The following is a 72,089-nucleotide window of genomic DNA, read 5'->3' as shown; positions in this document are numbered from 1 at the left end:
GCACCTTGTTTCCCCACTGTGGTCAAAGAGGAGACACCTGGTGAAACTGACACATCGGACAGGAAATATGGCTGTATGAAACTTTTAGAACAAAAGTTCTGCCCATCAAAGTAGTAAACTGTGACAGCTGACGTTACAGAGAAGTCTAAATCGAGTCATACTCTCAATGGACTGATAATAATCTACATCGCAGCTGTGAGGAGCGAATGCCTTCTGTAATGCAATCAAGTCAATAATTCGATAAGAAACGTACGATACCGGTTAATATCGATATCTGCAGTTGGATATAAATATTCGTCTATACACGTATTCATAAAAAACATTAGTTGTTTCATAGTGAAATATCATATTATACATATCTGAATAAATATTTTAGTATATAATTTAAATTTATGTAAATTCATTTTTATTAATTGTTTCAAAGATATACGAGGGATTATTATCGACAAAGTTATCAACTCTTTGATTTTATACTATATCTCTGTTCTTCTTCGTTGTGCACAGTCTTGGTCGGAGAGTAGTTGTAAATGGGCAGTCTTGGCAGGAATATGATGTGAAATGAACACTATTGACGGAGGAGCTATGGTAAATGCAGCTAATGTGTATTGTAATACTGCTAAAGTCAGAAGTGTTCAGTGTTAATATTTTAGGGTGTGCAAATATTAGTAAATGTAGTTGTTTCAAAGTTCAGTAACCTCATTTCATTTACTAATCTTCGGAAGCCGCCTGAATAACACAATGCTTTTGCCAGATAATGTTTCTTCATATCAGAAATAGGATCCGTGACCAGTATCTTATCCCACAGGAGACGATGAGGCCACCAACGAAATAACATGATAATATGTTATAGCTATAGATGTGAATGAAGAATTCGATGCAACTTACTTGAAATAAGTGATCAACCTTGTTTCGGTGGCTGATCATTAAATATTAACCATTTAAAACTCAATTACAATATCATACGTCAGTTTCATCTGCTTTTGTTTCATTCGAAGGTAGCTCGGCGGAAACAGCAAGTAAGCTACTGTATGGTTTTCTTTTTTACAAGCACTTATTGCCTGGGTTAAAATTTCTCTAGACCTCAGGCACATAGACTGCCACCCCACGGCGGATACGTAGTGGTTTATGTTTATCTACTGCAGCATTACTTCGTCGTTATATTGAAGACTTTGTCAAAGCGTTTCGTAGTATTCTCTGTGGCATGTCATAAATAATTTGACTGAATAACTGCAATTCCTTTTTAGCAAACAACTTTTGCCGGACTTGTTCCACAATTCTAAAAACATTAATTTCATTTGTAAATGTTAATGATTGTTCGTCATGTAAATACTATTCTGTATGTACTCCACTGTACGTGGTATATTGCAGTAAAGTTTCCTTTTCTAAACATTCACTCGTATTTCACTGTTACGCAGGTTCTCGTGTCACTAATTTACACGGTACAAATCTGTATCTTGCTACTTTACGGACCAGTAATTCTGACAGATATCTCACGGGCCCTAGTGACTTCTTCTGCTCATACTGTGGCGTCGAAATTGTAGTTCGGTTCACATTTTGTTGTTGTAAAGGACAGACGTTTGTCAGGGGTAAAGGCACTACGGTAGAATCAGGAATGCTGGGGACTGGATAGGAAGATTTGAAACAGTTGCATCATTGGGTGGAGGAGGGGGAGGGGGGGGGGGGAAGAATGAGCAAGACTTGGGTAACAATTGATTCCTCTCTTATTTGCGAATAAAGACGTGTAGGTCGATCAATACATTTCTTTATTTACAATAAAGATTCCGCTACAGCGAGCACGAGGTCAAACCTTAGAACTAGTAAATAAAACGTCAGTGTCAGTTGCAAGAAGATGTGTGCCTAAGCTGCGGGTCAGCTTGAGTTGTTATAAATAAAGGAGTACATTAATTGATTTAGACAGCTGTATTCATGATGACCAGAGACACTTCTAGGGAATTTATTTGCTTTATTAATATATTTCTTATAGTATAACAGTCCGAAGAGACAATAACGGACACAAGAATCAATGCAAAGTCTGTAAACCACATGCGCGACAATCGAGGGCCATTACGCATCATAAAATTCGAGATAACAATGAAATAAAGTATCTCAACCACGGACCGTGTTATCTCCAGTCACAGGCTATACGTTTCTACCACGTCAGGCGGATGTCGCGAAAATATGCGACTAGCCACGGTCTCTGTGGAGCCCTTGTTGCAGCGGCCGTCCCGCCTCTGGTACTGGCTCCATATCTCCTCCGACCAGGATACTAAATAATACGTGGCCCCCGCAGTTGGCGCGTGGAGCGGGTAGTGGCCGGCCCGATAGTAAACGTACCTCGGGAGAGTCATGGGCGCGGGACGCATTTCGCCCCTCGCCTTCCTATGCATTATCGAGATCTTCCGAAAGGTCCCTCCTGTGGAGGTTTGCAGGACCTGCAACAGTATGGGGGTCTTACCTCCTGGAGATGGAGACTGGATTATTTATTCACTGCTGCTGTACGAGGTTCTGCTACCTACCTATTTATTAAAAATAGGGTGGAACAGGACTCAAATGATATTCTTTGAGTATTTTGGTATGAGGAACCAGTCGTCTTCGGAAGCTCGTTACAGAGTAATTATATTTCGTTTGATTTTTATGCCCGATACTTATCTCAGTATCTCTATTGTACTGAAAGTATCCGCGCAGCAGAGGAAATATCAGCGGTACGCGCTGTGTGTTCAGTTTCGGAACACAGTTGTTCCAATTACTAACGGCACTTCCTGTTGACAGCAGTAACGCTGTTTACTGTTAGCTCTCAAAGTTGCATTCATTGCTGTCCGCTTCTGTCTCGGGTTTGTTTCTTTTCCGGCACTGTCGGTTGTTCGTTAGCGGTGATACACAGCACAGTATATACATTTACTAATGAATATTTGACCGATATGCTCCGAGTGTATGGGTTCCTGAATCCAATGGAAGAACGGCATTACGAGACTATGCTGAGCCGGCCGTTGTGGCCGTGCGGTTCTAGGCGCTACAGTCTGGAACCGCGCGACCGCTACGGTCGCAGGTTCGAATCCTGCCTCGGGCATGGATGTGTGTGATGTCCTTAGGTTTGTTAGGTTTAAATAGTTCTAAGTTCTACGGTACTGATGACCTCAGTAGTTAAGTCCCATAGTGCTCAGAGCCATTTGAACCACTTGACTATGCGAAGATGTTCTTGAGCAACACAGTGTTTTTGCATCTGCTCATCGGAACACTTTGCGCTGTACATTTTGATGGCTACATATCACAGGCTTTTTCTCTGTTCCGAACTCATTTTCTCAGAAACAAAGGTAAATGGAATAACAAACAGAATAAACAGTAGTTACATTATTACTCTGTTACGAGTCATCAGAAGGCACGTGTCCCTGATACCAAAATACTCTTAAAATGTCCCTGAACAACCCTCCGAACCTCCACCAGTTGAGTTCGGGTTCACCCTGAATAATTGTGTTCAGTAACAATTTTTAGAAAAAATAACATTTTCCAGCTAATTCGTAGGTACTACAATAACACTACTTACTAATTAAAGTTATCTAGATACCAAGTCAACTACTTGTATAAAATTATGGTCCTTTTCCGTAAGTCTTACACGGCTAAGCATGTTAACAATAATAATAATAATAAAATTCATAATTGTTGCCGCTTGCATTACTCATTTGAAAGCTACAAGTGCATTCTATTTACCGTTTGTTTGCGTCCAAAGTCCTGCAATATGTTAGAAACGATATTTCCCGCCTGAAATGAATGGAAACGGTTTTGAAGAAATTATATGAAGCGTCACGTTCTTATTTCATAGAGACGACAGAAATTTATTTGTTTTGATAGACATGAAATATATGAATAACCTTAGACACGTGGACATCCTCATAATAGTAAAGAATATCTATTGGCGCGTGTAGGGTTATCACTTGAAAATAGCAACCACACCGAACTCATGGTTCTCAGAAGAATACATTCAGTAACGTTCCACATGGGAAATGTTGTTGTTTCTGAAATACTTCGAAAGAGATACCGCCAGATTTGTGGCCTGCGAAACTAGAATACTGTTTCTGGAATTCGAATGGCTGATGTTCCCAAACACCGTAGTTTATACATTTTTTCACATGTTTTTACTGATCTGCACAATTTTACACATTTATATGCGTTCTCGTAATTGCATTTTGTGTCCTCTGGCACTCGAATTGCTTCCGTGGTTCCAGCGAGGATGTGTACTGTATTCGGCGAACCTGCAATCTTCTTCTCGTGTCCTCTGGTTATAATACTGTGACTTATTGCGGAGAGCCGGCCGGAGTGGCCGTGCGGTTCTAGGCGCTACAGTCTGGAGCCGAGCGACCGCTACGGTCCGAGGTTCGAATCCTGCCTCGGGCATGGATGTGTGTGATGTCCTTAGGATAGTTAGGTTTAATTAGTTCTGAGTTCTAGGCGACTGATGACCTCAGAAGTTAAGTTGCATAGTGCTCAGAGCCATTTGAACCATTTTGTTGCGGAGGACAACCAGTGATACACAGAAGTTGTCACTCCTGGCCCTCCCCAGCGAACATCTACACGCCACATTTAGCTCGACACACGTCTACGCCATGATCTTAATTACAAGCTGACGGAAATAGAAAGTGTTACACCAAATGCTACCGAAATGTCACTACAGTAGTTTCATGCCTATAGAGTGTGTTGATTAAAAACTCATCTTCATGCAAGTTTTTTTTTTCATCGCAGAAGAAAAGTCGTTTCTACTGATGAAGAATGGTGTGATTACTCGATGTTTTTGAGTGGAGATTGCAACACGGCATGCCAATAGGAGGTGGAAATGCAGCTTATCGTCATGTTTCACACTTTGAGAAAGATCGCGTCAGTTGTATGAAGAATATGGCTGCATTGTGCCGACAGATCGCACGGACGGTTGGCTGCAGTGCAATGAGATTCCTTCCATTATTTTACGTGAAGATCGCAAGGCTGTTCTACTCGCTCTGACGAAGAGACGGATGACAACAGACGAAAATCGTGTGGAGATTACAGGCAAAGTGCCAACACGAACATCCATTGCAATTCACACGACAAATAACTTAAGGAATGTGTGGAGTCTTGACAGGCCTGGACGGTCCCCTGACTTTTGGCTCACTTAGCGTGTCTGGGGTTTGATAAGAGGACATATATTTTCGCACCAGACTCCAGCCACCAATATTTGTGAAACGCCGCCGTATATCTTTCACGCAGGGAAAGAAATTACTGAACATGACATTCGAACTCTGTCTGTGTATTGTATTTGAGCCCATCGAGGGTGCACATCATATTGATGTTGATGTGGATATCAGCTCTGAATTAAACGAAAGTTTAATCATTTAAAGCCCGTCATGTGTTGAACATTTCCTCAAAGTGTGATAAACATCGGATTCTTCTTTCTTGGTGTAACACTTTCCATTTCTGTCACTGTATCATTAATTCTTTTCGGTGACTGAGACATTCTCTTCTCTTGGAAGGTGAATCTCCAGTTCTCTCCTGGACGCTTTTTTGGCTACTTTGTTTAACTTTTGCCTTATTGGTTCGCTACTTGGAAGACTGTGAACTGTAATACTGTAATCTGCTACATTTACTGTGTCAACTAAGGACCCTGATCAATTCTGGGAACGATGCTGCAAATGGTGATTTGCTTGTACCCCGCTCGTGAGGCCAGCAATCTTCACCACTTCTGCCAGCCGCCCATATGAGCTGAGGTTGGCCTCAGAACCCAAGTGCAGGCGTCCTTGGTGCCAACGTGAGCCGTGACTTGCAGACGACTGTACCCTGCACACCCAATAACTGTAGGCTGGACCTCCTCCACACGTTGGATGAGGCCCCCCTGGCAGACACGCTGACTGCACGGTGGATTCCTTTCCGGCCCTGGCAGATATTTCCCTAAGGGACTTCACACCACACCTAACTTTGGAGTTTCCGACTACTAGTAGTAAATTCGGAAATTTTGTTAAAGTACTTCGACAACTTACTTGTAACATTTTGACCGCCGAAGTGTCTTTAGTTTGTACGCATCCCTGTCCACTCACAGGGTGAATGGGCGAGGCCAGATTGTCAGTCTCCGCACTGACTCTTTGTCTCAAATTACGCACACACATTACCACGCGCCAGTCCCCCTGCAGTGAGGATGGATCCACAGATCGGATTTAGTGCAAGGTACCTCGACAGCAGAGCCCGTAGGCGTAATAAGTGACACCTCAGGTGTCCCATGCAACGAGCCACATTCTCTGCTTCCGGTACACGCCGACGCAGCAGTCTGAAGAGCCTAACCGTGGCCAAAAGCTTCTTTAGCTGTTCACGAACTGTGCCCAGATCGTCTTGTGCCCGTACACAGCATGCACACATTATATTCATCCTACAACTAAGAATTAATTATAAAAGCCCACAGAGAAAGCTTATAACGTAACTGCCTACCCTCCTGATGTTTCACATCAGAGGCTCTCGCCTTACTGAGCTGTGTAGCTGACCATTCAAAAGAAGTAATAATTGTGTTACAGACTGTGTCAAACTACACCTTACAATTATTAAAAAGTGAGCTTTCATCATTTAAACATAACAACACTCACATAATACGAGAATTAAACTACGCAAAAACACAGCTGTCTACTGGTCCGCTACAGGCGGCAGCTGCAAACAAACTAGGGCAATGACCAGCCTTCAGGAAGTCGTGACGGCGCTGAAGTAAGTGGCAGTACTTGTCTTCCGCATTAAAAGATACACTTTGGCTGTAAACATTCCCTGGGTTAGGCAAACAGATGCGCTATGCATCGACACCCGCCATGCATCAGTCTCTGCTGCAGGGTCAATGGCGGTCTCCGGACACAGCTATCATCGACGCAACTGACTGCGGCCTCATGGCCTACTTGATGGAGTTCATTAAGTCGTAGAACATAGAGAGCTTTGATAGTTCCCTGATCATTATATCTGGGAATGCGACCATAGCAATGCTAAAAAATAACATGGGCTCATTCCCTTTGTGCGTGTGTGTGTGTGTGAAAAAAAAAAAAAAAATAAATAAATAAATAAATTAAAAAAATTTAAAAAAACGTTTTCTATGACATAATGATAAGGCGACAAGGCATACAGTTACGTTTGTGTGGGCCTAGAAGGGCCTGATTTGGTCTTAAGTGCTAGAAGATACCCTAGTGTTGAAGGATTTTTGCATGAGCCTCTTCATCATTTTGCTTAACATTTAACTTAATGTACCCATCTCTGGCACCTCAATTCTGGGCGCAAACTGTAAACTACATAAAAAAACTTAGAGCTGAGTGTGTCTGTAATGACCATAAGGTATATTATCTTTGTTTCATTTCATATTTGACTAAGTGTTTTGGTAATTATCGGATCCCATGCGCACATTCAATACATCTATGTGCAATAAGTCAGTATATACATCATTTCCTCCTCTCATCTGATGAATGAAAAGCATGAATGAGAGTGTACAAGACATATTTCAGTGTCGAGATTTGTGAGAGTAAACGTAGTCTGCTGCTGTGGCAGAATAGCCAACCCCACACAGCACGTACCAAGTAACAAAGAGGCTTCTGTTCGCCTTGGGCGAAGCTCTTGTACAGGTTGGCACCATACAGTAGGGAGCTCTCTGGACACTTCCGGAGGAATAGGACACGTTGGTTCCAAAAGTGTTCGCTCGACAATCTGGGAGAAGCGAGACGGATGAATCATATTTTTGTAGATTTCAGCTCCAGCCAAAATTGCTCTCATCGGTCTTTGCTCGTTAAGTGGTATACGGAATTTTTCTGGTTAATTTCGGAACATTATAAGAAGTTGCGCTTGGCCATATATGCAAGCCATTGTTCTGCTCTACCTCTGTTCAAACATGTGGACTCGTGATGTATCCTCTCAGTTCAGTCTGATTTATTCGTTGGTGAGCTCATGAGTATACTATAATTGAACAGAGTTCTGAACCGTCGCTAATTTCAATTTTAGTTCGGAATCTGGTTTCCACGTGTCTTTATTGTCAGCATGTGTTAAGTACGGATCTCAGGCCTTACGTTCGCAGATCGTGACTCACTGTAATGTATCCTATCCAATTTGGTCAGCTATTCTGAATTTTACCATTCACTGTATGCAGAATTTTTGTTTGCGACGACCACGTGTTCGCGAATTGTGAGAATCGTTATGTCACAGTTACCGATTCTCGGGGTAAAACTTCCAAATTAGTTTCAGAATTTCTTCTATGCTGCAACTATTAACAGCTTATTCTTATCGTTGATTTCTTGTTCACTTGCTTCGTGCCTTCAAACCAAGGGAACGACCGTTTGCCAACGACGTGCATAGTGGTGACGTTTTTCTTTATTCTTATATTTGTCCTGAATAGCTATTATATTTGTATATGTGCGCGAATGTCGCCAATGGAAAAAAAATGGTTCAAATGGCTCTGAGCACTATGGGACTTAACATCTGTGGTCATCAGTCCCCTAGAACTTAGAACTAATTAAACCTAACTAACCTAAGGACATCACACGCATCCATGCCCGAGGCAGGATTCGAACCTGCGACCGTAGCGGTCGTGCGGCTCCGGACTGAGCGCCTAGAACCGCTAGACCACCGCGGCCGGCTGTCGCCAATGAAAGATTCCTCTACTATTCCATAGTTGATAATTAATGATAAATCGTGCTGGGGTCTCCAAGACGCAGTTGTAGATGTAATTTTGTAACTCATCCGAGAGTGTTATGAAGAACAGCAACAGTCACCCATTTATTAGTTGTTTAGCTTATTAGTTTGTTCACCTGTTCTTGAATAAACGTGGTATTTTTACCACAGCACAAGCTTACGTATTCTCTCGCAAACTTCAATTTTACGTCCTCCTGCTACCCGTTGCACAACACATAAATTTGGCCAAGTTATTTATTTAATATTTATTTAACTATTATAAATGAGCAGAGCCGGCAACTCATTTCATCTGACCACCAAAAGTTTTTCTTTCATGTATATGCACACAGCGTCTCCCCAGCTTCCATGTTAATAGATACGTCATTTTTATGGACACCTTCATCATGAGCACTGATCCCCAACCAAATCCTTCACCGACAGGTATCCTTCCGCACTGTTTACCTACGGCAGCACAGGGTGTGGCCCTACAAGATGGACATGTTAATTATTTCTTCCCATTAATTACTTGAAGTCAGTACTGGCGAGGAAGATACAACAAAAGTGGGTAAGAATAGCAGGTTACGGTGATAGGATGACTCTCCAATACTCATCCTTCTTCATATGAGTTGGAACGACAGCTGCTCACGGAACTAAAAAGAGAGAATTGTAGCAAGGTATAGTAAAACAGGACCTGATACACGGTGTCTGTGACTCACTGGAGTGAGACAGTGAACGTGTTTAAATATAAGAAGGAAAAAAGTTTAGATTAATCAAGTGTGATTTCTGCACACTCGAGTGGGAGAATTTAGGGTGTAACACAATTGTAGATACATTAGAGCTTACGTTAGAGCGAACTTCTGAAGCAAGAATTCAGTGGACTGGATTATTTCTAGAAGGGAGAAGACGTAGCGGTATGGCCTCAGACAGGAACCATGTTCCGCATTCTAGTCGCGAGACACAGCCAGCTGATGCAGCGTTTCGCCATACCAGCAGCTTTATCAACAGCGACCCAGTTCTCTGGCCATTAGCGAACCTTTAGCATGTTTTGACGCCATTGAAGCATGCGGTAGTACATGTCTTCTCGCACTTTGGCTGTATACATACCCCCGGTCTTCCCAAGCAGGTGATCTACATGGGTGGGCTATGTAACAACGCCCGCCATATGTCGCTCTCCACCCCCAGTCCAGCCAAGCAGGAGGTAGACACAAGTGGGCTATGTAACGACGCCCGTCGTAAGCCGGTCTCCACTGTGGGGTACACAACATTCTTATGATGAAGTTATCATCAACGCAGCGAGGCTCTGAACAAATCCTCGTTGCCTGAGAGCCTACATCTCACTCTGACGGCATCTGCATGAACCCACATGCCGGGAATCTTGTCCCACATCATTCTCCGAGGTATAGGCTGAGATCCTCGCAGTTTCGCGGACTGTGGTTCGATGCCGCCAGACGCAGTGCTGCAGCCCTTGGTGCAGGGCTCATCTCCCTGACGTGACCACAATCTTCCGCTAGGTTAGCCACCGGCCTGCTTCGCTCAGCCGAACTGGGAAGCTGTTAACGCCAGTAACAGCTGGCAAAAACCGTTCGCTTGGAATTTGATGTTACCAAGGCCTCTCACCACCAGCTGTTCCTTCGAGAAATGCTTACAATGGCACGTCTACACCAGCACCTCTGTGTTAAGGGCTCAAAGCCTGTCATCTGCTTACTGGAGGCACGCTGCACTACTTCTGTTTGTGGTTAACAATGAGGAACTTTGACAATATTTGGCTGCCTTTATTGTCTACACATCTACCTACCTCGAGCGTGGAACCACTCCCCCTCTCCATTCTCCACTAGCTCTCCCTTACGTAGTACTGGACTGCCATCTGAGCTCTTAATAATCATTCATTCCAGCCATTTCCACTTCGCCATTTCGCGTTTCCTATCAATCTCAATTTTTAGATGTGTGTATTCCTCTTTGCTTGTTTCATTTGCTGTGTTTTTATACTTTCTCCTTTCATCAGTTAAATTCAGTATCTCATGTGTTATCTAGGGATTTACAGTAAGCTTTGTATTGTTACTTATTTTATCCTCTGCTGCCATCACTATATCTCTCAAAGCCACCCATTTGTCTTGTACTGTATTTCTTTTCCCTGTTCCAGTCAATCGTTGCCTAATGCTCTCTTTGAAACTTTCAAGAACCTCTGGCTTTTACAAGTTACCTAGCTTCCATTTCCTTTATTTCCTAACTCCCTGCCATATTTTCAGTTTTAATTTGCAGTTCACACCCAAAAAATTATGATCTGAGTCCCCATTTGCCTCCTCAACTATTTTGCAGGTTAAAATCTGCTTTCGAATGTCAAGGAGAACAAGTTTAGTAATGAGGTCTAACTCGAAAATTAAATAGAAAATAGTTACACGAAACTTTCATAAATTCAGAGAAATGAAAATAGCGACCGGCGGTGCATTGACGTAGTCTCCTCTTTCGTTGGTGTGCACATTAATTCGCAATGTAGAAAACAGTTAATTAGTGGAAAGATCATAGAAAAATCCTCACTCTCTTCTTACACAGCAGGTACTAGAGAAGTGAGGTGATGCCACATGTTTCATGGCAGCAGATAACGAATTACATTTTCTCAGCGCCTGATACCTAATTAGCAAGCAGATACTTTCTATTCATTGCCATTATTTTTCAGTCACAGCCTCTTAGCAGACTGTCTGTTTATCGAAATCGTTGTCACTTGTTGTTAGTTTACATAAGATTACAAAATGGTTGCTAGCCAACGTGGTACTTTCAGTTAGATTAAACATAATGAGCGATATGGTTCTCGGTAAAATGAAGTCGTGAGAAGTGAACTTAACAAGCAGTATAATACCAATGAACACAAGGGAAAACCTTACAACTCTGTAGGGGTATTTCAGCTCACAAGTTCAAGATTTAACCTTATCAAACAATAAGTTTTCTGGAGGCAGTGCCCCACAACTCGTTTCGAAAATGTCATTTTAACGCCTCGAGCTGCTGATAAAGTTCGTTATTTAAACGACCAGTTTCGGTCGATTGACGTCATTAGGCTCCTGTAAACCGATTAAAATAATACGTAAGTAATATTAAAGGATTAAACTGTCATGAATCTGCTAAATGATGTAAATGTTAACGACAACACACGAGTAAGAAAGTGTCACATATTCATGTAAAAGTATTCACAGCAGCATGTGAGGCGAAATATAAAATCATTAATATCAGATGATAAAACCATGAATTAGACACTGAAAGTAAAAGTACGGCATAAAACAGTGATGTGACTCATTAAGAACAACATAATCACAAAAATGTAAATGCGTCCCATTTTTACAGAGATACCTGTTCAGATCGTAATATAAATTACATCGTCAGTTTATAAAAACTGCCACATAGTGCACTCATTCATGTTGTAACTGCAATCGGCTCAACGCTGTGAACAAATTGAGAGAGGACAAGTTACTCTCTCACCTATTTTTCGTAAACACAAAATAATTAAACATCTTATTACAACCTGACACACCTTGAGCGAGACTCTGGAAAGTTAACGGCCTGAGCAGACATTGATGGAGCCTGGTAGGGTGCTAAAAGCATGAGGTATTTATATGGTTCTTAGCTTGTAGAAACAGCATTTTGGGAGCTGGAAGAGACTGACAGCGAGCACGTCCCTCAGTAAATCTTGCTGGATAGGCCCACAGCCTTACAGGGCAGACAGAGCAGCCCCTTTGTCGAGACAGGTCTCCAGCAGAGTAATGCCACTATATCTGCATTGGCGCCAGCTAAAGGCTGGGCTTAAAGGCTGGGCTGGGGAAGGGGGGGGGGGGGGGAAGGACTGTAGGGATGCATCTACACAGTGAAGTCGTAAACTGGGCATTGTGTGCAGAGCCACGAGCAGTAAAAATTCACAAGTTTTCATGTTAACCGATACTGCAAATAGGCCTCTGTTGTATAAGAAACTCCAGCGTCTGAGAAATGTTTAGAGATAGAATCTTTATTACACCTCATAGGTAGGACTAACAAGCTCCAACGCACAGGCGATTTAGATAAAGATTGTATCTGTTTGCTTGTTGCCATGGGAAGCGATGTGATTTTGAAGAAAAACATCTTCCCCCTCAGCCAAAACTTAAAAAAAGCCAGTAATTGGCGGTTTCTTCTTTTTCCAGAGATGCAGGTTTCTAAACTCTTGCTCCGGTTCGACAGGAGTTTGTGCTGTCGTGTGGTAGGGGGATATAGTGCCTCTAGAGCACTGTGACTGACTCAAGACGGCATGAAGGTGATGTCGTTTGTGTACTTTGCGGGAAAACGGACTTTTTTTTCTGAAGAGGGGCTAGGTACTTGGATACTGGCCTTTGGTCTGGTAAGAGAGAACTTATGGTCGATGCTCTGGCATGTGTGGTTGGTGCTTGTGACGTGTCCTGAGACTGACTTCACTTGCGAGTAGTTTAGATTAGGAAGCCTGTGGTGAAGATCTTACTGTACCGATAGTGTGACTTCAAACATCTCGGACTACTCGTTTGCCGAGGACACACTTGTTCATTTTTGGTTTACCAGTCTTGACGTTTGGTATCCTTGTGTGCTCTGTCATATAAGTGAGCCAAATTGGTCCTTGGTACGACCAGTGAATGGGTGTGTCACACACTGAAATGTACCATGGTTTCCGGGCTCTGGTAGAGAGTAAATTGCGATCCATCTGCCTGATCGCTAGACCGTGGGATTTTTGCCTCACGGGCTCGCCTCCACCACACACATTTCGCCAGCTGCAAGTTACATCGCTGTACGAAGCAAACGGGGTAATATACTGCCGCTCCGGCCTCTTCAGAGCATACAGATCTCAATCGTCACTTGCTCTCAGCTGCACTTATATTGAGAAACTTCTGTAGATTATCAAAGTCTGCTCAGTGTAAGATCAATTCAGATTGCGTTATCCACATTTTTAGGGTGACTCGCTTCTGCCACCCAGGATCCTTGTCCACTGCAGTTTTAAACCAACTGTTAGTTGTTTACAGTATACAATAAAAACTTGTTTAGCGTAATTTATGTCTGTCTTTGTTTTGTGAAAATAAATGTTGTTAGTAAACTAAATTTTGCATACATTCTCAATCATTTTTATATAGTCCAAACAGTGTTTACCTTTCAAGATATTTACCATACAGGGCTGACTGCACAAATGATCATTGTATAGTGACAGAACCAAAGGTGGTCATAGAGGTCTTCGTACATCGATAATGGTTAGTATCTTACATCAACAAGCTGTGTGCTGTCTGCTGCGATAAGTGCACAAGACATTCGTAATAGATTTTCTGTATGTTACAACTAATAGTAACTTACACGTATTATAATCACAGTTGCAGTGAGTGAAAACAAAATACGTAGAAGTAACGGCTTACATGCACTCATATGCACTAGTGTGAAACAAATTATAACCACATTCATATGTGCACTGCTTCTATCGTATAATATCTTTTGTGAGTCAGGCCTTACAGATACAATTCTGTGGAAAATCTTGATAAAGCTTAACACACAACTGTCGCTTTAGCTTGTTATGTGTGGTATTGATACAATTATTTATGTATGAATTCGAGCGTGTTACATTTGTTATACTGTAACAAAAGTAGAGAATTCGGGTAGGCATAGATTTTATACATCTGTACTGCCCGCCTCATTAATGTTAGTGAGCGACGGAAGCAGTGCATATATGAATGTGGCTGTAGCTTGTTTCACACTAGAGCCTGTGAGTGCCTGTGTGCCGTTACTTCCATATATTTCGTTTTCTGACAACGCAACTGTCATTGTAATAAGCGTAAGTTGCTATCAGAACATACAGAACTTCTGTTACGACTATCAAATCTACTTATCAAGTACACGAACACCGCTTGCTGATATAAGATACTAGTCACTATCGATATATGAAGTCGTCTATGACCATCTATGGTTCGGCCAGTAAACAGTGATCAACGGTGCAGTCAGCCCTATGTGGTACGAATTTGTTCACAGTGTTAACCCCGTTTGCAGTTATAACATGAATAAGTGGATTACGTAACAGTTTTTATAAAGTAACGATTTAATTTATATTACAATACGATAGCAAGTAACTCTGCACAAACGCGATGCATATACGTTTTTATGGTATATGTTGTTCGTAATGAGATATGTCACTCTTTTATGGCATACGTTTGTTTACTTTCCGTGTCCAAATCATAGTTTTATCATCTGACGTTAATGATTTTATATTTCGCCAAACATGATGCCATGAATACTCTTCTGAACCTGATGATGGTCAGTCGACCGAAACTGGTTCTAAAAATAAAGAATTTGATCATCAGCTCGAGATGGTAACATTATACTTTTCAATTTCTTTTTCCTACCAAATAAGAAAGTGATTCTGATTCCCTGAAAAATCTAATATAAGCATTTCAGGAGAGGTTAACGTATTTGCTGCGCAGTGAGTGTATTTGACGGGGTGAAAACAGCACGAATGCTATGACGCGCGATTACCTCGAGTAATCGTATTCTAATAGTCCTACTGCCTGCCTCACTTCCGAGCTGTGGGTTGAGAGCTGAGTGGGAAATGCTCTCGTAGAGATTCTCCGTTTCTAACAGCAGCTCAGCCTCCGGGACGGCGTCTCATTCCCCCAGGAAATCAAGTGAGGACGCCGCTCGTCGCCAGAAAGCCTCCCAGCTGCCAGCTGCAGCCTCCATCCACTCTCAGCAGCCAATTCTTCTCCGGGAGTCGTATCTGAGTGTCGCAGAGAACGAACGCAGTCCCATCCACATCCACATGTACAGCTACGGTACCTTTACATATACATTTATATTTTTACTTCACAAGCCACCTTATGTTATGTGCCGAACGATGCTTCGTGTACGGCTGTTACATTCTTTTTCAAGGAGCGAACTATAACCGGCTGTTGGTAAGCCTCCGTATAAGTTCGAATATCTCTGATTTTACTTCCTGGTCATTTGGTGAGATATATGTTCGGGGAAGAAAATAAAGATTCTTGAAGATTTCTTGACAGACGCAGCATGTTGTCTTGAATGGAGAGCCATCGACAGGTGTAGAATTAAGTTCAGGAGCACCCCCCAGAGAACAGAGAAATGTGCTAGAACCCTTGTTGTTCACGTTATTTATTAATGACAATGTTAATAGTAACCTGACACTACCTACAGATAAAGCAATTGTCAACACATATCAACAAAAGTTTTTCATCACCCCTCTATTTCGAAGTTCATGGTACAGAAAACAAAATTTGGCTGTGAGACGTGCGTATATACGAGTATTCATGCACGCTGTGTCCATACCACCAAATCAGAAAAATAAATTTTTTTGTAAGGCAAAATCGTACGATTTCCAGCGGGGTTGAGTGGTGGTGGTGGTGGGGGGGTGGGGGTGGGGGTTCACAGTAAACATAACCAATATCAGTATGTGATTGATTCAGGCTTGAATCCATCGTGGCATACCGCCAATGAGATCACCTGGTCCAAATTTTTCCACTCCTCAGTGGCGATTCTACGTCAGTTACGCAGAGTACGTGGTCGTAGTCGAAGTCGAAAACAGCTCGTTTCAGTCGATCCCAAAAGTGTTCGATTGGGTTCATGACCGGAGAATAGGCAGGCCACTTCATTCTGAAGGAATGTGTTGACGAGAACGGTACGATGAGCACGCGTGTTGTCACCCATCAAGATGAAATTAACACAAAAATGGTGGCGATATGGTCCCACTATTGATCACGTACTGTGGGCAGTGATATTTCCTTAATCAACAACGAAAGGTGTAGGGTGGTCCTATGTAATAGCAACGCCGAACGTAACTCCACCACAACGTTGTAGCTCATATGGGACACAGTGTTAGAACCGTTCGATATTACTGGAATGCACCTAAACACGTTTTCTTCGATTGTCCGGGTATAGTCCGTAAACAACACCTGACGCCAATCGCCCGTTCTGCACGATTTCTTTGACCATCTATAACGGAACCTACGGTGTCCTGGTGTACGGCGTGCTGCTCTCCTGGTCGTGGGGAATGGAGATTCATATTATGCAGTCGTCTACTAACGGTTTCATGTAGTACATAGCGTCCTGTAGCCCCTTCAGATGGCAAATTCAGTTTTGGAGCAGACAACCTATGGTTCCTTCAACTCAGACGTCATAGATAACGATCATCCTGTGCTCCTGTCGAACCTGGACAGCCGTTTCAGTGTAAGTCCTCACCAATGCCTGTCAATTGGATTTCTTGACCACAGCGCATCACTTTCAGCCTTTGAGCACTTACAGATATTGCACATGGTTACGCTCTTTGACGGTTTCCCAGCAACAGCTACGAGCGTGGCGACCCAGAGGGTGTAGCCGGCCGAAGTGGCCGTGCGGTTAAAGGCGCTGCAGTCTGGAACCGCAAGACCGCTACGGTCGCAGGTTCGAATCCTGCCTCGGGCATGGATGTTTGTGATGTCCTTAGGTTAGTTAGGTTTAACTAGTTCTAAGTTCTAGGGGACTAATGACCTCAGCAGTTGAGTCCCATAGTGCTCAGAGCCATTTGAACCAACCCAGAGGGTGTGCACGGTGACTTCTGGTCCTTCCTTACAGGCGTACCGAACTCGCGTGCAGTAGTCTCTGCCTGGCAGTCAAGAAGGAAGGTTTCAACTGCCAAGAAGTCCGCCCGCGGTAGCTGGTCAGCGCGACAGACTGTCAATCCTAAGGGCCCAGGTTCGATTCCCGGCTGGGTCGGAGATTTTCTCCGCTCAGGGACTGGGTGTTATGTTGTCCTAATCATCATCATTTCATCCCCATCGACGCGCAAGTCTCCGAAGTGGCGTCAAATCGAAAGACTTGCACCAGGCGAGCGCTCTACCCGACGGGAGGCCCTCGTCACACGACATTAATTAATTAAACTGCCAAGAAGAGCGCCATCTCCATTCCGAGTGGACAAGACTGGCGGGTTCCTTCAGAGCAGTGTGTGGCCGAGTGTGTCGGAACCAATGAGAGCCTGAGGACAGGAGGCAAAGTGGGCAGCTGCACATCGGGTGGAGGAATCGTCGGGTTGCAGAGAGTCGCCACATGAAGATTAGTGTACCAGTTGCCTCTTGGGACAGGCGCTGCTCAACCGAAAAGAATTGAACTTAGTGAGCATATTTCAGAACATTGCCCACTACTGTGCACTTGTACCGTGGAGCTGATCTCGCATCCTGTCCGATCTGTTTAGTGTTAACTGCCCACTGAGTTACAGTCGGTTATTTTTACTTCATGTTTGTTATTCAATAGGAGTGGATTATTTATTGTTTCGTATTAAATGGCTTCCGTCCATTAATGTTTTTGTTATGTGGGAATGAAATTTTTTTGTGTCTTAATGTTTGAATTGCTCATTTATTAGTTTGAGTACCAAGGTGGATGGGTGGAGTAGATTGGAATGGTACAGCTGGTCTTATCTTGCTCAGTGAATGCGTCTGGTTTTATGATATTTACGGTATGAATACTGTAGCCCGTGCTAGCTGATGCGGTACCTTTGCTTAATTCTATTTGATCAGCCTTCTTTCATCAACACTGTTTCTTGCAAGTTTCAAGCTAGCTGCATTACGCTTGTACTAGGTTTATTAGGACTTGGTTTATTACGAAATATTATTTTAAATATATTTCTGGGGATGGGCACTGCAGTGTGACCGTCCGCGAATATTATTTTCTGAGAAATCAGTAACTTTTTCTGTTTTGGATAAGATAATTACTAGCATAGAAAGCACCAGGTTTTGTGATGAAAGATGTGATGACAGAAATCGCTTGGGTGCGGTTGAGCGCGCGACGCAGGAGTGCATAAACCTAATAAAGCTGCTAGATCGGCCAGAGGAACTTGTTATCGCTGCGGTGGGTCCGGGCATTTTGCAAGTGACTGCTGTTAAGGACGATATATATATATATATATATATAAAACGTTCAAATAGCTCTGAGCACTATCGGACTTAACATCTGAGGTCATCAGTCCCCTAGAACTTAGAACTACTTAAACCTAACTAACCTAAGGACATCCCACACATCCATGCCCTAGACAGGATCTGAACCTGCGACCGTAGCAGTCGCGCGGTTCCGGACTGAAGCGCCTATAACCGCTCGGGCACCGCGGCCGGCAGGGCGTCGTCAATCTGGAGTCCTACCGAGAGGCCATAATGAGGGGAAGGTGGTTTCAAGATAGATTTTCCTTTGTGTGTGCACTGCTCAACCGAGAACTTATTTGTGCCTGTTTGGAGCCAGGAAGCAGCGTCTCTTTTCTCGATCATAACTAGTGTTTAAGAAATCGTGACGTATGCAGGTTTCTGTTTTCGTGCAAGCTGCCAACCAGGATTGTCGCGCAATGAATGGTCAGTTACTAGTGTTAGTTGAGTGCGTACGAGCCTATTGTAAAATTGATGGCCTGTCGTGCACAGTAAGCTTATTCTTGGCTAAGGAACTGGATACAGAATTGTTACTGGGCTGTGATTTTATTCAGGGCACTGGATTTGTTTTAGAATATACTGATAGTTTTTCTTCAAATTCTGGCCCAATAAGTTGTGTGAACATAGTGGTGTTCAAGGGGTGTATAAAGTGTCCAGAAAGGCTACCGAATTTGAACCTGGCCATTTATAACTCGGTAAGACGCAGCTATATTCTAGGGGCTCATAGAGTTTCCTAATGTTTTGTCTGAAAAGCTAGAGTATTGAATAAAGTAAGCCTGTAAGGTGTCAGGCAAATCCAAAACCTTCCATGAAAACCCTGACATGATAGGCAAATCCAGTAGTACGTCACATAGCTCCGAATAAATCGTGACATTAAATTAACCAGAGTAATACGAGTAACGAGTGAGCAAATGGAATACCATAGACTAACACAAGACTGCCTAAATGCATGTCATACCTTCCCACCGTGAGACAGACGCAGTTCTGAGGGGAGAAACGAGAACAGAAGCCGAGGGCAGAACCGTGTTAAGCTAGAAAGCCCAACGATAAGGGACGGACACCCACGTGACCAGCTAACCGACAGGACCACCCCCCAGCCCATGTTAAAAGCTAGAGCCCTCCAGAAGAACAGTATAGATCTTATGATAACACTAAAGGGGCCACACCAGCTGCAAGTTTTAGCGTGAGACATTTTCGTGTCTCTGTTACGTTGCAAACGTTAAAAACATTGCCCCACCACGAAAAGTATAACGTTTCTCATTGGATAGACAGAATTTTTGTAGGCAGAGCTTAAGGTTAACATTGAGACCCTGATTGGTCAGATGAAAACACAGCCAGACAGTTTTTTTTAAACCAACTTCGGTAAATTGTAGTAAGGAGAAGTTAGGAAAGAGTTGCTTCCGAGACGGAGAGGTGAGCGGATGTGTGCTGTCCGCCGCCCCCTGACGAACACCGACAAGGTAATGAACGCACGTGATGTCGCATTTTGAGCACATAAGGCTTCACACAGAACTGCAGAAGTCTCATCTGTTACATCCCCTTTTTATGTAATACTAGTGTCGATCGTCAATTGAAGCTCATGGTATTCACATTTGCTACGTAAGTTAAAATCTGAAACCCAATGATTTTTCTGTTATATAATTATTGAGAAGCCACATCAGCCACTGTAATTTTCGACAAGTTAGATAAGTAATTAAAGATAATTGAGGGTCATTGTAGACCATTTTGATAGTTTTCTCTTTTGTGAAACTTAATTTAAACATAGATTACAGATGTGATACGGCATAGGTCTTCCTTCGATCCATTGTAGAACTTGGAAACCCGTTCAGGGAATATTCGTTCACATTTTTGTTGAACGCAGTTGGTTTTTATCATCCTGTATTAAAACAATTCCTTTTATCAATAGTGCAATTTATAAACAATGTTTTGTGAGTACAATAAAATTTCCAATGGTAAACCTAACTGCTTCTTCGACGTTATTTTACCAGCTAGCTAAAAATAGGAAAGCCTTGAACCCCTTCCACTAAATTTAGTTAGTATTAAGATTCTTTTACAGGGAGTGCAGTGGAGCTGACGCTGAAATCATTAAGTATTTGGTTATATCATCGCTTATCTCACTGAACTCTTCTGAACTCTACATGTCATGTGTGGCCTGGCATCTCCTTACCAGCAACAGGTCCCAGGTTCAAACTAGTCAATTCCCTAAAAAACACGCTCAGAGCGTCGTTGCGCGAAAGTGGTAGGGAGACACGACTTAGAACAAACAGAGACCATGCAGAATGTTAGAGAATGGCGACCCTGCCAGGATGGTAAAATACTATGATTGGAGGTCGACCACATGCCTAACTAGGTCAGAAAAATATCCTGTTAAAAAATTTTCGTAATAAAAAAAATTTTTTTTGAAGGGCATAAATAGTTGAAAACAGTAGCTGTAGCGATAGACAGTAAAAGTATTCAATAGAAAGTGAGACATTCTGGCAGAGACAATAGCATAAATAAGTTATGAATTTTAATATTGTTACAATTATGTTTTCTCTACAATGCAAGCGCACAGGTGGCGGATACATCGTTGACACGTTTGTTCTGACCGAACAAGTAAGTGAATTGATTGTCAAGTCGTGTGCGCAAAAAGTTTATGAAACGCGTGAGATCGTAATAGCGCATGCTGACGCGAAGTAGGGTGCATAAATTGCTTTTAAAACAGAAAATAAGGGATTCGGAAAGATTAGCAATGGCAGATCGAGACCTTGACCGAATTGAGGTAGAGACCCAGCATGAAAATGGACAGAGAATAGAGGACAGTACAACAGACGATGCAGTATCGCGAGAAATAGGACATATAACGCACCATAATGAGGATAATGTACGTCAAGGCATAGAAAACGTAAGTCAGTATACGACAGAGGAGCAGGAAAGTAGAGAGACAGTCAATGAGGATTCTAATTTGCGTCTTGAATACGTAGAACCCATAGTACAAGTAATCAGAGCTCCCTCACCACAGAGTACAAGGAATTCGAGCAGAAACGTGTCACAGCACAGTTCAATGCAATCGGTTGCGAACCAACACTTGGGCAAAAACACAGTGCGTAGGACGTAGGAAGAAAACGCAATAGGACCCACCAACCTGGCAGAATTATTACAACAAATTACGGAAACCATGACAAGGCAAAATAAAGACACAGCGATCCAAATTCAAATTCAGAATGCAGAAACCACGAGACAAATGCGTGAGGTAAAGAACAAAACAACAAAATTCAGTTACACCTAAGTCATATTGAAGATGAGGCACGAGAATCTCGAGAAGTGATAGGAAACTTAATAACAGGTCACAATCAATTGAGAACAGACATTGACAAGGTACAAGCGGACGTACAAACATTGCGTAATGACACTCAGGACGAGATCAAAACATTATGTGACAACACCCAGGGAGAAGTCAAGAAATTAGAGAAACGGATAAACATAATTACTAGACAAGCAGCAGGTACAGCGCGTGTAATTATTGAAAACAGTGTGCTACACAAACGTATCATAAAAGCAGCGCTGAAAAGATATGATAACCGCATAGTCAAAATAGAAGCGCAAACGAAGCGACAATTTCAGAAATTGCGAACAGAGTTGTTGCAAACCATTGAAGAGCGTAGTGAACAGGATCGAACAAGCACTGAGTCTGCAGCCACATCCGTATCTGTAACAGCACCGGAAAAACAAGCAATTAACTAAGATATTACGCATTTCCGATTCCAATCACAGGCGGAAAGTAACATACGTGACAATGGAATGCCAGGTCGCGAAGAGTACAGTGCAATGCATTCAGCTACACATTCACAACCGATGGAAGAAAATTATTGCGTACCGCTCCAACGATACTACGCAAGGGTAGACGAAAGTTACAGTGGACAATATCCAATGGATCTACCACAACCGGAAAGAACGACGGGAAAAATGCTCAGAAACAAAAGTGGCGAAGAATCGCGAATTTCATATGGAACTATGACGAAGTACGACAACGATCATTTCCTCACAGTCAGAAAATTTCAACACTTTCGAGAAGGAAACTCATTACATCCACGAACTTTTATTGATCATTTCCGAGTAGGATTACCAGAACACTGGACGCTAGCACACAAATTAGACTTTATATGTGCACACATGTCAGGAACAGTCGCAGAAACCGTGCAAAATATTGCAGCGATATGCCGATCGTACGAAGATTTCAGAAATTTCTCTCACGAAATTGGTCCAGCGAAGCATAGAACAGAGTGAAGTACGAATTATTACAGAACCCATGCGCAACGAATGTAGGAGGAAAGGACGAAGTAATGAGTATTGCAGAGCTATTTGAGATGGAAACCAGGAAAAGCGAATTCAATGAGGATAATGCGCAGTCGACAGAAGTTGAAAATAAGTTACTAGTGGGCACACAACCCACCGTATATAATGAAGGAAGTTATGAAGCGATAATTAGAGCATTTAGATGCGATTATGTGGAAGTAGCGACGAAGAAGGAGAAGATGAGGATGAGGAAAAAGTAGAGGATGTTGAAGAAAGCGTAAATGAAGGAAGAAATAGAGAAGAGGAAATAAAAGAGAGAGAAGTAGCAGTCGAAGCTTATCCTACAGAAAGTTCGAATTCACAAGGGAAATTCCTGAAAAGACTCATGTATGATTCAGTGGAGGATTCGTTGATGCAAGAAGAAGAAGAACAGAACCAACCCTTTCAAATTCAACCAATTGTGAAAGCCATGGTAAAGCATATCCCAGTCAATATTGTAATTGATAGCGGAAGTGAACTGACTGCGATCTCAGAAAATTTATTCATGCAGTGTAATGCCAATGAGGAATTGCCAGTTCTGAAAACACGTAAGATTAAAGTAAGAGGTCCTATTAGAAACAATGCTGCGGAAGTTACGAGACAAACAAGGTTAACTCTTTCGTGTCAAGGTCAAAAGATCGAAGCCAACTTCGTGATTATACCTAAACTAACTGTAGATTTGATTATAGGTGCAGATTTTTTAAACGGGAGATGAGCGATAATAGATATGGGGAAAGGTAGCGTAACATTCGGGAATGTCACTATTCTCTTTGAGCAAAAGCTAAAATTAGAAGAAATACCAGTTATAAACAAACAATTAAGAATGACGCGAGATAAAGAGGATGAAGAATTAGAATGGTATGCACAAAAGGGGGAATTGCCTCAACTCATCTTAGAGGTCCATAAAGAAATCGACGAAAAATTGCAAGAAGTTCAACGTATTTCGGAACACAGTAAAAGAGAATTAGAGGGTATTTTACGAGATAAAGCAGAGGTATTTTTACCTAAGACTGGCAGTATTAAACACTTTCAGCACAAGTTTGAAGTAAAACAGCACAAACAATTTAGAGTGCCACCCTATACAATCCCATTAAGCTACAGGAATAAAGTATTCCAGGAGATATCTAAAATGTTAGATGACGATATTATTGAACCAGCTACCTCCACATATAACAGCCCGCTCCATATTGTACAAAAACGAGATGAAAGCATCAGGTTAGTGCTTGATTCCAGACAGATCATCACAATCATAATCACTGAGACAGTTCGCCCAGAAAAATTAGAGGAATTGATACAAACCTTCCATGGTGCTCAGATATTTTCATCAATTGATTTATGGAGTAGTTTCTGGCAAATAGAATTGGCCCCAGAATGTAGAAAATTTACAGCATTTATCGTATTCGGTAGATGTTACCAGTTTAAACGATTGCCATTTGGTTTAAACATATCATCAGCAGCGTTTATTAGGGGATTTACTAGTATACTCAGTCCAGAAATTTTACAAAAAATTACTTGCTATGTTGATGATGTGATTATAGCAGAACCCTCTAGGGAACATCACAACGACACATTAAATCAGTTTTTACAGATCATGAAAGAGCATGGGGTCACAGTAAATATAACAAAATCCAAATTTGGAAGGCGAGAGGTCAAATTTCTAGGACACATAATTTCAGAGAAAGGGGTAATGCCCGACCCAGAAAAACTAACGGCAATCAAAGAATTCTGTACTCCATATAATAAGAAAACTCTCAGAGGATTTCTAGGTCTCACCGGATTCTATAAAAAACTTATTTGGATCGACTCTCTCGCAACACCACGCCTATGTGCATTGACTGGAAAAAACATGCCATGGGTATGGGATCAACAAGCCAATGAAGAATTTTTAAAAGTGAAAAACGCACTAACAACAGCACCGATTTTAGCACATCCTGATCTAACACTGGCCACTGATAGCGCGAAAACAGGTTTAGGAGTTGTTAGTTCCAAGAATACGAACAGGCAGGGCTAAGATCACATAGAACAATTGCATTTGCCAGTCGGGTACTCACAAAAAGCGAGAAAAACTATTCAGTCACGGAGCTGGAAGCATTGGCCATTTTATGGGGCTTCCAACGCTTTCGATACTTCCTATTCGGAAGAAAAACAAAAGTATCCACTGACCACAAAGCAGTAGAATTTCTGTTATCCGCCAAACTAACTCATGGGAGGTTAGCCAGATGGATGTTAATACTACAAGAATTTGACTTCACTATTACACACATACCAGGACCAGCATTAGCGGATGCTTTATGACGATGTCCACAGGGTACATCCAATAACATATGTTTGGAAGCAGCAGAAGACCAGTTTACAATGTACTATATGAAACAAGTACCTTTCGAAAACTACAATACGACAGCATTGAAAAACGTAGGCAAAGAACAGGACAAGGATCCCGAAATACTAGGAATCAAACACAAGTGGAGAAGTAAGAATTTTCCAGACATTCGACAGCACACTCTCGTAAAAAACAATGTTTTATTTTTTAGACGAAATTTTGCAACGAATGAATGGTTAATTTATATCCCAGATGAACTAATTAATAAGCACATATGGTATACACATTTAAGTAATGGCCACTTGGACCAAAGAAATGCTTTTTAAAAATAAAACAAACAAGCCATTTTCCTAATATGGAAAGACGAATTAGAAAAGTATTAGACAAATGCAAAAAATGTATGAGGGCTAAACACGTCACTTTCCAAAACAAACCACCTATGTTTCCAATAATCCCTAAAAAATTAAAACAAGTAGCTGCAACAGATTTGATGGGGCCCCTCCCACGCACAAAAAATGGATATATTTTCATATTTGTCGTTTTGGAACTTACTTCTAAATATGTTACCTTGACACCATGAAAACGGTCAACAGGTCTTACTATAAGTAAAGTATTTAGACAAGATTTTCTCAGACAAGTAGGTCGAGTGGAACGAATAATTTCGGATAATGGCCCACAATACAAATCAGTGCAATGGCAAAACATGTTAAAACAACACAAAATAAAACCCATCTACATATCTAAGTACAAACCGAGCGTAAATCCAGCAGAACGATTTATGAAGGACATAGGCACTTTATGCCGATTATATGCAGGCAAAGGACACAACACTTGGGATATGTTCCTTAAAGATTTTCAAGAAGTAATACATGAAATGCCACATAGCACTACACTACCACCTCCAGTTACTGTACTTAAAAATATTGAACCCCCAAACATAACAAGAGAAAATGTTAGATTTCCTATTGTACCACGTAGACAGCACAAACAAGTCATAGCAACAGCACTCTCCAACATCAAAAAGGCAGCCATTAAAAGAAAAGAAAGAGGAGATAGAACATCAATTAAAAGAACATTCTCAGTAGGCCAGAAAGTATTTGTAAAGACACGCCATCTCTCCAGCAAACAGAAACACAAAATACATAAGTTTTACGCTGCATACAAAGGACCTGTCATAATTAGCTGAATTGCTCATGATAATGCTGTGGAACTAATGAACCCAAAAACAGGCAAAACCTTAGGACTTCAGCATGTGAGCAATATCAAAAAGTTTGAAGATTAATTTTATTACTGGTAAATAATCAGCACAATATTTCAAGATTATATTGCAAATAAGATCGTTAGGAGAAAGAAGAACAAAGAGAGAGGAAGGTGGGAAAAAGAAAGTAGTTTCAATAAAAACAAAAACAAAAATAACACCAATAGTACCATAGATTAAGGTGAAGGGATAAAGCGTAGATAGTCTAACAGCACGAACTACTAAAATGCTATACACCACGACACTACACAAAAATAAAAATAAAAACGAATTTGAGGATTCTTGTAGAAGTTAAGACTCAAAATATCTTAGAATTGTAACATGGAAAGGGCGCCGAAATTTGTAAAGCTTTTTAAGAAGGCGTAAAACAATGTAGGTACTAGACATATGTTAGATGATTATAAATAAAATTTTTGTAAGAACCATTGTAAAAACTCCAGCAAGGACCAGATGCAACGACCCACAAGTTGCAACGTGAGAAGTATCAAGAAAGAAAAGGACATAATTAGCAAGACACGATTCCTACAAGGCAGAAGCGTCGAGAGAAAAGAAAGGACAGTGACCGGTGCCGGGACAGACAAGCAAACACCAGACTTCCACCATTCGTAAACCCCGGGACGCCCCGACTCAGCGGAGCGAGCAAAAAACAGCCCGACGAGAAGGACCGCTTGGGCAAGCCACCACTGGCAAAAAAAAAAAAAAAAAATGTGTGTAAAAGTCACACTACTGCTATTAAACAGCACGCTGATGCACGAAACTGAAGAAAACTTCCACAAAGTAAAAATGACACACCCAAACAATTTATCAAACTGTTACTAAGAGGAGAACTTCAAAGCGACTATTTATCAATAAATATTTCCATATCCTGCCCAGAGAAGAACCAAGAATCAAGTAAGAAGCAGAAAAAAAGCAGGAAGAACAGAAGTTGAAGATTCGCAAGATTGAGACCAAGAAAGAAGATGGGTGAAGAATAGACGACATACCTTCCCAAATCCCCATCCTATTGTAAACTAGTCGCCTGCAAAGTATTACAACGAAAAACGACCGCTTTCAGCGACACATAACGATGACTTTCACGCATACAAAGCCAGTAAACCACGAGATTCTGCACTCACAGCTCCATTCCATTATGGGACCTCTACAAGAGCAACACACTGTTATAAAGCCGACAAGGAATGACGAACAAAGCTGTACATCAAATACTTGCCCACATCCATCTCGCTCATGTCCATCACCTTCATGCAAAAACATTCGCCAACCTCATGCTTAAACATTCATAGGATTGTGTGAATGTGTGAAATCAAATTATGTGATGTAGGAATTGTGCAAAAGAAACGTGTGAAAAACTAAATAAGTTAAGCACACTAGACAGTTAATAAACCACAAAATAACAGTCATTGACTATGGACTTAAGTAAAAAATAGACTGTCGATAAAAATAAGTCATTAGTTCTGAAATGGACAGTATATAAAGAACAAAAGTAAGGCATAATAAACACTAAAACTATATGCCACTTATTTTCTCCTCATAAAAATAAAAGAATAACTATATTTTACTTATTTTCTCCTTATAAAAACAAAGAATAAAAAATTATCTTGTTGGATGTTTTCCCTTTTTTTTAACATTTGTACCATTTGTTAGGATAATATCTCAATACTTGTGCATGTATATTTCTTTGTCAAAGCAATTCTTGGAAATAATTCTTATTTGTTAGAGTAACAATGTTGAAATGAGTGTCTAGAAACAAAAACATTTTACTTGTACATGATATTTAGAAAATGTGTTAGGAATAGATTTTACTTACTTACTACATTTATAAAAAAAAATATTTCTTAGAAAATCGATGTGAAAGACTCCTCACTTTCAATAACAAACTTCTTAAAAAACAAAGTTCACATTTAAATAAAGAAAGAAAATAATTAAAAATTAATAATAACATAAAAATATTCTTCTCTTGTCATTTTTGAGAATAATGTGAAAGAATATAAAAATATATAAATTAGTAATACAAACTAGCATAGAACCAGAATAACGTGGCTGAACAGTAGGCAACAAAATTTAGATAAAGGAATAATTTTTGACTGACTTAGAGAATGATTCAATCATTACCTAAATTCAGTGCAAAAATTAAGTTCGAAGGGTGGTGTCAGGCAAATCCAACACCTTCCGTGAAAACCCTGACATGATAAGCAAATCCAGTAGTATGTCACATAGCTCCGAATAAATCGTGACATTAAATTAACCAAAGTAATACGAGTAACAAGTGAGCAAATGGAATACCACAGACTAACACAAGAATGCCTAAATGCATGTCATACCTTCCCACCATGAGACATACGCAGTTCCGAGGGGAGAAACGAGAACAGAAGCCGAGAGCAGAACTGTGTTAAGCTAGAAGGCCCTACGATAAGGGACAGACATGCACGTAGCCAGCTAAACGACAGGACCACCACCCCAGCCCATGTTAAAAGCTAGAGCACTCCAGAAGAACAGTATAGATCTTACGATAACACTAAAAGGACCACACCAGCTGCAAGTTTTAGCGTGAGACATTTTCGTGTCTCTGTTACGTTGCAAACGTTAAAAACATTGCCCCACCACGAAAAGTATAACGTTTCTCATTGGATAGACAGAATTTTTGTAGGCGGAGCTTAAGATTAACATTGAGACCCTGATTGGTCAGATGAAAACACAGCCAGACAGTTTTTTTTTAAAACCAACTTCGGTAAATTGTAGTAAGGAGAAGTTAGGAAAGAGTTGCTTCCGAGACAGCGAGGTGAGCGGAGCTGTGCTGCGACAAGGTAATGAACGCACGTGATGCTGCATTTTGAGCGCATAAGGCTTCACTCAGAACTGCAGAAGTCTCATCTGCTACATCCCCTTTTTACGTAATACTACTGTTGACCGTCAATTGAAGCTCATGGTATTCACATTTGCTACGTAAGTTAAAATCTGAAATGCGATGATTTTTCTGTTATATAATTATTGAGAAGCCACATCAGCCAATGTAATTTACGACAAGTTAGATAAGCAATTAAAGATAATTGAGGGTCATTGTAGACCATTTTGATAGTTTTCTCTTTTGTGAAACTTAATTTAAACCTAGATTATAGATGTGATATGGCATAGGTCATCCTTCGATCCATTGTAGAACTTGGAAACCCATTCAGGGAATATTCGTTCACATTTTTGTTGAACGCAGTTGGTTTTTATCATCCTGTATTAAAACATTTCCTTTTATCAATAGCGCAATTTATAAACAATGTTTTGTGAGTACAATAAAATTTCCAATGGTAAACTTAACTGCTTCTTCGACGTTATTTTACCAGCTAACTAAAAATCGGAAAGCCTTGAACCCCTTCCACTAAATCTAGTTAATATTAAGATTCTTTTCTGACGCTGAAATCATTAAGTATTTGGTTATATCATCGCTAGTTTCACTGAATTCTTCTGAACTCTACATGTCATGTGTGGTCTGGCGTCTCCTTACCAGCAACAGGTCCCAGGTTCAAACTAGTCAATTCCCTAAAAAACACGCTCAGAGCGTCGTTGCGCGTATGTGGTAGGGTGACACGACTTAGAACAAACAGACACCACGCAGAATGTTAGAAGCCGGCTTTGTGGCAGAGCTGCTTCAGTGTGGAACCACGCGGCCACTACGGTCGCAGGTTCGAATCCTGCCTCGGGCGTGGATGTGTGTGGTGTCCTTAGGTTAGCTAGGTTTAAGTAGTTCTAAGTTCTAGGGGACGGATGACCTCAGCTGTTAAGTCCCATAGTGCTCAGAGCCATTTGAACCATTTGGACAAAGATGTCAGACCAGACACCGACGCGCCAATTCATTTATCGGCTGTCAACGCCAAAAGTCAATATCGTGCGGCGGTTGACGTGACGGAGTGATTAGGCTATCGATCTTGCATTATGCGTCGTCAGTGCGCCTGGCTCGCAAGGCTAATCGCGCAGGGTATAGTGCAGTTGGTGATTATAGGATCCGAAATCAAAAGTCATTTTGGAATCGGTGCCCTTGCCCTAGCTCCTCGAGTGATTCACGTGGTTTGCCACGGCTTGGTACTTTACCGTTCTAAATAAATCCTTTGAATATAATATCAGTGAGTTAAAACTGGAACCAGTGAAGTCACAGTGTGCCGTGTATCGCGACACATCCCACCACTGGAGAAGCGTTTTCGATTTCCTCGTTGGAGTAGCGAACTACGCAAGAGGTAGCCAGCAGGCCGCAGGAACCGCCTCAGTGGCCGGTGTCAGGAGGCTGAGCAGAGCGGGCGCGCAGCTTTGTTGACGTCCACGAAGGATGGCAAACCCTGAGGGAGCACAGTGCCGTGCAGACGGCAGCGTGGAAGCAGCAGGCGCGGACTGCAGCGGGCAACGTGGAGCGTGGCCAGCTGTAGCACGGACATTCTCGAGCTGCGACAGCAGACGGTGTCTTCTCGCGGGCGTCCAGAAAGAGAAAACAGGTCATAGACAGGAAAAGGCAGTGGAGAGTTTCGATTATGGCGATTCAGTGCAGGGCATAAAGTCACGGGTGCTTTTGCGTGTACCGTATCAGAGTTTTGACTAACTAAAATACAGAGAGTGGGTGTGCGCCGGGATCGCTGAAGTCGACCTGATATTGTTTGTTGTTGTACCGAAACAAGGCGAGGCCTTGAGGAATTTGATTGTGCCATGAATGTATTCATCTGTATCGTCACGGCGTGACTGTGTTTCTAACTGAGTGAACTACTATTGTTTTGACTTTGAAAACAAAGCGAGGCCGTTGTGAGACCACTTTGTATTAGTGATACTCATTTCAGCTTTTGCTTATTTATGAATTTTCCTTGAAGATTCTATAGTAGGCTGTATACCCGTGCAGATTGTGTTGTCGTGCCTGCTGTCTATCTGAGATATGGTGGAGTTATTGGCGGTGGATCATCCTAGTGATCCGTTCCACTTGCTTCTATTTTATTTTGTTGCTCTCCTTTAACCTCATTTACTGATAGAAACTTAGGGTAAGTTTTGATTGCATATCGTTGTTGCCCACTTCGGACATCAGATTATTTTATTACTGAGAGGAGAATATTTTTTTATATTTCTCTTTTATTATCTGGAGTTAATTATTGCAAGTAGCGGAGCGCAAGGCGTTGCCGTGCTCGTATGCAGTCTGGTATTTTAAACTGTTGTTTAGTAAAACGATCACTGATTAAAAGCCCACGATTGCACAACCACCGCCAACATCCACTCTCATCCAAATCCTGCCCCACAGTACAAATATATTTGGTTGTAATAATCCGAAGGGATATGTAATTGAACGATCACAAAGAACCAGTCGTAGGTAAGGCAAGTGGTAGATTTCGGTGCATTGCCAAGATACTAAGAAAATGCGCCTTAGTCTACAAAGGAGACTGCCGACGAATCACTTGTGCGTTCAGTTTGAGTACATGGCTCAAAAATGTGAGGTTCATATCACGTAGGACTGCCCGGAGACATTGAACGTATACAACCAGAGGAGCACGAATGCCCACACGGTTGTCCTAGTCGCAGAACAACGCCGCGGGCGTGCTGAAAAACCTGAATTGGCGAACCTCTGATGATAGACTCCAATTATATACTCTGAAACGCTTAAGAAACTTGTATAGACGTGCGTATTGAAATACAGACATATATAAACAGGCAGAACATGGTGCTAGGGCTCGGCAACGCCTATGTAAGGCAACAAGTGTCTGGTGCAGTTGTCAGATCGATTATTGCCGCTTCAGTGGCAGGTTATCAATATTTAAGTGAGTTTTAAAGTGGTGTTATAGTCGGCGCACGAGCGATAGGGAATAGCATCTCCGAGGTAGCAATGATGTGGGGATTTTCTCCTACAACCATTTCACGAGTGTATCGTGAATATCACGAACCCGGTAAAACATCAAATCTCCGACATCGTTGCGGCCGGAGAAAGATCCTGCAAGAACGGGATCAACGACGAGTGAAGAGAATCGTTCAACGTGACAGAAATGCAAGCCTTCCGTAAATTGGTGCAGGTTTCAGTCCTGGACCATCAACAAGTGTCAGCGTGGGAACCATTCAACGAAACATCATCGATATGGACTTTCGTAGCCAAAGGCCCACTCGTGTACCCTTGATGCCTGCAAGCTTTACGCCTCGCCAGGGCCCGTTAACACCGACATTGGACTGTTGATGACTAAAAACATGTTGCCTGGCCGGTCGAGTCTCGTTTCAAATTTTATTGAGCGAATGGACCTGTACTGGTATGGCGACAACCTTATGAATCCATGGACCCTGCATGTCAGCAGTGGACTGTTGAAGCTGGTGGAATCCTTGTAATGGCGTGGGGCGTGTGCAGCTGGAGTGATATAGGACCCCTGATGTGACTAGCTACGACTCTTTCAAGTGACACATCCTGTCTGATCACCTGCATCCATTCACCTCCATTGTGCATTCCGACGAACTTGGGCAATTCCAGCAGGACAATGCGACACACTGCACGTCCAGAATTTCTACATAGCGGCTCCAGGAACACTCTTCTGCGTTTAAACACTTCCGCTAGCCACCAGACTCACCAGACATGAACATTATTGAGCATATCCGGGATGCCTTGCAACGTGCTGCTCAGAAGTGATCTCTACCCTCTCGAACTCTTACGGATTTATGAACAGCCCTGCAGGATTCATGGTGTCAGTTCCCTCCAACACTACTTCAGACATTAGCCGAGTCCATGCCACGTCGTGTTGCGGCAGTTCTGCGTGCACTCTGGGGCCTTTCGCGATACTAGACAGGAGTACCAGTTTCTTTGGCTCTTCAGTTTACGTTAGACACTTGCGCCACCTCTTGCATCTGGCTTAGCGACAGGTTTCACTGAGCTCCAGCTGCTGTTCCCATGCTTCGATACGCTGTTTGGCTTGGGTTAATCTCTTGTGACTGACTGGCCCGACCGACACATCTCCATGATTTTATAATTATTTGGTAGCACCTGATAACTGGGCTTGCAGCTTCCGAGACCGGTCGTGAAATAAAAATACAATTAACTTACAAGAGATACGAATTTTTGTTTCATTAATACGTTCATATGCGGACAAAGTTTCAAGAACCCTTATGAAGTAAAGGCTATAGAGCCACTCTTCAGCCCCCTATGTATTGCTCTCCTATTGATCGTAATAGCCAAGATTACAACAATTAACAGCACGCTAACTGTATTTAAGTAGGAAATCTCCCGGCTATCACTACGTGATTGGTACGAGAATAAGCTCAACATATGGCACCAAAACGACTATTCACGTTGGTGTGTAGAATATATGAGTCTGGCGATATACCATCTGACTTTCGGAAAAGCATCATCCACACAATTCCGAAGGCGGCAAGAGCTGACAAGTGCGAGAATTATCGCACAATCAGCTTAACAGCTCATGCATCGAAGCTGCTTACAAGAATAATATACAGAAGAATGGAAAAGAAAATTGAGAATGCGCTAGGTGAAGATCAGTTTGTCTTTAGGAAAAGTAAAGGGACGAGAGAGGCAATTCTGACGTTACGGCTAATAATGGAAGCAAGGCTAAAGAAGAATCAAGACACTTTCATAGGATTTGTCGACCTGGAAAAAGCGTTCGGCAATATAAAATGGTGCAAGCTGTTCGAGATTCTGAAAAATGTAGGGGTAAGCTATAGGGAGAGACGGGTCATATACAATATGTACAACAACCAAGAGGGAATAATAAGAGTGGGCGATCAAGAACGAAGTGCTCGTATTAAGAAGGGTGTAAGACAAGGCTGCAGCATTTCGCCCCTACTCTTCAATCTGTACATCGAGGAAGCAATGATGGAAATAAAAGAAAGGTTCAGGAGTGGAATTAAAATACAAGGTGAAAGGATATCAATGATACGATTCGCTGATGACATTGCTATCCTGAGTGAAAGAGAAGAACAATTAAATGATCTGCCGAACGGAATGAACAGTATAATGAGTACACAGTATGGTTTGAGAGTGAATCGGAGAAAGACGAAGGTAATGAGAAGTAGTAGAAATGACAACAGCGAGAAACTTAACATCAGGATTGATGGTCACGAAGTCAATGAAGTTAAGGAATTCTGCTACCTAGGCAGTAAAATAACCAATGACGGAAGGAGCAAGGAGGACATCAAAAGCAGACTCGCTATGGAAAAAAAGGCATTTCTGGCCAAGAGAAGTCTACTAATATCAAATACCGGCCTTAATTTGAGGAAGAAATTTCTGAGGGTGTACGTCTGGAGTACAGCATTGTATGGTAGTGAAATATGGACTGTGGGAAAACCGGAACAGAAGAGAATCGAAGTATTTGAGATGTGGTGCTATAGACGAATGTTGAAAATTAGGTGGACTGATAAGGTAAGGAATGAGGAGGTTCTACGCAGAATCGGAGAGGAAAGGAATATGTGGAAAACACTGATAAGGAGAAGGGACAGGATGATAGGACATCTGCTAAGACATGAGGGAATGACTTCCATGGTACTAGAGGGAGCTGTAGAGGGCAAAAACTGCAGAGGAAGACAGAGATTGAAATACGTCAAGCAAATAATTGAGGACGTAGGTTGCAAGTGCTACTCTGAGATGAAGAGGTTAGCACAGGAAAGGAATTCGTGGCGGGCCGCATCAAACCAGTCAGTAGACTGATGACAAAAAAAAAAAAAAAAAAAAAAAAAAAAAATGGCACCACTCCAGTTACCCTCCGCCATGAACTTCACAGTGGTTTGCAGAGTGCATATGTAGATATAGTACTTCTAGATGCAGAACATAAGCTCTCGCAGTTTGATCACTTAACGAGCCCATCAGACAACGGCTGTCTTGTAGCGTCAGCTACTGGTGTTGAACGACCACCTCTGCAGGCCGCGGTGGCCGAGCGGTTCTAGGCGCTTCAGTCCGGAACCGTGCCACTGATGCAGTCGCAGGTTCAAATCCTGCTTCGGGCATGGATGTGTGTGATGTCCTTAGGTTAATTAGGTTTAAGTAGTTCTAAGTTCTAGGGGACTGATGACCTCAGATGTTAAGCCCCATAGTGCTCATAGCCATTTGAACCATTTTCGACCGTCTCTGACGCTTTTGCGATTACTAAAGAGATTAATAGACCCTTGACTAGGAGAACGCCTTTAACTAGTAACCGAAACGTCCTGGGTCCCGGGTTCGAAACCACCCAGTGCTGAAATTTTGATTAAAAATGATCTGCAAAGGCGGCCGAAGAGTTCCGGTACAAATTGGCACCCTTGCTCTGCCAACAACCCTGACGAAGAGGGCGGAGGAGCGGATAAAGCTCCAGGTCACTCTGTAGTCCTTGGCATGGGAAACTGCCCCTAAAACGCGGAAGTGTCAACAGAGACCAACGGCGTGAAGATGGAGAACCAATGGGAACCACTGCATTAAAGACACATGATGTGTATACACAGGATTTGTGGCCTGTAACTGAGAAACTGTTATGATAATCTCTCCACTGGCAAAAGATTCCAGATTAATCCCCCATTCGGATTTCCGGGAGGGAACTGCCAATGGGGAGCTACCATGAGAAAAAGACTGAATACCCAAGGACTTGATAACATTCTGCGAATTCGAGCATGAAATGTAGCAAGTTTGAAGATAATAGGCAAGCTATAAAAGCTGAAAGGGAAATTCAGAGGCTCAGTCTGGGTATACTAGGGGTCAGTGAAGTGAAATGGAAAGAAGATAAGGATTTCTGGTTAGACGAATACAGGGCCTTATCAACAGTGCCAGCAAATGATGTAAGGGGAACAGGATTCGTTACGAAAAGGACAGTGAAGCACAGAGTAAGCTACTGTGAACAGTTCAGTGATAGGTTTGTTCTCGTCAGGTTCGACAGCAAACGAACGACAATAACGATAGTCCGGGTATACACGCCGACTTCGCAAGCAGTATATGAATAGACAGAGGAAGAATAAGAGGATATGGAAGAGTAATTCAATACGTTGGGTGTGGTTAGGGAACGAATATAAGGAAGGGCTACAGGGGAATATGGGCTAGGTGTAGGAATGAGAGAAAAGAAAGACTGATTGAGTTCTGCTATAAATGGCTCTGAGCACTATGCGACTTAACGTCTGAGGTCATCAGTCGCCTAGAACTTAGAACTAATTAAATCTAACTAACCTAAGGACATCACACACATCCATTCCCGAGGCAGGATTCGAACCTGCGACCGTAGCGGTCGCTCGGCTTCAGACCGTAGCGCCTAGAACCGCACGGCCACTCCGGCCGGCTGCTATAAATGACAGATGGTAATGGTGAATACTGTATCCAAGAATCACAAGGGTGCGAGGTATACTTGGAAAAGATCCGGAGGCACGGGAAGATTTCAGCTGTATTACATCATGGTCAGACATACGTTCCGAAATCAGATATTGGATTGCAAGGCGTACCCAGGAGCAGATACAAATTCACATCACTATTTAGTAGTGATGAAGAGCGGACTGAAACTTAAGATAATCGTACGGAAGAACCAGTATGGAAGGAAGTGGGATAATGAAATCCTGAGGAATGATGAGACGTGTTTGAAGTTCTCTAAGGGTGCAGGTACTACGATAAGCAATATCACAGTAGGCAGTTTAAATGAAAAGGAGTAGACATCTCTAAAAAGAGTAGTCGCAGATGTTTGACAGTCAGACATACGTACAAGGAAGGGAACTCCGAAGAAACTTCGGGTATCCGAAGAAATACAATTGATCGATGAAAGGAAGCAGTACAAAAACGTTCACGGAAAGACATTGAAATGGACGGGAAGTGTAGGGCAGCCAGTGCGAAATAGCTGCTGGAAAGATGTGAAGAATTCGAAAATGAAATGATCATCACGAGGACTGGTTCTGAATAAAGAAAACTGAAAAGTCAAAATAATCTTCAGTGAAATTAGAAGCAAGGGTGGTAAAATGAAGAGTGGAAGGGGAATTCCACTGTTAAACGAAGAGGAAAGAGCAGACAGGTGGAAAGAGTACAATCGTGCCATCTATGAGGGGGAGGACTTGTCTTATGACGTGGAAAAAGGAAAAATTAGAGTCGATATCGAATACGTAGTCAGACAGAATCAGAATTTAAAAGCGCTCTGGAATCCTTGGCATGGAAGGCAGAAGTGATAGGTAACACTGTTGGAATTTCTACAATAATTTGTGAAAGTGGCAACCAATCGACTATTCAGGTTGGTGTATAGAACCTACGAGACTGGCGACGTACCATCAGGCTATCAGAAAAATGGCATCCAGACAATTTCGAAGATGGCAAGGGCACATAGATATCAAAACTATCGCTCAACCAGCTTAGCATCCCATAAATCCAAACTTGTGACAAGAATAACATGCAGAAGAATAGGCAAGAAAATTGAAAATCAGTTTGATGACGATCAGTTTGGCTCTAGGATAGGAAAGGCACAAGAGAATTAGTTCTGACGTTCTGCTTGATAATGAAAGCAAGACTGAAGAAAAATCAAGACACAATCAAAGGATTTGTCGACCCAGAAAAAGTGCTAGGCAATGTAAAATGATGCAAGATGTTCGAAATTTTGAGAAGAACAACAGTAAGCTATGGGAAAGACGAGTGACATACAATATGTACAAGGAGCAAGAGAGAACAATAAGATTTGAAGATAAGAAAGAAGTACTCGGATTAAAAATGATATAAGACTCGGGTGCAGTCTATGGCCCTTACTGTTCAATGTATATATGGAAAAAGTAACGATGAAAATAAAAGAACGGTTCAAGAGTGAGACTACAACTCGGAGTGAAAGGATATCAGTGATAAGATTTCCTAATGGCATTACTATCCTCAATGAATGTGAAGAAGAATTAGAGAATTACAGGATCTATTTAAAGTAGTGAACAGTTTCATGAGTCTAGAATACCGATTGAGAGAAAATTGAAAAAAGACGAAAGTAATGAGAAGTAGCAGAAATGAGAACATCGAAAAAATTAACATACGAACTGGTGATTACCAAGTAAATGAAGTTAAGGAATTCTGTTTCCTAGGCAGCAAAATAACCAACGGCGGACGGAGCAAGGAGGACATCAAACGCAGAACAGCAATGGCAGAAAATGGCATTTCTGGCCAAGAGAAATCTACTGGTATTAAACATATGCCTTAATTTGAGGAAGAAACTTCAGAGACAATAGCACTGTGAGCCGGCCTGTGTTGCCGAACGGTTCTAGGCGCTTCAGTCCGGAACCGCGCTACTGCTGCGATCGCAGGTTCGAATCCTGCCTCGGGCATGGATGTGTGTGACGTCCTTAGGTTAGTTAGGTTTAAGTAGTTCTACGTTCTAGGGGACTGATAACCTCAGATGTTAAGTCCCATAATGCTTAGAGCCATTTGAACCAATAGCAGGGGTATGGTAGTGAAACATGGATCGTGGGAAAAGCGGAAGAGAAGAGAATCGAAGCATTAGAGATGTGTTGCTACAAAAGAATGTTGACAATTACGTGGACTGATAAGGAATGGGAGGTTATCCACAGAATCGGCGAGGGAAGGAATATATGGACAATACCGATAAGAAGGAGGGACAGGATGGTAGCACACATTTAAGACATCGCGGAGTGCTTCCATGGTTCTAGAGTGAGCTGTAGAGGGTGAAAACTGTAGTGGAAAACGGAGATAGGAATTATCCAACAAATAACTGAGGACGTAGGTTGCACATGCTACTTTGCAATGAAGAGGTTGGCACTAGAGAGTAGCCCGTGGCGGGCCGCATCAAACCAGTCAGAAGACTGAGGGCTAAAAAAAAAATCCATGTCAAAATGCGCTGCTCTTCTTCGCGACTTCGCCATTTCCTCTATCAGTGCTGTCTGGTGAGGATATCGATCAGTATTTTTGATGCAACGGGGTTCAGTGCTATAACAAATTTTCTGCGTGGCAATAACCTACCGCACTGGCTGTCGTTACTTGGATAAAATGTCTATTAGTTTTGTAGTCTTCACTACGGTATTGTTTGCTGTAGAGCCGTTTTCAAGCGTAAAATAGAAATAGTCACAAAGGGTCTACTCCAAATATGTCCTTTTGATGGGATATACTATATTCTTAAGAATGACCACACAGTAGATTATACTGTAGTGAAGATGACAAAATAAGTAGATACTTCAATCCAAGCCGGCCGGAGTGGCCGAGTGGTTCTAGGCGCTAGTCTGGAACCGCGCGACCGCTACGGTCGTAGGTTCGAATCCTGCCTCGGGTATGGATGTGTGTGATGTCCTTAGGTTAGTTAGGTTTAAGCAGTTCTACGTTCTAGACGACTGATGACCTCAGAAGTTGAGTCCCAGCGTGCTCGGAGCCATTTGAACCATTTTGAACTTCAATCCAAGTTGCGACAGCCAGTGTGGGAGGTTATTGCCCTTCAGAAAAGTCAGCGAGAGTTTCATGAGTTACGTGGTTGGACTATTATGTGGTGGTTCTGCTTCAAATAGTTCTGTACGCATACTGTCAGATGTTTAATAGATGTGAATGTTCTCAGAGATTGTTTGGAAATAGTACAATCGAACAAAAACGGCTCTATCCGTATATTTAAGCATATTACGATACATTTGTTTATGTTGCCATTCGCTACACCAACCGTTCATCCGTTACAGGTCTTCGTCCATTTCGTTGCAATTTTTGAGCATTACAGCTTCTCTATATATGACAGCGTCTTCGCGAACAGCTCCGTGGAACTTTCACCGCTAACCAATGAGCTATTTACGCCTAAAGATTGTTTAAAGCTCTATCATCTATTCCTACACGAAAGCGGAACAAGAGTTCCTATAATGATACGTTCGAAATAATTATCTGTTGAGATATGGATCTTTTTACTTGTGACAAGTATTGTGTATTATTCGTTGGTGTAGGCTGTCTGATTATTATAGTTCTTTGTGCATGTCTGAACGGTTGTACGAGAGCGTTCCGAAAAGTAAATCCTTGGATTTTCTTCTGTGAAAACCATTAAAGGTTTTTAAAAGAAACAAATGTTGTTAACATTCTACATCTTTATTCTTCATGTCTACATACTTATTTCTTAACATAGTCACTCTAGCGACGAACACATTTCTCTCAACGAGAGACCAATTTGTCGATGCCGTCACTGAGGAATGTTTTACTTTGTTGACGGAATCACATCATCGGTGCTTGCAACGCTTCATCTTTTTCAAATTGCAGTCCCCGAAGGTGTTTTTTTTTAAGTTTTGGAAACAGCTAAAAATAGGATGGGCCCAAGTCGGTATTCTATAGAGGATGATCGATGGCAGTGAACCCAAGGCATCGGATTGTTGCAGACAGCACAGGCCTCGTGCTTGGTCTGGTGTTATCATGCTGAAGGAGACGGTGCTACGTGTGTGGACGAACTCTTCGAAGTCGAAAGTCGATCACAGCACGCTGTTTCTCACTCACCGACATAGTTACATATCACACTGCCATGTTATACGTTAAAATTCGGAGCTGTCTAGAGGCAAGGGCCGCAAATGTGTAGACATGAGGACTAAAGATGTAGAACGTTGATAACATTTGTTTTATTTAAAAAGCTTTAAGGATTTTCACATACAAAATACGGAGCTTTTACTTTTCAGCTCGCCCTCGCAATCTGCAGGACACTGATCAGCAGCCAGCTAATTACGGTTTTGGCATTAGTTTGCACAACAGATTGCTCAAGGTATGTAGATCAAAGGCTGAATTTTATTCACAGATGAGGCAAGATACACAGGATTCATACCGAGAGAAAATCAAGTTACGCCGCTTTGATTTTATATACTACTTCATCACTTATTTCAGCTCTTTCGGACTGGAAGAGGTCTATTAAAAGAACACATTGTCGAAAAATGCGGTTCGTGGTTCCAGTTTCTACGGAGTGAGAGTCACTATACAGATTTATTGGCTAAAGTACATGTTCTGTAAGAAAATGCATAATATCCCTCGAATGTCCACTGTACATCATTTGAAGTCTGTTCCTTACGATCGGAAACTCACATTGTTGTTCCTGCATCGCAGTCATCCTGCCATTCTCGCATTGTGCATGAAGTGATTTTCTGTTCGGTGTTTGTTTTTTTGTCTTTTTTCTGCGTTACTTCGGGCTCCCTTCTTTCTGATTACAATGTTTAGGGGAAATCTCCCTAAATTATACAAAAAGAGCTTCCGTAAATGTGTTCTGTATGCATTTGTAAATCTCAGTAATCAAGTATAGCATCGTGATACACTCTGATCAGGTATAGAGGCAGCTGTAACTTACATTGACCAATGACCACAATGTAATTAAACAGATTTTCAGCTCTTTGGTATACAATTTATGAGGTGTAATCAAATAAAAATACAACAGCCGCCACAATGGAACCATGGAACGGTTCAGAAATGGCCACCACACACTTTAAGACATTTATCCCTCTGGGAGCCGAGACGATCAATTCCTGTTTCGTAGAACACGGTCGATCACTGACTGATCCACAAAAGCACCCTCTCTTGCGGTTCCTCGTCCGACTGAAACCATGTCTTTACTCAGGTTACCAAAGATGTGAAAATCGCCCGGTGAAGGATCCGAGCTGTATGGAGGATGTTGCTGTGTTCTCCAACCAAATCGCTGAAGCGTGGCCTTCGTCCAGTTGACAATGTGGGGATGGGCTTTGTCGTGCAACAGGATGATTCCATCTGACAGCATTCCGATACCCTGAGGTCAAACGATGAAGCCACATCTCCTCCGCCAAAGAATTGCGAAGCTGTTCACACAAGTTCCGGTAAGGGCATGATGACCTTCTTCTTCGACTTCAGGGATCCTCTGCTTGTTGAGTTCCTCGAAAGTGGAACCACAGTCAATGCGCCGTGCTATGAAGACACTTTGCTGAAACTGTGAAGCGCCATAAAGCCAAAACAGCCAGGATTGCTGTTGGATGGAATCATCCTATTGCGCGGAAACGCCCGCCCTCACGTTGTCCATCGGATTAAGGCTACGCTTCAGCTATTTAGTTGGGAAACACTGCAAAATACTCCGTATAGCCCGGATCCTTCACCGGATGATTTTCACATCTTTATTGACCTGAAGAAAGAATTACGTGGACGTCAGTTTCAGCCGGACGAGGAATTGCAGGAGTGGGTGCGGTTATGAATCCGTCAGCGCCAGACCGCGTTCTACAAAACATAAATTGACTGTCTCGTCTCCCTGTGCGATTAATGTCTTAACGTGTTTGATGATTACTTTTCAATAGACCAACTTCATGCGCCCTTTGTGGCAGTGTTCGGTTCTTATTTTCCTGCCCTTTACGCTTACGATTGTCAAAATTTTAATTTTCGCCAACATGCAACTCCAAGTAACTTGCTGCATGTTTATGCTTATAGCAAACTCTTCTCGAATGGCATCAGTGACCTGCGTGCTTAACGTCCGCGTGTGATGGACGTATAACCACTAAAAGCGTCACATGCCCTTACTTCATGAGACACTGCAGAGAATTTTGAAATACAATCCAAGACATTGGCAAAATGTTTGGATTGTTACCCCAGGGATATGGTGAAGAGAGTCATCCTTGTCTGTGCAATGGCCCCGGCGCTTTATTGACGACAACGCGGAAGACTAGACGAGCGTCCGACCAGTGGCCCGTGACGTGCTGCAGGCAGCAGCTTGTGTGGCTTCCGGCAGCAATCCTATATAGCAAATCGCAATTAGGCCGGCCAGCAGTGCGAGCCAGCGTCGCGTGAGGGAGGCCAGTCTTAGCCCGCTGCCAGCTTTGCGTGTCGCCACAGCCGTAGCAGGAGCCCCAGCGCAGTCAGCCGAGCGCCTTCCACAGCGGCAGCACAGCGCGCAGTACAGTGCAGCGGGTAGCCGAACGCTCAGTGAAACAGGCGCAGCGTCTTAACACTCTCGTAACCGCGGGCGCCTTGCACTACAAGGGCTCGCGAACCAACGCCGGTCGGTAAGTAGCTTCTGCTCTCGTTACAATGTGTGCTCTATATGCTGCAGAATTCTCACATTTCAGTTCCCTATCAGTTCGTGTGATGACGTTTGTCATCGTGTGTTTCACTCGCTGCATGTGCTTATATAGTGAGTGGCAAGAACTCGGATTACCAACACCCCGAGGTTTTCCGTCGCACACGCACAACTGTGAGAAAGTGTGTGTAATGAGTTTTGTGTTTTCGCGACCTTACTCGAATAAGTTCCTCTTTGGTCCCTGACAAACTGTTTTGCAACTGTACCTACATCTGTACTCGTACTCGTACGAGCGGTTCTAGGCGCTTTAGTCCGGAACCGCGCTGCTGCTACGGTCGCAGGTTCGAATCCTGCCTCGGGCATGGATGTGTTGATGTTCTTAGGTTGGTTAGGTTTAAATAGTTCTAAGTCTAAGGGACTGATGACTTCAGATGTAAAGTCCCATAGTGCTTAGAGCCATTTGAACCATTTGTACTCAGCAGTCCACTGCTTCGGTTGAGGGAAAAGCCCAAAATTTGCGCCTTCATTGTCGTCGCACGAAGTTCAGGCAGTAATGTGTTTATTGACTCTTCTTGAAACACGTGGCCTTAGAATTCAGACAGTAGTTCCAGCCCACAAAACACTGCATCTAATGCCTTTCAGCACAATTTATTGAACATTTAGTATCAAAGAAAACTGGACTGTTTCCGGATCCACTATTTGGAAACACTCAATCTTCACTAGAGCGACTGCTGTCCAAAGCATAGTAGTTCATTGTCTTCCATACATACAAATGCAGTACGAGCGTTTGCTCTGGTACAACAATAGCTGCTACACATGAATACTTCGTCTGATAAATTCTACTGGAACACTCCTGGAGCATGTAGATACCTCACGGATAAAAAAAAGAATAGAAATAAATTATTTCTAGTATACGTGAATAACCAATGTCCTCGATACGTAAACTGTTTTCCTTACGAACAGAGAACGGCAACTGTCACTGTATTGTAGGTGAAATATTCATCTATGTTCAATGTCAGCATCTTTGTAATGGACCTTTAAGGTCAGATTCCTCAACAATCTGTAGCACGAGCTGCGGAGCCAAGTATGTCGTAACGTCTGTTGTCAAATTTTTTCACTGTACGTACTTCCGGAGCTTACAGCGTCATTCCCTTACACTCCCACAAGTCGCATGTCGACGAACCTGTGACGGGGTATATTTCTCATTGGCACTTCATTACACTGCACGTGCTCTGCTCCCCCTCAAACTGAAAAGCATCCTTACTTTCAAGACAGTGCATAGCGTACGACTAGGTTCATAGAGCCACTGAAAGCGAACACCTGACAGCGACTAACGCTGCAGCGGAAAGAATGCGACAGCAAGGTTTTCTCGGCGCACCTGGCGCGGCGCAGCCGAGCAGAAAGGCGGTAGGGTTCGGGCTGACACCGCATCTGCTTTCGTGATCGCAGTCGTTGTATCGATCGGCGGCGCTTGGCGCCACGTGCAGCAGGCATCGGCTTGTCCATGGCGCGCGCTGCCTGCCGTCTTGGAATCTGCGGCCACTTAAAGGCGTAACCACTACCCGCTGCGAGAAATGTCTTGTTATTACTAGTCGATTAAAGTCATCTCGAAACATGGTGCATAGTGACAGGAATGAAATGTCTACATTCGAGAGCGAGGACCTCTTAGACCATTCTGTCTATAGAGTAGGCTTTACATAATTGAGAAGAGGTGTAAGTCTAGGATTGCTTTGTTGTCTGTCTGTCATTTTATCTATTTGTCTATCCGACAGTTGAGACCCTTTTTTGTCACGAACGGGTAGAGATACCAAATTGAAATTTATGTAACATACTAAGGTCTACGGTCCCTTGGAGCTGTAAATAATTTAAACTTCTAAGTCAATGCAATCAAAGGATATGGTCATATATGTCACGTACTTTCATATTCACAAACTGACACACACAACCTGTATATGCATTATCATAGAGGGTAAAGAACAAATGGCGCATTTGGCGTCGGCATACGATTCCTCATCTCAGTTCAAGACAGAAATGTATGTAGCAAACCCTAGTTCCACCAGTAGGTTTAATAGTAATGCAATTGCCGGCACGATAGCTCAGCGTGTTCGGTCAGAGGGCCAGCTGCCCTCTGTTATATAAAAAAAAAAAAACTGAGTTAATGGATCAACGACGAGCTGAAACGGGTGTCTTGCGACGTCCGCCGCGAACAGATGTAACGAACTAAAACGAACAAAATGAGATTTTAAAAAAAAAAGAGAAAAAGTGCGGCGAAGCAGTACTGTGGGTAACAGATATGAGGGCGACTCGCCGACGTTCGAGTTGCGTCCGCGCCCAACTCTTATTCCAGTTAAAGAATCAAATTGTGTTCAGTTAATACCTACAAAATGTGGTATGTTGGGTATTTATTTCTGTTACTGTTACGTTTATTTAAACATTAAGAAATAACACGAACTTCTTACGGATGTAAACAACCACTCTGCTTCGTTCACGACACGAATAAGGGCAATACAAAATAATAGTGGATAGAGTAACATCGTCTGTATCCAATAAGGTACAAAAAACACAACAGGTAGGCTGCAGTAAATTGCACGTTATTAGTTCCGTTTCAGCCGCGCTAGCGAGTGGACGTTGTTTACTGCTGCGCTGCAGCTCCGTGTTAACATCGCTGTACTTGGGCTTCTCCGAGTGCTGTCCGTCCGTTAACCTCAGTGTTCGTTCATATTCCTTGTGATCTGGTCACTCCTTCTGGTCGTGCTGCTGCTAATTGGAATTTCGGTTGTTTAACCGAAATTCCGTCGCTGGATTAACCTTGGCTACAAACCTCTGGTATTTGTTTTTGAAAAGGAATCCCGTCCTGTTCAGCCAACATGCCTGGAAATAAATGACTGGATTACGTAGGTAATTGGTTTCAGTTCTGAAACCGTCCATACGTTGCGACTGGATCAGGAAAAATACTGTTTTTGTCAAGTTATTCAATACTGCCACTGTTGATAAAGTGTTACGAAAGTGGGGCCATGAACTACATTTAGTGCATAGAAATGGTTATAAAAGTAAGTTTTCATCTATAGAGATGACAATGAGTAGAAAACCGTTTGTGTCTTGAATCTTCCCATTGAAATTGAAAATGACAAGTTTAAGGAAGCTCTTTCAAACTACGGGAACGTTAAATCAGTTACAAATGAAATATGATCGCCTCGCTTTAAACTGCTATGTTTCAAGGGGGTCCGCTGTGTAGCGATGGACGTTTAGACAAATATTCCGTCTCACATAACTGTTTGTTGGTATAAGGCACAAATTGTTTATACAGACCTGGAAGCTACATGTCACTTATGCAACGAAACCGGCCACTTCAGACAATAATGTCCGCGGCGAACTGTTGTTCTTAAAAGTAATTTGATACAGCGTCAGAAACTCACCTTAAATGATCTGTTACAAAAGAATAGCCCGGATCAACTGGTTGAGGATGATAACTCAGCGGGCCAAGCTGAAAAAAATGGTTCAAATGACTCTGGGCACAATGGGACGTAACATCTGTGGTCATCAGCCCCCAAGAACTTACAACTACTTAAACCTAATTAACCTAAGGACATCACACACATCCATGCCCGAGGCAGGATTCGAACCTGCGACCGTAGCGGCCACGCGGTTCCAGACTGAAGCGCCTAGAACCGCACGGCCACACCGGCCGGCGGCCAAGCTGATGTTCCCCTTCTCGATAGCAGTCAATTCCCCCCGTTAACAACAAGGGGAAACCCTGTTACCACTAATCGTGAAACTGAACTGCAATCGAGAAAACGATTTCTGGAGACAAATGATAGCTGTTCAGAGGACGAGCTTTCCTGTACAACCCCCTCAGTTCGCAAGCAAAAACAGTGCGATGAGGAGGCAGAGGAACCGGAAGGCAGAATGCGAAGGTAAACTGATGAACAGAAAGATAATAAACATACGGTACCCGAAAATGAAGGGGATGTATTCAGTACTAATTTGCAAGAAAAAAACATGTGAAGTAGTTGATTGCAAAGAACCACAAATTCAGGGAGAGGTTGAAAAACTGCCGTCTCAATTTGTTTCCCTCGATCAGGAAGTAAGTGATATTAATAAAGAACAAGGAAGTGTTGGCCAAAATGAAATCACGGTCAACACCGCAGGGCAGACACGAGCAACAGAAATTGCGAAAGCGGCTTCTGCTGCTCCAGATGAGCAGCAAAGTAAAATAAAAAAGGAACCAAATGTGAGTGTAGCTCGAAACCAAGGGAAGGGAAAATCCGGAAAGGACGATCCAAGCCCAATGAATCTTCAGTACGAAAAGCCAGAAAGGTTACAAGGAAATCAGTCTGCTAGCGGTACAAGAGAAAACCTCAGAAGTAGAAAAAAACGGGACAGTAAATAATAAACTGATTGAAGTGTTATTCCATGTTCAGCCTTGCGAGAAAACTGTTAATAGTTTAACTGAACCCTGAACCACAGGAAACTAAATTAGCTCATCAAAAAACTACATAGTGACAGCGCAATGACGCAATCTTATTCTATCACCACTATAGACATAAATAAAATTACGTCCAGTTTGAAATTATCGGCACTTAAGGAATTTTTGTACGACTCCGCTACTGATAGTGCACTGTTACAAGAATTTCTAATGTCGGATTTACTAATTCCCGGTTATGTCAGTTAAATAAATGTGTCTCACGAAACAAGTGTTAGAACAGCTGTTTTGGTGAAGGAAGGGATTCCAGTAAGTGAGGTGGTACGACTGGAATACGGAAGGGGAATAGGACTAAATATCTATGATGTGATTATCAACAACTTTTATGCCCCTTCAGGAAGTTTTCACCAAGTTGACAGGGCACGTTTCTTCAAAGATAAACTGATATACTTGTTAAGGAAAAATCCAATACAGTTATTATTTGGAGGTGATTTTAATTGTGTTTTAAATCGAAAAGATCAATTGTCTAATTTTAATTTCTCAAGTGAACTAAAACGACTAGTTACTTGTTTAGAATTAAAGGATGTATGGGAAATCAAATACCCTCTATTGTTGAGTTCACTTATGTCACGGCAACATCTCGTAGCAGGATTAATAGATTATATATTTCTAAAAATCTTGAAACTTCCGTGACCAAATTAGAAACCATTACTACATACTTCACAGACCTTTCAAGTGTCTTCGCTTGCGTAAATCTAACAAGACTGCCAGTTCGCCTATTCAATAATCAGTGGAATTTGAACATTTCCTTGCTAGTAAATCATGATATGGAAGACCTGATTAAAGAAGCATGGGCAATATGCCTGCGTGCTCGTAGCAGATATGCCACTGCTACCGACTGGTGGGTTAAAATGGCGAAGCCAAAGTTGAGGTAGGTTCTTATTCAATACAGTGCCCAGAGCGTGAGAGAAATGAAATGCACTATAGAATATTGCTATTCCGTTTTAAGAGATTTATATGATCAGGTCTCAGAAGGTTCTTCACTTCGGATAGCAGACATCAAAAAAATCAAAGCCAAATTCGGTGTCAGAAGACGAAACTACCTCCCTGTACCATTAGGAGAAACGGAAGAAGGACTTTTATTGATTAATTTCGAACAAAAAAAACGGTACGATTCTCAGAACCAATCAGGATATCATGGAAGAGATATATCGCTGTTTCTGCGATTCTGCAAATCAAAATAGTGATGCAACCTTGGAAGAATTCCTTGACATCCTAGCCCCACAGCTGACAGAAGATGATAACGAAAATTTTCTCTAGGTAGTCAGCGAAGAGGACGTGTATGAGACTCTGTCGCACCTCACCACGAAAAAAATCCGCAGGACCGAATGGTCTGCCAGCAGAGTTTTACATCCGTTACTGGTCAATAGTGGGTGCGAAAATCATGGACATTATAAACGAGGTTATTAAGGGTAAAATGATTCGGGCTGAGTTTAAGGAGAGTAAAATTGTTCTTGTGCCAAAAATAAGGGAAACAAAGATTTAAATAATTTTCGTCCAATTTCACTGCTGAATTCTGATTATAAATTAATAGCTAGAATAGTAAACAAGAGAATTTCGTGCCTTACAGATAAAATTATTAGTAAACATCAGAACTGTGCGCAAGGCAGAACCATTTTTCAATATCTAGCAGAATTCAGGGATATCATTGCAATAACTTCTGTAACAAACATAAAGTGTGCTTTATTTTTTTAGATTTTTATAAAGCCTTCGATGTAGTAAAGCATGAATATCTTCAACAGACGTTGAAGAAAATAGGTTTCAACGATAGGGTCATACAGTTGATAAAGAACATAGTAACTGGAATAAATGCAAAACCAGCGGTGAATTTTCAACAATCCAGGCCGATAAAAATAAAACGAGTTGTTCCTCAAGGAAGTCCTCTGTCAAAATCGCTCTTCGCCATTTCACTGGAACCTTTCCTCCGACATGTCCATGCTAGATTAAAAGGCTTAACATGATCAGGAAATCAAACAGTTATAAGAGCCTATGCTGACGATATAGGGGCCATTATAAGCAATAATGAAGAGGTAACCACGCTGGCAACAGTGGCTGATACGTACTGTAGAGCATCTGGAGCCAATGCAAACGAAAAAAAAGTAAGATGTTAAAACTCAGAGGTTTTGGTGATATCAGCGTCGAGTTGGCAAAATTAGTCCGACAACATAAAACACTTGGGATCACCCTGACAGAATTCCTCATGGATATGACGGCTTTAAAATTGGAAAGTTGCACCAGTTAAAGTGCAAGGAGCCATTATAGAGAATTTAGCTCGATATTTGAGCCAAGTTCAAAGAACAAAGTATATCCACTCATGCATCCTTGCTAAAGCTTATTATACTGCCCAGCTCTTTCCAATACCGAGAATGATAACTTGGAGAATAATGTCCAAAATCAGAAACTTTTTGTGGAAAGGTGAAATTTTCAGAGTACCTGCTCAAGTAGCCGCTTTAGATCCTAAAATGGTGGACTAGGATTAACTGATATAACGGATAAAGCCTCTGAACTTTTTGTGAAAAGGCAAGCTAATTTAAAAAGAGACTCGCGAGAAAGCATAACCAGCCAACTGTTCGAGATCATTAAACCTCGAAACCTGCTTGCCCGATTGACGTGCAGAATATCAACAGTCGTTTACAGCATGTGAGGTTTTCATTGTTGAGTTCAGTTACGTAAGTGCCGAAATCAGACAGTCACGACACTTAACATCAAGAGCCATAGTGCGGGAACGAAAGAAAAGCAAAGGAAGGAACAAAATAGAACGACAGTTTCTAAACACTAATTGGACTGAGATTGGGAAAAAACATGAGTTCTAATGTGCTCACGTCTAACATAAAAACAGTTAACAACATAGTTTGCAGCAATGAAAGACTGTACGCAATCGGACTCTGTGAAACAAACTTATGTCAACAGTGCCATCTAGTTGACACAATACTTCATAGATATACTTGCAGCGGTCACATGAATAGTTGGAACTGGAACTGAGAGCAAATAGCTCTGATTACAAGGACATCCACTGTGAGTATATCGCTATCATTGATACACAGGCCTGAAGCACGCTATTTCCCAGAGGCAAAAAATTACGCTGCGTACTGTCTGCTGGAAAATTTTGTTAATTACGTCATTAACGAACTAGGGTCCGACAGCACCATAGAGTTCAAGGCACACATGCTATGTGAATACCACAAAATTAGAAAGTACTCGAATCACAAGAAAAAGTTCGGTAATATGTTAAAAATTATTTTTGAAGAATGGGCATTGTTTAATATAAAAAAGAGTGATGTATGTATTGTAGTTACCTTAAGGATATTATTTAAATTTTTAGTGTAAATTTTTGAAGTGTGCTTTTTCTACTTCAGAAAGTAGTTTTTGTAATTTTATAAGCTTGTGTACAGAACTTATGTGACAGTCAGATTGTGTGTTTAATGGTGTCAAAACACTAAACATGAAAGCCGTGTTATTGATTTATAGTATAAATATGAAAGCTGACAGTTTTTATCGAAATGTCTTTATCGATTGGTTAAAACCATAAGATTGTATCTGATATAATGTAATGTTCAATGGCTGGCAAATTGCCCTGTTCATTTTTGCACTGTGATGTGTACGTCAGTTTTCCAGTGAAAGATCTATCATATAGGTCTGATCACTTCAGATAATTAACATTTCATTAATGTCCAGAAAGTGTAGTTGGATGGCTAGTCAACTTTATAACATCTTTTTTCCGCCATTCTCAAGTATTTAAAAGAGATTGTCTAATATGATTATTAAATTGTTTTTATGTGCGATGGGCATAAATCTTCAATATTCTATTCCATATTCTGTATAAGTTTTAGTGACTTCCATACAACTGTGTGAAATGCTCATAGCTAGTCTGACTGAGCTGAGAAGGTTAAAGATCAGTTTCTTCCCTTAACCTGTCTCTCACGGAGACGATTTCCTTGCGTACATTATTATTAAAAATTATCCCAAAAACTTGCTGATATCCTTCATAAAGTACTATTTATGCTTCTGTAATGAATGGAGCAAAGTACAGTTTCTTGTTTATTCATGTTTCAAGAAGTTTCAACGTCTTTAAAAAACTTTTCTTGATGTTCAAATTAATTCTTTCTAGTAATTTAGTCGTAACACAATCTTCGGTTGTATTTCTTTAACATCAGCATAATTGCAATGATCAGACTGTTTTTGTTTAAATCATTTCATGTATAAGACGTGTGCATGGTTAGTACATATACTTAATATGTATTTGGAATGTGTAGCATTGTTCCTTAAATAAATGTTTCAAAAAAAAAAAGTGAGGCGAAGCGGTACTGTGGGTAACGGATATGCGGACTGGCCGATGTTCGAGTCGCGTCGGTGCCAAACTTTTTTTTTCCAGTTAACGAATCAAATTGTATCCAGTTAATACCTTCAAAATGTGGAATCTTGTGTATTTCTTTCTGTCTTATTTAAACATTAAGACATAACATGAACTTCTTACAGACGTAAACAACCACTCATTTCGTTCACGAGACGAAGAAGGGCAATAGAAAATAATAGTGGATAAGGCACAAAAAACACAACAGGTAGGCTTGCAGTAGATTACACGTTATGCTAAACACAATAATTCCATTCTGTATGTTTGACATCCAGGCTTGTCTTCAGAGAGCGACGACCTTGCATTTACAAACACTTCGCCACTCGCTGAATCATATTTTGCTGGATTCTATCTAACACAGCTGCATCCACCTTTGCCGAAACGGCTTGTTCGCGATCTATTAGGTCGTGTACATCCATGGGGGAGTACTACAAACCTGTTCCTTTAAGTGTTCCCACAAATAAAAAACTAGTGGATTAAAATCCAGGGAACGTGGAGACCAGGACACTGCACCTCCACGACCAATCCATTTCCCTGGAAACGCTTCATTTAAAGAGTTACGCACATTCCTTTCAAAGTATGGTGGTGCACCATCATGATGAAAGCATAGCTGCCGCCGAACACGAAGTGGAACTCTTTCTAATAAGTTAGGCAAATTATGCCAACGAAATTGCCTTGCAATAGGTAAGGGCCCAAAAGCACTCCTCCAATGATTGAAGCTCACAGGTTTATGCCAAAGGGTGCCTGAAAGCCATATTCACGGGTGACACGTGGATTGTGTTCCGACCAATAGTACATTCACATGCGCTGCACGATGTAAAATTGTTGTCATCCCTCGTTTTCATACATGTGTTTACAAAATACACCCGATCTGATTTTGCTAGATGAAATTTTGTCTTGAATCTGGATGAGAAATCGCATGCCGACCTCCAAGGGCAGCATTTTTTCTTCACCCTGTATAAATAGCGGGCCTGAAGGTCTAGCTATAAAGCGCATGCATAGAAACCGAGAGGACGAGGCATGGAATCTCTGCTAGCATAGGGATTTTTCAGTCTTCGTTTTAACCTAGCCTTCACCTCTAACGACGTGAAGGCTCTCCAGGAACGACACGGGTTTGGATTTCCTGGTTGGATAAATCGGGTAGGTCAGGGACACTCAAGTCGCTGAGGTGGCATTCAATAGAGAGACTTGCACTAGGCCATTGAGCCACACGAAATTATTAGTTTGTACGGAATCCTCAGAACGCAAGTCCTACTGGCACTTGCCCCTCCTCTCTCTCTCTCTCTCTCTCTCTCTCTCTCTCTCTCTCTCTCTCTCTCTCTGACTTGATGTCAATTCCCTCTCCTGTGCTAATCTTTGCATTTCACAATAGGCCACACCCAACGTTTCTGTCTTCTTTCGTCCCTTATTTTTCCGTTCGCAGATCGTACAGCCCAGAACCGGTATGGATACCCGTTGGTAACACACGGTGTCCTTCTGCGTGAAGAACTACGTAACCACCTGCTGCACATCGTCGTCCGTCCGGAAACGTCGGCCATCAAGGCCTTTTTTAAGGGACTGAAGGCGTGGTAACTACTTGGGGAAAGGTCAGGGCTACAGGGCGGTGCTCGAGTGTCTTCCACTTGAGTTGGCGTAGCTACTGCGTTACGATATGTAATACCTCTGATACGTGGTACTTACTGGAATTAAGAAAAACGTGGAAGGGGGGACCCACCAATATAACTTTCTTTTCATACAACCTGTTTATTTTACAATTCATAAACAGTGTTTTACAGATAATCGAAGCGTTTAACCATAAAATTTTCTTCAACAAAATGAGTAAATTTGCAAAATTCTTTTGACCTTAAAACTTAAAGTGAATAAGCTTTTAATCTTTGCAAAAGAAATCTGAAGTGCTCTATTGCAAAACAGCAAACAATATGACAATGATTACAAGACGACCGGACCTGCAGCCCGCCCGTTATCGAATGAAACAGCCGTGTTTACTACCGCGCTGGATACAATCTGTCTTATTAAATGCCCTTCTGCAAAACGTGAAAACTATATAAGCACTGCTGGGCGCTGTGGCCGAGCGGTTCTAGGCTCTTCAGTCGGGAACCACGCGGCTGCTATGGTCGCAAGTTCGAATTCTGCCTCTGGCATGGATGCGTGTGATGTTCTTAGGTTAGTTAGGTTTAAGTAGTTCTAAGTTCTAGGGGACTGATGACCTCAGATGTTAAGTTTCATAGTGCTTAGAGCCATTTTTTATTCTATATAAGCACCATTGACGACAAGAGTGATTCAATTACTCAAAATAAATGACTTAACTTTTAATTTGAAAGCTGTATGTCAAAGGTTCTGGATTAAGATGCGCTCCTGCGCGTAAAGGGTGAACAGATTAGCAAACAATATGACAATGATAAGGCTTACTTCAAAGCAACCAACCTCTTAATTTCAATCGGCAACCAAGGTGCGACTGAATCCCAACCCGTCCCTTCTGACAATTTTATTTTGACCAAGCCCTGGTGACAGTTGGCAGTTAATATTTTCAAAGTTAAACTGATTGTCAGTTATTAAGACCGCTCTGGAAGAACGTCCTAAAACATTACTTGTGATCAGTTATTACAAGAGCACTCACCCGGCGGAACCACAAGATCCAGCTAAAATACATCTAGAATGATCCGGTCTTTGAAACACAGAAACGAACAGCTTAGTACAATAGGTTGTTCAGATTATAACTAATGACTAAGAAAGCAATTACGATCAAAGAACTGAACCGGTTAACAGCTATATCTAATCACAAGGTCCCTCTTCTGTTTAACGGAAACTTGTGCCTTAGTACAATTGTTCCGGCTGTATTTACCACCAAGAGCCGATTAGTTAGAACATTTATTATCGGGTACAAATCAGAAAGGAAATGCAAAATAATAGCGGGACAAATTTTCAAACGACAATTAGTGTCTTAGTAAAATACTACTACCTATATTTGCGACCAAAGAGCCGACCGAGAAAAACTCTTGAGGATCGGGTACAAACCAGAAAATAATAATGAGGGCAGGTAGACAATGAAACAAATAACCACGAGGACTACAGACAGTGACTCCCCTTTATCAGCAAGCAGTTCCAAGGATCCACGGTGCGTCGCAGCTGTTACTGAGTGGTGCCGATGAAAGCCAGGTAGTAGAGGGCTGCCAGGCCACGAGCGGTCGTCCGACTGCCAACCAACCGACGGGATGTCGGCCTGCTGCTTGTAGTCGACACTGTCGCCGGTGAAGTACTCCGGTATCTTCGTCCTGCGCAGGCCCTCCTTCCGCAGCTCGTGGCTTCGGCCGCCCGGACCTCGTGACCGCCTCTTGTCGCGACCCTACCGCCAGTCCCCAAACTTCGTAGGTCCCTCTCGGGCCAGCGAACCCCGTATATATATCGGCAAGCAAAGAACTCCTACGGACACAGCCCACAGTTACCAACTCTTCCTCATAGATACTGGCAATGGGGCCGCACGAGGGATGGTCGATACTACATCTGAGCCAGTTGCACCAGACAGAACAGTCTATTGATTCAATGGCGCCACGGCTCAACCTCAACCGGCATTGAGAACACAACAAAAAATTAGAGGCATTACTTTTCCAGCACTTCCTGGTAATTGTTTATTTTCATAAACTAGTTTTCGAGCCACCTCAGGATCATTTTTGTAGCGTAATGTGGGGATGTGCGTTATCTTGAAGCAGCAGCACCCCTTGTCGTAGTTTTCCCTCACGTGGTTGTCGACAACCATGTTGCCACATACACATTCTTCATTCTCCGATGGTTGTCTAGTGTTTGTCCTTCTGCAGCCAAGAAGAGAATAACTGCGCGTTGGTCCTGCTTGGAAGCGCTTGGTAATAACTTCACCGTAGTTCACCCTCTCCCGCGTTTATTACACAGACGTCGGGAAGACACGAATGCCATACTAATTCCTTGCCTAGATATCGGTGCTTCTATACCTTCGGTGGAGTCACGTTACGTTGCACATACGCTGCAGCAACGGAAACTTACTGTTGTTGTTGTTGTTGTTGTGGTCTTCAGTCCTGAGACTGGTTTGATGCAGCTCTCCATGCTACCCTATCCTGTGCAAGCTTCTTCATCTCCCAGTACCTACTGCAACATACATCCTTCTGAATCTGCTTAGTGTATTGATCTCTTGGTCTCCCTCTACGATTTTTACCCTCCACGCTGCCCTCCAATGCTAAATTTGTGATCCCTTGATACCTCAAAACATGTCCTACCAACCGATCCCTTCTTCTAGTCAAGTTGTGCCACAAACTTCTCTTCTCGCCAATCCTATTCAATACCTCCTCATTAGTTACGTGATCTACCCACCTTATCTTCAGCATTCTGGAAACTTACTGATAGGCCTTTATAATTACTCCGAAGGGCAGATTATAAGCTGAGTGAGTATTCAGTTACAATTGCTGCCGTAACACGTGTCCTCTCACCATGTACCTTTTTCTTCTTGTTGTTTTTCCATCTATACCTTTCTTCGCCTGTGGAGAAGCTTTGCATTTCTTATCAGCACACTTAATCTTCAACATCCTTCTATAGCATCACATCTCAATCACTTCGATTCTCTTGTCTACAGTCAATGAGTCACTCACATACAGTACTGTACTCAAGACGTACGTTCTGAGGAAGTTCTTTCTCAAATTGTGACCTATTCGAAGGCTTGTAGTTAAAAAAAACTGAAATTCCTAAAATCTTTGGGGGAAGTGGCAACCAAATGAATGTATTTGTTTGAAATGCGAACATTTCCTGTAGGCTTAGCCGTGATTGTTATTGATATCGAATGAAACAAGTTTGCTCTTACCAGTCACTATTTATTTCCATGATGCATTTTGGAGGCTTAAAGCTACATCATCACATGGTGTGTATGATTTAACACGACAGGAAAAGGAGCCTGTGACTACTGGAGACAATGCCACATGTTACTCCAATGTCGTAACACAACACATACGTGCTATATTAATCCACACAAATCCACCTGACGGTGGAGCTTTGTACCTCCGAATCGCGTCGTGGAAATAAATAATTATTGACTGGTAACAGTAAACTTCTTGTTTCATTCGATTATTTTAATGTTTATATCACATGTGACTGGAGGTATACCATCTGTTTTTCGGAAGAATAATACCCACACAATTGCGAAGACGTCAAAGACAGAACTGTTTCACAATTAGCTTAACGTCCCGTTCATGGAATTTGCTGACCACAGTGACATACAGAAGACTGTACAAGAGAACTGAGGAAATGGCTGGTGTGCTTGTTATTTCCTCTTGGCTTCTTCCATCAAGCGCTGTTTTTCTTTCGACGTAGCAGAGTCCTTTATGTCGCCAGTGCTTCTTCCGCTGTTTTGATGTAAAGCTTATTGCTAGTCTCATTGCTGCTACTCCTCATTACTTGCATATTTCTTTAGTTCACTCACAATCCATATTCTGTGATCATCCCATTGAACTATGTATTATAATAGTAATAAAAAATATAATTACACGGAAAGAATGTGATGTAATTGATTCGTAATTGTCCTCTTGCTTGCAGTGTAAAGAGAATATTAGTACAATTGCATTATTATGAAATGTTCTGCGTCTACAAAATTGTGCTATTGTCCATTCACTTTACCTTCGGTCGTTTCTTTCTCTGGGTCCATGACTATATGTATTTTGATTATATTTGTCGTGTTCTGAAAGCTTCTCCTTCTGTTAATTTTACGAAAACATGACCGTGGACTTCTTTTCCTTCATTTCCATTGTAGATGCAGGCAGCCGACTCCAGGGAACACCAGTGCCTCTCAAGACAATATGAAATATGAAGGACTTCTTCTTAACTTGGTTCTGTTTCACTTTCATAAAAATACTTAATACTATATCAAGTCTTTCTTATTCAGAAACACATATTATACAAAACACTCGTAGCTCGTCATATTCCGAGCAATACAGCTTAACAAAACTTCTGCATACGAGAGAGTGAAACAAAATCATGTACAAAAAAGTGAATGATGTTTCATGGTCATCTGTCTTCGCTTTACTGCACATTCATTGCTAATGTCTTTGCCGAAGCTTAGCCAGCCGAAGTGGGCGTGCGGTTAAAGGCGCTGCAGTCTGGAACCGCAAGACCGCTACGGTCGCAGGTTCGAATCCTGCCTCGGGCATGGATGTTTGTGATGTCCTTAGGTTAGTTAGGTTTAACTAGTTCTAAGTTCCAGGGGACTAATGACCTCATCAGTTGAGTCCCATAGTGCTCAGAGCCATTTGAACCATTTTTTTTTTTTTTTTTGCCGAAGCTTACAGTCGGTCTTTGATTCTGTCGTTATCGCTGTTTCATTTATTAATAAAGATTAACTTTACCATATCCGGGGGGTCTTCTACCATGTACCTACACAACTGGTCCTTTAATTCTTTGTTGTGTCATCCGTGAATCTTGTCACTGATATCCTTTCAATCCGAATTTTAATACAACTTCAGTATCTTTCTTTCATTTTCTTCGTTGCCATTTCGACATACTAGCAGTGGACAGATTAGCATCCCTGCAGTACGTCTTGTTAACCAACGCACTTCTCCCTTGGCCTTCCATTCTTATTCTTCCCTCAAGGTTCCTATACATATTGCATTCGGCCGTCTATCTATATAGCGTACTTTAACATATTGTACCACTTGACAATTTAGGAAGCTTTTGCTAGATCAACAAATCTTATGAAAGCGTGTTTTTTTTTCTCTTTTTACAATTTAGTCTCACACTTAATGTAAGATCTCCCTTTATTATATATATATATATATATATACATATATATATATATATATATATATATATATATATATAAAATTACGTGTGCAGTATACTGCATCTACTCAGGTCTAAAGATGGTCATCGTTGACCGAAATTAATAACCTGATTGATAAACATTTGTGTGGTCCGTCACTGGATTCATAATAAAAAGAATATTTCCTGCATTGCTGCAATATCTTACTGTCACTACGCCGCATCACGTAAGCTATGGAGTAAACAATAGACACTGACGGGAAAATAATCGCAACATCAAAAAAGAACTAATGTAGACTAGTGAAATTTCAGGAACACATTTGTCTAGGTAAAATACTTAAGATGGTCATCAATGACCGGAATTAATAACCTGATTGATAAACATTTGTGGTCCGTCACTGGATTCATGTTGTTGTTGTTGTTGTGGTCTTCAGTCCTGAGACTGGTTTGATGCAGCTCTCCATGCTACCCTATCCTGTGCAAGCTTCTTCTTCTCCCAGTACCTACTGCAACCTACATCCTTCTGAATCTGCTTAGTGTATTCATCTCTTGGTCTCCCTCTACGATTTTTACCCTCCACGCTGCCCTCCAATGCTAAATTTGTGATCCCTTGATGCCTCAGAACATGTCCTACCAACCGATCCCTTCTTCTCGTCAAGTTGTGACACAAACTCCTCTTCTCCCCAATTCTATTCAATACCTCCTCATTAGTTATGTGATCTACCCATCTAATCTTCAGCATTCTTCTGTAGCGCCACATTTCGAAAGCTTCTATTCTCTTCCTGTCCAAACTATTTATCGTCCATGTTTCACTTCCATACATGGCTACACTCCATACAAATACTTTCAGAAACGACTTCCTGACACTTAAATCTATACTCGATGTTAACAAATCCCTCTTCTTCAGAAACGCTTTCCTTGCCATCGCCAGTCTACATTTTATATCCTCTCTACTTCGACCATCATCAGTTATTTTGCTCCCCAAATAGCAAAACTCCTTTACTACTTTAAGTGTCTCATTCCCTAATCTAATTCCCTCAGCATCACCCGACTTAATTCGACTACATTCCATGATTCTCGTTTTGCTTTTGTTGATGTTCATCTTATATCCTCCTTTCAAGACAATGTCCATTCCGTTCAACTGCTCTTCCAAGTCCTTTGCTGTTTCTGACAGAATTACAATGTCATCGGCGAACCTCAAAGTTTTTATTTCTTCTCCATGGATTTTAATACCTACACCGAATTTTTCTTTTGTTTCCTTTACTGCTTGCTCAATATACAGATTGAATAACATCGGGGAGAGGCTACAACCCTGTCTCACTCCCTTTCCAACCTCTGTTTCCCTTTCATGCCTCTCGACTCTTCTAACTTCCATCTGGTTTCTGTACAAATTGTAAATAGCCTTTCGCTCCCTATATTTTACCCCTGCCACCTTCAGAATTTGAAAGAGAGTATTCCAATCAAGACTGTCAAAAGCTTTCTCTAAGTCTACAAATGCTAGAAATGTAGGTTTGCCTTTCCTTAATCTAGCTTCTAAGATAAGTCGTAGGGTCAGTATTGCTTCACGTGTTCCCATATGTCTAAAAGAATTAACGTAGAGTAGTGAAATTTCAGGAACACATTTGTCTAGGTAAAATACTTAAGTGATTAATATTGCAAGATAACCATTGAAATAAGTAACACTGGTACATTAATAACCGGTGTAACCCCCCTGTAAGTAGGCTGTTTATGTTTTCTCTATGTAGGTAGGCTGTTTATGTTTTCTCTATGTAAGTAGGCTGTTTATGTTTTCTTATTGGCAACGTTACGTAGCGCTCAGTATGAAAATCACTGGCTGTGCTGTGTGCAGTCTGTGGCTGCTTTGCATTGTTGTAATACTCGCCATTGTAGTGTTAGGCAGCTGGCTGTGAACAGCGCGTAGCGTTGCGCAGTTGGAGGTGAGCCGCCAGCAGTGGTGGATGTGGGGAGAGAGATGGCGGAGGTTTGTAATTTGTCATGAACTGCTATATTTATATATGATGATATCAAGGTAAATACATTGCTTGTTCTCTATTAATATCTTTCATTTGCTAACTATCCCTATCAGTAGTTAGTGCCTTCCATAGTTTGAATCTTTTATTTAGCTGGCAGTAGTGGCGCTCGCTGTATTGCAGTAGCTTGTGCAGCGAAGATTTTTGTGAGGTAAGTGATTTGTGAAAGGTATAGTTTAATGTTAGTCAGGGCCATTCTTTGGTAGGGAATTTTGAAGGTCAGATTGCGTTGCGCTAACAAAATATTGTGTGTCAGTTTAAGCACAGTCATATATGAATTGTTCAAAGGGGACGTTCCATATGGCGACCCTTAGCCAAGGATACCTCACTGGAATCTTCTGATTTTTTGTTGTAGTTTGTGTAATTAGTGTAGATTTTGTTTATTGCTAGCGCGTAATTGTAGAGAAAATCTCCTTTGTAGTTGCAGTCTTTCATTGTTGTACAGTAAAACAGTTGTGGCATGCATGTAGATTTGCACCAAGTATTTCGCAGCTGCAATTAACTAGATATTATTTTCAGTGTTATGTTAATGTGTTCTCTTATTTTTGATCTTCAAATTGTGTTTTTCTGTGTTGTCGTGTGAAATACTGTGACAATAATGGCGTGTGAAAAACGTAATACTAGGCTCCAAAGTAAACTGAGAAATGACAGTGAAAATGAAAGCAGTGTGTTAGCGCCGCAGAGTAATGAATTAACTAATGTTCAAAGTAGTAATTTGGTAATTGCGCATAGGGAAATGGAGCGGGCGGCAAACAATGGTGTAGACAGTGAAACAGGTAGTGAACAGGGAAGCGTTATCGATCGATTGGTCGGCAACAGCTCGCCTCAGGAATCGCGAATGACAGAACACAATATCGCAAATACTGTAGATTCAGGTTTTGGGTCATCACCGTTTTCTCAAATAAGTCAAGACACGTCAAGAGTCAGCACTGTCTTTCCGTTGGAAGGACAACACTACTTCTTCAAGACAGCATGGAAATCCACTACTTCTGTGTGCATTTTCTTTTACTGCTCAGACTTTGAGAAAAACACTGCTATTTTACTGTGATGAATCAGGACTATCTTTATGGACTGTGAGAAAATTTTAGCTTTTGACCAACATTGTATCAGTAAGTGTGTGCATTTGATTTCTTTGTTATTGTAATTATGAAAAATTTTTTTTCAAATCTGTATTGGCCACTGCCCAATCCAATACGTAAAAATTTTTGTGGGGAGCATGGGGGCTATGTAAGTAGGCTGTTTATGTTTTCTCTATGTAGGTAGGCTGTTTATGTTTTCTCTATGTAAGTAGGCTGTTTATGTTTTCTTATTGGCAACGTTACGTAGCGCTCAGTATGAAAATCACTGGCTGTGCTGTGTGCAGTCTGTGGCTGCTTTGCATTGTTGTAATACTCGCCATTGTAGTGTTAGGCAGCTGGCTGTGAACAGCGCGTAGCGTTGCGCAGTTGGAGGTGAGCCGCCAGCAGTGGTGGATGTGGGGAGAGAGATGGCGGAGGTTTGTAATTTGTCATGAACTGCTATATTTATATATGATGATATCAAGGTAAATACATTGCTTGTTCTCTATTAATATCTTTCATTTGCTAACTATCCCTATCAGTAGTTAGTGCCTTCCATAGTTTGAATCTTTTATTTAGCTGGCAGTAGTGGCGCTCGCTGTATTTCAGTAGCTTGTGCAGCGAAGATTTTTGTGAGGTAAGTGATTTGTGAAAGGTATAGTTTAATGTTAGTCAGGGCCATTCTTTGGTAGGGAATTTTGAAGGTCAGATTGCGTTGCGCTAACAAAATATTGTGTGTCAGTTTAAGCACAGTCATATATAAATTGTTCAAAGGGGACGTTTCACCCCAAAATGTTGAATTCAAACGTGCAAAGTTGCATGCATTGCATTGTACAGGTGCCAGATGTCAGTTTCTGGAATGGAGTTCCATGCCTGTTGCACTTGGTCGGTTGATACAGGGACAGTTAATGCTGTTTGTGGATGACTTGTAGTCCGATGATGTCTCACATCTGCTCGACTGGAGATAGATCTGGTGATCGAGCAGGCCGTGGCAACATGTCGACCCTCTGTAGAGCATGTTGAGTTACAACAGCAGTATTTGGCTGAGCGTTATCCACTTGGAAAACAGCCCCTGGAATGTAGTTCATGAATGGCAGCACAACAGGTCGAATAAACAGTCTGACCTACACACTTGCGTCAGGGTACGTGGGGTAACCACGAGAGTGCTGCTTCCGTCATACGAAATCGCTCCACAGACCATAACTCCAGTTATAGATCCAGCGCCTCAGGCACGCAGACAAGATGGTTGGAAGCCCTCAACTGTCCTCCTCCTAACCGACATACGGACATCACTGACAGCGAAGCAGAAAAGACAACAGACTTCCACCCTATCCTCCAATGAAGTCTCGCTTAACACCACTGAAATCGCAAATGGCAGTGTTTTGGGGTCAGCGGAATGCACAACACTACAGGGCGTCTGGCTCGGAGCTGTCCTTGAAGTAACCGATTTGTAATAGTTCGTTGTGCCACTGTGGCGACAACTGACGCTCAGATTGCTGCTGCAGGTGTAGCACGATGCTCCAGAGCTACATGCCATACACGATGGTCTTTCCTTTCGGAAGGCCCATGTCGCTGTTCGGAGCACTGTCTTCTCGCGACCGTACATTTATGTGGCTCGCCACTGCCAACAGTTATGTACAGTGGCTGGCTATATTCCTGCCAAGTCTTTCTGCAATATCGCCAAAGCTTCTCGTAGCCCTCTTATACGATCTCGTTCAAACTTAGTGAGGTGCTGATAATGGTTTGTCATCTTAAAGACATTCTTGACTAACATTAACTCACTGACTAGAAATTTGAGTAGACATCATCTTTCAGAAGAAGAGACAAGCCTATCAAGTTTAATTTATGTCACACGACACTTTCTTGGTGTTTCGATTTTTTTTTTTTTTTTTTTTTTGTCAGTGCATTAGCAGTAAATTAAACCTCCTCGTATAAAAAACAGCCAAACAGTATCAAAGAACAAGCAAGAGAAGAAGCCCCAGTTACCATTGGGATTGCCGTCCCAGTACTGTTTTGAAGAATGCATTTATAACTTCCAAGAGATGGTTTCAGATACAATCCGGTATTACTGATCCAAGTTTTCAGCCGGCTCCATAAATCAAGGCAAATTCCACGATGGTTCCTCAAGCTTGTCGCAGCTGCTTCCTTCTCCAAACATGATAGTGGTTCTCAAATGACAAGACGTTAAACTTAAACTTTTCTTTGTCTTTTCAGAATTCCCAGAATTCCGCTTAAGCACTCTCGGAGGCTTCGACGTCGGTTTACGGTGCCAAGCAACGGTCGTTTCATTCAGACGGCTTGTAATACTGAGCAAATTATCCGTCCCTGATGATTTCCTTTTAAGTGAAAAGCAAAAAAATGAAAAGTTTGCTGCTGTTCGGAACAAATTAATGTTCAAAGCACTTTAAAATCGATAGCATCATTTTTGTAAATTACTTCAAAATGGTTCAAATGGCTCTGAACACTATGGGACTTAAATTTTGAGGTCATCAATCCCCTTAGAACTACTTAAATCAAACTAACCTAAGGACATCACACACATCCATGCCCGAGGCAGGATTCGAACCTGCGACCAAAGCGGTCGCGCGGTTCCTGCCTGCAGTGCCTTTTTTTTCTTTTTTTTGGTCAGTTTGTTTTGACTTTCTATTTTTTCCTTGTTTTTGCATTTTTATTCTCATTTTTTACAATTTTTTTTTAATTTTTTATTTTTATCTAATTCTTGTCATTTTTTCTTTTATTTTTTTCTTTCTTTTTTTATAAAAAAAATGCGTCCCAAGCCACGAACGAACACTCGACCTCCTGCATACTATCCCGAAACTCTATTCATTTTTCTGTTTTTTTCTTTTTTTTATGTAGTCAAGAGTGTTCAGTTATGAGTAGGTGGAGACAAGGCGGACAGGGGTCGGAACCCGAGGCCTGACCGCGATGTCTCCCCCCACCCGTCCCTGAATCACTCCCTCAAAGTAACTTTTATATTTATTTTTATTTTATTAATATGATTATTATTTTTTTACCAGGAACTGGGTAAATTAGCAAAGGATCTTTATTGGTACAAACTTAAATACAACAGAAATGCCATCCTTCCGGCGAAAATAACACAAGACATTATACTCGTACAAGGCGAGCAATTTTTTGTTTTTATGAGCAAGGTGTAGGAAAAAAAGAATAATAACAGTGATGTAAGCTAAGAGGTGTGAAGCAATATACAGTGGAGTGAGGGAAAAACCAGTGTGTTTTGGTATAGTGCATAAAAGAAAGGAGGCGCGTGTCCCATGCGCCTACTCCACTGTGGGTTACAATATAGAAAGTAGCGCGGGGAGTCTCAGATGTCAGCAGGAGGGGGCGGGAGTGTTGTCGGCGTGTGGCAATATCCAACTGAGCGGGGGTGACGTAAAGATCGCATGTAGGTAATTGGCGAAGAAGACGCGGTAGCGCGGTCGGTGTTCGACTTCACTGTGGGCGGTTTGTAAGTACTGCCAGAAATCAAGGCGTGATTTGTCGCCATCATTATACATGTAGGTGATCGTCCATCCCTTGACCCATACAATCGCATGATTTTTGGTGGCGGGGAAATAAGTATGCTCAGGATGGATAAAAGTCCATGGTCAATCGAGTCCGGCAGAACGCGGAGGTAACAGGCAACGAACTGTCGGGCTAGTTTCCAGACGTCACTGGTGGCAGCACAAGTCAGTTGATGGACATCGTCATCCACGAGGTGGCAAATGGAACAAAGTGGAGAGTCCATTAGTCCGATGGCGTGAAGGCGATGATTTGTGGCGAATTTTTCATTTGCGACTTGGTACCATGTTGCCCGGACGTTGGAGGGAAGAAAAGGCTGGTGGATATGACGCCAAACCGTGGACCACCGCTTGGACGGATGTCTCAGTTCGATATTGTTGCTGGATATGGAACGAAGCAGTGGGGTGTAAAAATCTTTAGGTCGAGGAGAACGCGTGGTCGGTAAGTGTGTGTGAGCATAACTGAAGTCGACGATGAAATCAGAAATGTGCGTCAGATGTTGCTCGATGTGTCCGACTGGTACTGGTGGTCTTATGGTCGCGGGCACAAGAATTTCCTGCAAGCTGCGCGTAAGGGAGATGCCCCCGTGCCACTGCTTGTGCATGGTGGACATGTACAAGGGCGCCGCTCGGAGTCGCACATTGACAAGGCCGAGGCCTCCCGCTCGCGTGGGAAGGGTGAGCGCGTCGTAGCGGACCTTGAAGAGCGTTCCGGCCGTAAGAAAGTATCCGATGGCAGCCTGGAGGCTGCGTCCAATTGTTGATGGCAGCGGAAGGACCTGTGCGATGTGGACCATTCTGGGCGCCACATGTTGATTGAGGTATTGGACACGTTGTAAAGAATCGAATCGAGTAGTCGGAGAAGATTTTGTCTCACCGTCGTGCGGATAGTTTGGAGTGCACGCCGAAAATTTTGATGGCAGCGGGGGGGGGGGATGTTTAAGGGGGACTAAACAGCGAAGGTCATCAGTTCGATGGCAGCGGAGCGGCGCCCGGTGGAGGTGAAAATGATACCAAGGTACCGTAGTTTTAGTACACACGGGAGAGGTGCTAAGTCGTCGTGTGAGAGGCCGCGTCCAATGGGCATCGCCGCGGATTTAGCCACGTTCATGTTACTGCCCGCTGCAGTGCCGTACGTTGATATCAAATCAAGTACCGTGTGTGTTTCCCTCCGTGAGCGGATCAAGAGGAGGAGGTCGTTATGCGACATCGAAAACTGTGCTGTCGCAAAGTGAGACCAGAAAGGTGGCTCATCAGACTCCCGATGAGTGGCTCCAGGCTTATGGCATAGAGTAGGGTCGAAAGTGGGCAGCCTTGCCGTACGGAACGCCGGATCGCCACCAGTCCCACCACACGGCCGTTAACCTGAATCAGCGATTCGGCGGTGCCGTACAGGCGCCGGATGACGTCGATAAAGGCTGGTGGAAGACCCATGCGGTTCATCACTGAGAACAGAAAAAGATGCCGCACTTTGTCGAATGCGCTGTCAAAATCAATGGCAACCACTGCGGCGCGGACTCTGCACGCCGCTGCCAGTGCAATTAAATCGCGACATTCTCCTGTGGCCGCTTGTATATTAACTGAGCCGCCCGGAGTTGTCTGTTCCGGGGATAGAATGCTAGGCAGGACCTTGCGGCATCGCGTTGCCAATAAACGTGTAAAAATTTTATAGTCTGCGTTAAGCAGAGTCAGGGGACGGTAATGCGCTGTCGTCACACCTGGTGTCGGTTTGTGGATGGGTATAATAATTCCCGTGACGAAGGACGGCGGTACGGCGTTCCCCATCGTCATCAGTTCATGAAACATCGTTGTCCACCGTGACGCCATTAGTGTTAGGAAAGCGCGATAAAATTCTATCGGCAATCCGTCGACACCAGGTGACCTTTTCAGAGCGCCTTTTTTTATGGCATCGTGGACTTCGTCAGGAGTAATTGGCTCCATCATCTCGTCCGCTTCGTCGTTGGTGAGGGTGCGAGTTACGTGTGGTAACACAGACTCCGCAGCGTGGTTGTCGGTAGTCTCCTCCTGGTACATTGTGCGGTTGTGGTCGACAAAGGCACTGACGATTTCAGCCTGGCAAGTGACGTGCTGGCCGTGACAGGTGTTGATCTCGGTGATGAGTTGTTGTCGTCGATGTTTCCTATCGGAGGCGATAAGATGCATGGTGGGATGTTCTTGTTCTGCCGAATCTTGACATCGGGTTCGCACCATAGCCCCCTGCAGTCGACGGCGTGTCAACGTTACAATTTGCGCCTTAATCTTGCTGCGTTCCCTCTGGGTGTCGGGGGTGGGCGGTTGGGCGTCCAGGTCGCGGAGAACGGCGTAGAAATAGTCGGTAGTGTGCCGGCGCCACGCAGCTACTTCCTTTCCATACTGAATCAAAGTACGTCGAATGGCAGGTTTGGCACATTCCAGCCACCAGGTCACGGTCGTGCAGTATGTAGGTAAGCGACGTTCACAGGTGGTCCATGTCTCGGTAACACGTTGAAGACATTTGGGATCATGAAGATGGGTGGTGTTTAGCTTCCACGGTGCACGACTACGCCAGACCACTTGCTTGGGGAAGAGAATGTTGCAGATGTAGGCACAGTGGTCCGAAAAGGCCAGGAGACAAAGTTCTGCACCTTGGACTGCAGGTGTGAGTTCCCGAGAGACGTAAATTCTATCAAGGCGGCTCGCGGAGGGACTCGTCTGGTAAGTATGTCCAGGCGCGTCGCCGTGCTGAACTTCCCAAGTGTCGCGGAGTAACAGATCTCGGACGACAAGACGCAGTTCTTGACAGGTGTTGTAGTGGGGCACTTGATCTTTAGGGTGCAAGACACAATCAAAATCACCCCCAAGCAAGTAATGGTCGCAGCGTCCAAGAAACAAAGGAGCGATTTCTTCTGAATAGAGCAGTGCCCTGTCGCGTCTGCGGATGGAGCCTGACGGAGCGTAAATGTTGACGATACGCGTCCCCATGACGGTGACGGCTATGCCTCTGGCAGATGAAAGGTATGTGATATCGGTCACTGGAATGCCTTCTCTGGCGTAGATGGCTACGGTGCGTCCCAGGTGGTCACCGGGAGAAGGATAAGTGTTATATACCGCGACGTCTGGAAGTGTGGCCAAGTGTACTTCCTGTAGTAGTGCGATATCGACGTCCGACGCCCATATCATCTCTCGCAGCAGTTGAAATTTTACGGGAGAGCTAATGGTGTTAGTGTTGATCGTAGCTATTCGGTAGGTTTGGAGCCGTACCCCGCCGTGGAGGGGAACTCCACCGGCGGAGGATGAAGTGGGGCGAGGCAACGGCGAGTCGTGCCGTACGCCACCTGATGGCCTTATCAGCGGCGTAACGATGCTTCCGTCTGGGGTAACTCTGTCCCCAAAGTATGGTCCGGGTCCTCATCGACGTCCTCACTCCACACCATTGAAGGCGCTGTCGTGGTGATGGTTGTATGTTCCACGTCGGTCGTAGGGGCGGAAGTCGTGCCGGCGGCAGTCGCAACGGTAGAGTCCATTGGTTCAGGAGCACCTGGGCGAGCCAGTAGAGTAGGCATCGACACAGCCACAGTCGGCGTCATGTTGTCCTCATTCGTGTCGTCGTGCAGGTTCTCCGAGGCCTCGTCGGGTCGGACGGCCTCTGGAGCATCTGGGGGAAGTGATCCGTCTCGTTCCGAGACCGTACGGCGCCTCCTCTTGCGCCTCTTGGGTGAACGTTGTTTGCGGGTTCGTCCCTCCGTGTCGGAAGACGGAAGGGAGTCGCGTCGCTCTGAGAGGAAGGCCGTCGCGGGAACGTCAAATGAAGGGGCGTCCATATGGTCGGGCGGGTGGGTGTCGGAAGTCGTCGCTGTTGGTAGTGGCGCCGGTGTAGCGTCAGGCTTTGAGCGCGACGTGTCGGCCCCGGCGGGACCGTAGCAGCTGGAAGGGTCACCGGTACGTGGTCCGACGGGTGGCGGCCGGTGGGAGGAGAAGAGAGCGCCGATGCGTAGGTGATCGGTAAAACCGTCGTCGGAGCCGGAGGTGCCACGGTAGCGGCTGGCAATTGGGTGATTCGTCGCTGAAGACACTCAGATCTGAGGTGGCCTTCTTTGCCGCACCCGGAACAGGTCTTGGGTTGGCCGTTGTATATGACAACCGCGCGGCACCCGCTAATTTGCAGGTAAGATGGCACGTGGCGATGGAGATCGATGGTGATCTGCCGTACACCGTTAAGAACGGGGTACGTTTGTAATTGCACCCAGCGGTCGGCAGTGTGGCCATGTACAGTGCCATATTGGCGGAAAACCGCGATAACGTCTTCCGCCGGGAGCTCGAACGGGAGTTCGGAAACTCGTATGGTGCGCATTCCTAAGCCGGCATCGTCGACGGTGACCGCTCCGACATTGCCCTCGGCGTGGCAAAAGCGTAATCCATGGTTGGTGTCACGAAGTATTCATTCACATACCGCGACATTGACGACTTTGACGTACACCGTACTGCTTAATATGGACAAATGGATGCCCAAGATGTCTGAAGCTGGGATCTTCGCAACGTCGCGTAGGAAGCTTTCCACTTCCAAGGCCTTTGGTCGTGCGTAGTCGTCGCAGAAGGTGAATCATAATGTTGATTTTCTAAAACGGTTGGCCATGGTTCTAGTGCACGTAGGCGACACGTAAATGACGGCCGCTGAAATGTAAGCAACAGCGAGCGCGCGCGATCCGCAGGCGGAAACAACAACACGTCCGCTCTGCACGGCGGCGAAAGCCGGACTGACGTGCCTAGAACCGCTCGGCCACCTCGGCCAGCTGTAAATTACTGTTACGTTACTGAATACGTATTTCATATTTATTCCGAATTCGTAAGGAACTGAATTGTATTATAATAGAGTGCTTAGACAGAAAAAGGTTCTACATTATGATTCACTCTAATGTATGTTACCGTCTATTCAATTAATTTTGTAGCACGTATTCTTTTCATGTGGTATGGGAGACTAATAATATTCTGAAATATTTTAATCAGAAGCTCACATGAGGATTATTGCACATTAAAGCTCTAATGACATTACGGATGCCTTAGATTACGTTTATTCGGGCCGGCCGGTGTGGCCGTGCGGTTAAAGGCGCTTCAGTCTGGAACCGCGTGACCGCTACGGTCGCAGGTTCGAATCCTGCCTCGGGCATGGATGTGCGTGATGTCCTTAGGTTAGTTAGGTTTAATTAGTTCTAAGTTCTAGGCTACTGATGACCTCATAGGTTAAGTCGCATAGTGCTCAGAGCCATTTGAACCATTACGTTTATTCGCAGCTAGCAGGAAATGTCATGACATTATGAACTGCGAAATGTTAAATGCCGCGGTCATCCCCAAGACTGGTGCGTCACGTGCCTACGTGGAAGTCTCTACGGTATAGGATACGAGGGTTCTGTTTCGGCAGATGACTTACCTCTCACCGTGTATCCAAAGGCTGGTGGAAACCAGTTGATTAATATTACAGAGAAAACACTCGCACATAAACACACACACGCACATACTTGCACAAAGAATAGGGGCTATGTTGAGAATAAATAATGATTGTCCGTTATGGATACTGCGCAAAACGTAAATGTATATATACAGGGGGGTGGGGGTGTCCAAAAAAATGTATCCACTGTTTAAAAGTCCATAACTTGCAAACTAATTGACAGAGTTGTCTCATTTTTGGTGAAAGTGTAGGTTAAAGTCTAACTTAAAGATATCACTGTAGGTGTTCGAAATGGTCACCTTTAACATCCACACACAAACGATGCCGCCGAACTCCAGCACGAACTACTGACTGCAACGTGTTCAGTTGTATATTTGCGCGTGAATGTACGATGTATTCTCGAAGTTCATCCAATCTCCGTGGCTTTTGTCGATAAACGACATTCTTTAGTGTTTTGAAGACAGCAGAGTGGAAGTGCTACATCCCACGATTGCTACACGCAATGAACGAGGACGAACCAGGTCGTAGAATGGAGTACTGCGAGTGGTTTACTACCATGGTGCGCAACGATGAAGAGTTTGCAGAGATTATTGTGTGGTCTGATGAGGCACAGTTCAAACTCAATGGTACAGTAAATCGCCACAATTGCATCTACTGGGCCGCCGAAAATCCGAACGTCCATGTGGACAAAGCCGTGAATTTGCCAGGAGTAAATGTGTGGTGTGTGTTGTCTTACCGGGGCTTGATTGGGCCATTCTTCTTTGACGGCACAGTTACCGGTGAGGTGTTCCTTCAGATGCTTCAGGCATCCATTTTACCTGCTATCCGAGACTTGTATGGAGACGGAAGAGTTTACTTTCAACAAGCTGGAGCCCCAGCCCACTACCAAAATCGTGTTAGAACGTATCTCGACGAAAATCTAGCAGGAAGATGGATAGGGCGTAGAGGTGCTGTGGAGTATCCACTACGTTCCCCAGACCTAACTCCTCTGGACTTTTACCTGTGGGGAACACTAAAGGACGTCGTTTATCGACAAAAGCCACGCACATTGGATGAACTTCGAGAATACATCGTACATTCATGTGCAAATATCCAACTGAAAACGTTGCAATCAGTAGTTCGTGCTGCAGTTCGGC

The sequence above is a fragment of the Schistocerca serialis genome, chromosome 2, assembly GCF_023864345.2.
Source record: "Schistocerca serialis cubense isolate TAMUIC-IGC-003099 chromosome 2, iqSchSeri2.2, whole genome shotgun sequence".
Lineage (NCBI taxonomy): Eukaryota > Metazoa > Arthropoda > Insecta > Orthoptera > Acrididae > Schistocerca > Schistocerca serialis.
Note: the sequence above shows the minus strand (reverse complement) of the source record.